Source organism: Ovis canadensis, chromosome 1 (assembly GCF_042477335.2).
Source record: "Ovis canadensis isolate MfBH-ARS-UI-01 breed Bighorn chromosome 1, ARS-UI_OviCan_v2, whole genome shotgun sequence".
Taxonomy (NCBI): Eukaryota; Metazoa; Chordata; class Mammalia; order Artiodactyla; family Bovidae; genus Ovis; species Ovis canadensis.
In genome coordinates, this window is record NC_091245.1 from 124,850,766 (window position 1) to 124,922,239 (window position 71,474).

General features: G+C 47.5%; 1 protein-coding gene across 4 annotated transcripts; it reads right to left on the reverse strand.

The window, feature by feature from the left end:
* Positions 1-2,724: 2,724 nt before the first annotated feature.
* On the reverse strand, positions 2,725-36,418 carry IFNGR2 (interferon gamma receptor 2). Of its 4 annotated transcripts, none has more exons than XM_069549154.1 (7): positions 35,808-36,418; positions 24,932-25,064; positions 17,471-17,679; positions 12,654-12,799; positions 8,515-8,674; positions 7,643-7,800; positions 2,725-3,717 (listed from the first exon to the last, which is right to left on the reverse strand). In XM_069549154.1, the coding sequence occupies exons 1-7, from the start codon at positions 35,884-35,886 to the stop codon at positions 3,535-3,537; spliced, it is 1,068 nt and encodes a 355-aa protein (XP_069405255.1). In that variant the 5' UTR covers positions 35,887-36,418; the 3' UTR covers positions 2,725-3,534. The 4 variants fall into 4 exon arrangements, with proteins under 4 accessions (XP_069405255.1, XP_069405240.1, XP_069405263.1 ...); XM_069549139.1 differs by having other exon boundaries at positions 8,515-8,695; positions 35,808-36,126; XM_069549162.1 differs by lacking the exon at positions 2,725-3,717 and adding an exon at positions 4,903-5,954 and having other exon boundaries at positions 8,515-8,695; positions 35,808-36,315.
* Between the last annotated feature and the right edge of the window lie 35,056 nt (positions 36,419-71,474).

Here is a 71,474-nt window from a genome sequence, read left to right on the forward strand (position 1 = left end):
CTGAGTGAGAGGGCAGCTGTGGTTTTGCAGTGAGTGAACAAACATCAGCGGGTGACCTACAGATGCGGACAAAGTCTCCCTTCTCTGCCCGTCCCTCACCCCCATGTCCTGCCTGGGGTTCTCCCCTCTGCATCCTCATGCCCATCAGCTCCTCATCCTGCTGGCCTTAGTATCACCCAGATCAAGAGGGGCTGCTTCCTCTCCCATGGCCCCGAGGTGAACCCCCTCACCCCAACCCCCCCTCCACATCCCCCTACCCCCTCCACATCCCCGTACCCCCCTCCACATCCCCCTACCCCTCTCCACATCCCCCTACCCCCCTCCACATCCCCCTACCCCACAATCACGTCTGCAATCTGCATGCCGAGCACTGTGGGACCACCAGGGGGCGCTATTCACAATGAAGGTCCAGGACATCGTATGTTGACTTAAAACGGCACAAAACAAAGGGTCTTGAAGGACGGGTTCTTTATCTGATGCACATAGTAGTCATGTGTGAGTTAGCAGTGGCCTTGATCCAACCCTCCCATCATCTCTGGGTGGCCTAGCATTGATCTAGGGCCTATGTTTCTCCATTGGTTTTCCTACACCTAAATGACCTCCAGCCTTTCCTAGTACATATTTCATAACGTACTTTGTAGAATAACATGCAAGCATCAAATACCCCTCCTCCCATGTAACACATGACCTTTGATTCACACAGTCTCAGCAGCAAATGGGGTGGGGTCTTGTAGGGACCTGTAACTGTATAAACCTAAATAATGGGAGTAAGTCTCTTTACTCCTATACAATGTACACTTCATTGTACAGATCAGAGGTCATCAGACTCTTTCTGTAATGGTTCAGGTGGTGAATATTTTAGGCTTCGCAGGAAAACAAGCTCTTGCAACAATTCAGTTCCACCTTGCAGCACAAAAGGAGCCACAGACTATACATAAATTGAATGAGAGTCACTGGGTCTCAATAACAGTTTAGTTATGGGCTTCCCTGGTGGCACAGCTGGTAAAGACTCTGCCTGCCATGCAGGAGACCTGGGTTCACTACCTGGGCTGGGAAGATCCCCTGGAGAAGGGAAAGGCTACGGATTCCACGGACTATATAGTCCACAGGGTTGCAAAGAGTCTGCCACAACTGAGCGACTTGCACTTTCACTATGGACATGTGTGCATGCGTGCTCAGTTGCTCAGTTGTTTCTGACCTTTGTGACCCCATGGACTGTAGTCCATCAGGCTCCTGTGTCCATGGGATTCTCCAGGCAAGAATACTGGAGTGGGTTGCCATGCCCTCCTCCAGGGGATCTTCCCGACCCAGGGATCGAACCCTGGGTCTCCTGCACTGCAGGCAGATTCTTTACTGTCTGAGCTGCCAGAGAAGGAGTGTCTTAAATAATTTCTGTCCTCTCCTTCTGCATAATGGGCCAGCCCCATGCTTACTGAAGGACGGGGAGGCCCTGAGAGGCCCTCAGTGAACCCAGTTGGGTGTCAGTGTGGCCCCTTCCCTACGCAAGCCTGGCCCCTGAGAGGCACCAGGTCAGAGCACCAGCCCTGCACTTGAACTCTGTCACTCACTGAAGCTGCCGTCTTCAACTAAGAGGGGCCTTTCCGGTCCTGAAGCCCACCCAGTCTGCCCCAGGACATTGGACTGTCTCCGCCCTGAACCCAATGCAGCCTCATCAGAATCTGGTCCCCATGACCAGCCTGCCTGCCCCTGACTAGCTGGCACCTCCTTTTATGGAGGGTGGCACAGAGAGCTTACTCCTAACAGCGCATCTGTCCCCCCTTCCTGCTGGACTCACTCTTAGCTGGTTTTCTTCCTGCTGTACACACATTCTCCCCACCTCAACAAGCTGCATCGTACGGCCCAGCAGAGGAAGCGCTCACATCCTCAGTTTCCTAAATGGTTTGAGGGCAGTCTTTACAACTGTCCTCTACCAACTCCCGGAGATGGTGATGGACAGGGAAGCCCGGCGTGCTGCAGTACATGGGGTTGCAAAGAGTCAGACATGACTGAGCAACTGAATGACAACTCTTTCTCCAACCCTGTCCCAACTCAAGGCGAACCTGATTGATAAAGTAGACATCTCATAAGGGGACTCCCCTGGGGTGGGGGTGGGGTGTCCTTTCCTCTCTTGTCATCCTGGATGGCAGGGGTCATGATTGGTTAGAAAGGCAGCCCAAGGGCCAATTCCTCGCCAGAGGTACAGGGCCCACCTGAGACAGCAGGTGGTTCCATCCACCAGTCCTAGGTACTTCATGGACCTACTGCGTCTCTACTTCCCGTTGTCAAGGTTAGGCTGCCCGTGGGGGCTTCTTTCTGAAGCAGAACTTACGGCAACATGTCACTTTCTATGTGTGTTGGAGGGGAGGTGTGAAGTGATGCATCCATTTCCTAAACCTCAGGAATCAGATAAATGGATTTTTAGCCCATTGGTACTTGCCCAATGAGAAGACCAGCAGCCCAGCGGATACATTGTTGGCCATGAGCTCCTTCCCTTTACACGCCTTGCTCGACGTATGCAACACATCACGTACGAATGCAGGGCTGATGCAGCTTCTGCGAACCCCCCTGCCTAACTTTTCAAGCAGTCCAGTGACACAAGTCAGAAGGTCTTGCTGCATGACCTCTGGGTGAGTCTGCTGGGGGTCAGAGACAGCGTCATAGCAAAAAGCTGAAACTGCAGAAAAGAGGCTAAAATAAAGGAGGTGGAGAGGAAACCTTCACACAGACTTTCAAGTGTCCATTTATTTACAGTTTTTGGCCTCACTGTGCAACAATGTAGGATCGTAGTTCCCCGACCAGGGGTCAAACCCGCCATCTCCAGCACCGGAAGCATGGAGAATTAGCCACTGGGTCACCAGGCTGATAAAAAGTTAGTGAAACAGTCTTTTATTTCTAGTTTGGAAAAAAAGAAAGTCCCTTAAATTACTAGAAAACTGTTTATAGGATTAATTACATTTTAAGCCAGGAGACTGGGCATTAAGGACCACTCAGTGTCCTTTGATGGGAGAGGCTGGGACAGGTTCCGTGACCTGTGCAAAGGGCTCGAGGTCCTTGCCAGAGCCAAGGAGAAGACCCCGTCTCCTGACCACCCAGCCCAGGCAACAATGTCCAAAATATCACAGCCTGTTTGCTAACAAATAATTACATGCCTTTTTAGTGTTTAAGCAAAAACTTTTTTTTTTTTTGGTTGCAGAATCAGTCTAGAAACTTACAGGATTTAGGCCTTGTGGTTCCGCTGGTAAAGAATCTGCATGCAATGCGGGAGACCCTGGTTCGAGCCCTGGGTTGGAAAGATTCTCTGGAGAAGGGCAAGGCTACCCACTCCAGGACTCTGGCCTAGAGAATTCCATGGCCTATATAGTCCCTGGGGTCGCAAAGAGTTGGACACGACTGAGCGACTTTCACTAGTTAAAAAAAAATGTTTGTCTCTCTCACAACTAACTTCTTCCCAGGCACCCCAGGGTCTTTTTGTGACGAGACTAAGGAGCAAGTGGCTCTATCCAGTCCTGACAGACTTGTCGCAGCTTCCTTGGGTCAGAGAACTCCTTCCGTGGGCTGGTGGCTTGGATCAGCGTTTTGGTTCCAAGAGCTTTGGGGAGTCCCTTCTTGCTCATTCTCTGGAAACGTCACAACTGACACGGAGTCCCAGGTGTCTTCCTTTGGTGAGCTGTCCTTGTCCAGGGCGTCTAAGATGGGCTGAGCCGGGTCCTTTAAATACTTGAAAAATTGAAAACCATCACCATAATTAGTCTGCAAGTTCCCGATATCAGACATTTTGATTTTAGTTCGAGTTGGCATAATCCTGTATCATTTTGGTGTAACTTCCACTTCTATCCTCCAACGAAACAGCTTCAGAAATCCTGAAAACCCCTCCCCGCCCTTCCTGTCAATAGCTTTCACACGAATCCAAGGGCCAACCAAGGGGATACTCTGAAAGTGTGTAAGGTGTGTAACTCAGGAAATGACTTGCTGCACTGGCTGGATGAGGGCTTGTGGGCTATTCACCTGGAATGTCTCTGGAATTCTAACTTTTAAGGAAAGGAGGAAATGAAGCCTCCTGGTCACCTACAAGGTGAGGGTGAAGAGGGAAAGTTCACGGGCATTTTTTTCTCAGCTACCCCAACCCACTAGGTGTTTCTGCTTTATATAACATACACGTGGGTGTGGAGGATCTGCAGCGGACAGCCATGGGTGAATGAGAAAGTGCAGGTCCTTGATGCGAAATGCTGATCTGCACCCTTAACGTGCCGTGTCTCTCCTGCCTCTGCTTTGGGCTTAGACATCAATTACCAAGGGCTTTCCAGGTGGCTCAGCGGTAAAGAATCCGCCTGCCAAAGCAGGAGACGCAGGTTCGATCCCTGGGTCAGGAAGACTCCCTGCAGGAGGGCATGGCATCCCACTCTGGTATTCTTGCCTGGGAAATCCCATGGACAGAGGAGCCTGGCAGGCTACAGTCCATGGGGGTCGCAGGGAAGTCGGACACGAATGAGCAACTGAACGACCACCACCACAACCAAGTTACCAAGAACCTACTGCGTGGCTCTTGGAAATGCTGAAAGATACTGAAATCCAGTCAGCTTAGCTCTGGCTGGCAAGAGGAGGGACAGCGGCGGGTCACGTGTGCTTGCGGAACCTCACAAACGGAATGCAGCCAGCTTAGCGCTGGCTGGCGAGCAGAGGAGCAGCAGCGTGTCACGTGCACTTGTGAAACCCCCAAAATACAAGCGAAACATGAGTCATTTTCTCATGTAACTTCAGTGACCTTTGATATAGACTTTTCACACTTTCCCAGGAAAGCAAATCGAAAGACTCTGTGTTTTAGGTTCAAGCCCCAAAGAAACAAGTAGCAGTAAATTCACTTACTGGGGCCCTGCTGCTAGTTCTACTGAGAGACGGTTTTTTGTTTTTTTTTTTGTTTTGTTTCTTAGTTTTTTGGCTTCATCACACGGCATGCGGGATCTCAGTTCCCTGATCAGGCACTGAACCTGCGCTCTCTGCAGTGGAAGTACAGAGTCTTAACCACTGGACACCAGGGAAGTCCCGAGACGGAGATCATTAATGCAAGTAAAACTCCGAGCTGACAGCTGTTCTGGTGTGACAGTATTAACCAGGAAAATTGGTTGCTGTTGTTTTTGCCGTTATTGCAGTTTTGTGGTAGGAACACCTAACTTGAGTTCTACTCTCTAAACACATCTTGAAGTGCACGTGCATGCTCGGTCACTCAGCCGTGTCCAGCACTTTGCAACCCTATGGGCTGTAGCCCGCCAGGCTCCTCTGTTCGTGGGATTTCCCAGGCAAGAATACTGGAGTGGGTTGCCATTCCCTTCTCCAGGGGACCCTCCCGACCCAGGGATGGAACCCGAGTCTCCTGTGCCTCCAGCATGGGTAGGTGGAATCTTTACCACCACGCCACCCGGGAAGCCTGTTTAAGGGCACAACACAGTACTAATTATAGCACAATCTTGTACAGCAGAAACCAGAACTTATTCATCTTGCATAACTGAAACTTCCTACCGTTTGAAAGCAACGCCCTGCTCCCCTCTCCCCTCACCCCTGGTAGCCACTGTGTCACTCTCTGCTTTTCTATGAGTTTGACTATTATTCTACTTAGAGTCTTCAAAAAGCAGAATCCTACAGCATCTGTATGCAGGTCCCAGTAGGGAGTTCAACATGTATTTCTCATAATGTCTGTATCCCTTAAACAGCTCATGACATATAAAGGAAAACAAGTGACTGCAGCTCTTTCTAGACTTTGTCTATATAGACGAGATATAACAACATGAGACTCTGTTTCTAGTACTTTTATTCTGATTTTCCTGAAGAATGATAAACCTCCAGAGGCAAACAGTTTCAAGTATTCTTCTGTCAGCTAGCTTCTGATCCCAAGAACGTCCCAACGTCCTCAGAGGACCTGGCTGCCTCACTGTGCCTTGGGGAGGGGGGCTGCGGTGTGGCTGGGCAGGAAAACAAGACTTTCTGTAAGACCCGCTGGACTATGAAGAAGGCTGAGCACCAAAGAATTGATGCTTTCAAACTGGAGTGCTGGATAAAACTTTTGAGAATCCCCTGGACAGCAAGGAGATCAAACCAGGCAATCCTAAAGGAAATCAACCCTGAATATACATTGGAAGTTGGAAGGACTGGTGCTGAAGCTGAAGCTCCAATACTTTGACCACCTGATGCAAAGAGTCGACTTGTTGGAAAAGCCCCTGATGCTGGGAAAGACTGAGGGTAAGAGGATAAGCTGGTTGGATGGCATCACCGACTCAATGGACATGAGTTTGAGCAAACTCCGGGAGATGGTGAAGGACAGGGAAGCCTGGTGTGCTGTGGTTCATGGGGTTGGACATGACTTAGCAACTGAACAAGGCCCACCCATTCCACTTTTCTTTCTTAAATTCTTTAAAGTAACATGGCCTGTGCGCTAGGCATGCAAGGCTTTGAGCTCATGGCTCTCGGTGTGTTTACTCTAGAATCCTCCTGCACACTGTCTGACCCAAAGCTCATGCTCTTGATTGCAGCCTCCACTGGTCCATGAGCTCCAGCCAGGCTCCCTGGGGACAGTCTCCAAAAGCCTGGGATTGATGTGTTGTCTCCAGTGGGACCTACCACGGCCAGTCTCCTGAATGGGCCAGACTAGACCATCTTTTGGCCAACCTCATGCCATTAAAAAAAAAATTTTTTTTTTATTGTGGAAAAGTACATATAACATAGGGGCTTCCCTTGTGGCTCAGTGTAAAGAATCCACCTGCCAATGGGGAAGATGCCCTGGAGGAAGAAATGGCAACCCTCTCCAGTATTCTTGCCTGGAGAATCCCATGGACAGAGGAACCTGGCGAGCTAGTCCGTGGGGTTGCAAAGAGTCGGACACGACTGAGCGAATAAACAACAAACACATGCCATAAAATTCACCGTCCTGACCGCTTTTTAAGCGAGCAGCTCAGTGGTGTGAAGTCTATTTGGATCGCTGGGCAACCATGACCACCATCTGTCTCTAGGACTTTTTTCATTTTATTCACAGTAAAATTGAAACTGTCCCCGTTAAATATGAACTCCCCATTTCCTCCCTCCCTCCAGACCTGGGCAACCTCTATTCTACATTCTGGTTCTGCGAATGTGAGCCCTCTTAAGTGCTCGAATATGTACAATCATGTAGTATTTGTCATTTTGTAACCCGTTTATTTCCCTGATTGTAATGTCCTCAAGGTTCATCCCTATCACAGCATGTCTCAGAATTCCCTTCTTTTTTAAGGTTAACATTCCATTCATATGTATATAGCAGATCTTTTTTTTGGGGGGGGAGTGGTGAATCATGAGGCTTGCAGGAATCTTAGTTCCCCGACCAGGGACTGAACCCCAGGGCCACAACAGTGAAAGTGCGTAAGTCCCAACCACAGGACCGCCAGGGAATTCCCACCACATTTTATTTATTCACTCATCTGTCAATAGACATTCAGGGTGTTTCTACCTTTCGGCTATTATTCAGCAGAATAATGCTCCTATGAAGATGAGTGTACAAATAACCAAGTACCACTTTTAACTCCAACCTCTGTGTCTGGCTTTGGCCAGTGTCCTACTCTTAGGTGTTAATGGGGGGCAAGAAAGACTGACCAGTCACCCCTGTGGGTGTGCACACACATACCTCTTCTATCTGTGATGGAATGCTTGGCGGGGAGTGGAACCAGTGTTTAACCAGGCCTCTGTATTTCAGAACCAGGAAGAGACAGGACCCCACCACCACTGACAGCACCAAAAAGGTTGTCGCGGCGGCGAGGATGTCTTGCTGAAGCTTGACAGAGGCTAGAGAGACAACCAAAAAATGGACAAGATGACCCCCACATGTTACAAACATCAGGTAATTTCTCACCCACCACTGCATAAATACACTTGATGTCCCAGGAAAATGAATGGATACTGCCTCTCTTCCACCCCACCCTACATGCTTTATTGAACTCTTGAGAGTCCCTTGGACAGCAAGGAGATCAAGCCAGTCCATCCCAAAGGAAATCAGTCCTGAATATTCATTGGAAGGACTGATGCTGAGGCTGAAGCTCCAATATTTTGGCCCTGATATTAAGAGCTAACTCTCTGGAAAAGACCCTGATGCTGGGAAAGACAGGGCAGGAGAAGAAGGGGGAAACAGAGGATGAGATGGTTGGATGGCATCACCGACTCAATGGACATGAGTGTGAGAAAACTCTGGGAGATAGTGAAGGACAGGGAAGCCTGGCATGCTGCAGTGCACGGGGTTGCAAAGAGCCGGGCACGACTGAGCAACTGAACAACACAGGCAATCCTAAAACAAAGCAGGTGTTACCCGTCTGGCAGTTCTTGTTCTGGAGATTCCAGCACAGCCTTGTTGTATCTACTGTGAATTGCTGTCTTAGCCCGTCCTCTCTGGATCTCCCTACACTCATCACTACCCTTCACTGAATAAGCAATCCCTGACTGCACTATTTTAGGAGTGTTCTGTTCCCAGCTCAGAAAGAAAGCACTTAGGAAAGCATACGTTACCATCTGCTGCTGTTTTGGAGCATGATATGTTGCTTAAATGTCCAGGTCGAGAGATGTTTTCTTTGGTCAAAATCAGTTTTGCCTGGACTTGAAAACAGTATACTCTTAAGGGTTTTAAATCGTTCAATGTGATGAAGTTACTCTCGAAAGGGTCTGTCACCTGCGGAACAAGCATCAACAACTGCACATGAAAATTACCCACACGGGTGTGATCAAGGCCTTCCATCTTCTTCAGTGTTTCCCCAGATTCACATTGAACACAATAACCAAAGAATAAGGCAATTCTGGCTTTAAAGAGACAGAATACCAATTTTACACATATAATGCTTACAGCCGACAAATTTAGCTTGTGAAAGCTAGGGAGGAGTGCTGAGAAACTGCTGATGGCATTAGAGCTGTATTTCTGGCCGTGAGATCTGAAGCCCCATTGCAGCAATGGAGCGTCCAGAGCTCGAGTTTAGCAAATGCCAGTTTCCAGGACGAAATTTTCTCCTTTGAAATGAACATTGTATATTTCATGGTTAGTCTCGTCTACAGCTTCCAGTCAGTCGATGAACAGAGGGGAAAAGGGCATTCTAGGAAATGATGGTGCTTGGGTTCCGGATCTGCTTCTGGTTCTCGCTTTACCGTGCTGATTCCCTTTACAGTTCTGGTGTACATGGTCTTAGAGGTTTATGTCATCAGGGAAGAGCTGGGTCCCAAATTCTTAGAGGGTCGTGTCCCCTGTCTCCACCCCTGCTGTGACCTCCCTCCAGTTTGTCGCCTCCATATATTTGGTCGATGGCCCCTCTCTCATTCCGGACAAACTGTCACTATTCTACAGGGAAATGAGAGAAAGACACCACACACTATGGCAGTACGGGATTCCTCCTAAAGGACTGCTTTCGTATTGGGAGACACAGCAGAAAACACGAGGCTTCCCTGGTGGTGCTAGCGGTAAGGAACACAGGAGACACAGGAGACGCAGGTTCGATCCCTGGGTCAGGAAGATCCCCGGAGGAGGAAACCCATTCTAGTATCCTGTCCTGGGAAATCCCATGGACAGAGGAGCCTGCCAGGCTACAGTCCATGCAGTCACAAAGAGTCAGACACGACGGAGCGTGCACGCACACACACACTCACACACAGAATACGCTACAACCATTTGAAATGGTGGCAGGTAACACATGCTTCAGAATGTGGAGATGAAGTGCCTTATTATATATGTTGACTGAAAAAAAAGGCAGATCATTCAACAGTATATCGGATATGATCTCATTTTTAAAAATACAAATGGTCATACTATATTTGAACAATAGGATTATAGATGATTCATAACTTTCTAGTCTCCTGTTTAACAATGATGACTGCCAGGGCAGAAAAGAAACGATTTTTACTCATGACACCACATAAGGCAATTTCAGGGAATTCTGTGGAAGTCCAGTGGTTTAGGACTTGGTGCTTTCACTGTCACGGCCTGGGTTCAATCCATGGTTGAGGAACTAAGTTCCTGCAAGCTGTGTGGCACAGCCAAAAATTTTTTTTAAAATAAGAAATAATTATTTTTAAAAAGGTAAATTTAAGGACAATATGCTTTTCTGAAAAAAAAAAAAATCTATTTATTTGGCTGTGTTGGGTCTCAGCTGCAGCACGTGGGATCTTTCCTTGTGGCGCACAGGCTTAGCTGCCCTTCAGTATGTGGGATCTTAGTTCCCTGACCTGGGATCGAGCCCAGGTTCCCTGCCTTGGAAGGCAGATTCTTAAGCACTAGACCGCCAGGGGAGTCCCAACACTATTCTTTTTTGAGTTTATTTCAGCAGCCAGTTGGCTTTTCCAAAAGAATCACAGACTACAGAGAATAGCTACCGTTCTGAGACTGCTGTCCTTAGAAAGGTCTTGTTTGCAAGGCTGACCCAAGGCTGGCATCTGGGAACTTGGCTTTGAGGAGCGTCCCACCGATCCCTAAGTGATAAGGCTGTTTTAATGTATAAATGATGCTTCTGACGCTGAACGCCTGCTCTCCCTCTGGGAGTCAGGAGCTCTGGTGTCTCTGCTGGGTCGAGGGTGCCTGTGTGACCAGCCCCCAGTATGAGCCCTGGGCACTGAGTCTCCCAGGAGATTTTCCGGGAGATGCAATTTCACATACTCGGTCACGCTTGTTGTCGGGGGGATGAGGGGAAGACTTCTGGAAGCTTCTGCCTGGACTCCTTCAGACTCTGCCCCCCGTGTCTATTCCCTTTGATGACTCTGTTCTGTGTCTTTTCTCTGTAATAAGTCACAGCCTTAAGTACAACTGGATGCTGAGTCCCTGAGGATCGTTGGGGCAAATCTAGGGGTTGGGTTTGGGGTCCTTGACATTTGGACTCACAGCTGGAATGAGACTGTAGTAGTGGCTTTCAGAGTCACTTAAGCCACAGAATCTTTTGCTCATGGAAGTCCAAAGCATAGATGCTCTGGTTGAAAGGGGAATCCCTTCTGGATTCTTCCAGACCTCCTCTGTTCCAGTTGACCAGACCTCTGAACTCAGATTTGGGGAAACGATTATTTCTTTCTTGCTGAGAGTCTGCCCTTCAGTGAGTTTTGCCTTCCTCGGTGTTTTTACACTCACCGTAAAGAAAGAGGGCTTCCCTCGTGGCTCAGCTGGTAAGGAATCTGCCTGCAGTGAAGACCTGGGTTTGATCCCTGGGTTGGGAAGATCCCCTGGAGAAGGGAAAGGCTACCCACTCCAGTATTCTGGCCTGGAGAATTCCATGGACTGTTTAGTCCATGGGGTCGCAAAGAGTTGGACACACTGAGTGACTTTCACTTTCATAAAGAAACAGAGCAAGTGCAAATGTCAGCAACGTGGGAGAGACACAGCACTGAAAGCATGGGCCCCGGGGCCAGGCGTCTCCTCCGCTCGCCTCGGGCAGCCCTCACACTCGCTCTCCCTCTCAGTGAAACCGGGGGCGGAAAGGCTGAACAAAAGGATGTATTCAAAGTGCCCGGCCCAGTGCCAGACACGAAGAAAGCTCCAGATAAACATACAGCTCTTAAAATTCTTATAAAAATTAGAGCAATGTTGAATATAGGAACTCAGGAGGTTTACACACATAGTGAAACATCATTAAATGTAGCTTGAAGGGACTTCTCTGGCAGTCTAGCGGTTATGACTCTGGGCTTCCACGGCAGGGGGCACAGGTTCGATCCCTGGCTGGGGAACTAAGGCCCATCCCCTAGCCCCCCTGCTGTCACACAGTGTGGCCAAAAAATAGGAAAAAAAATGCAGCTTGGATGATCAGACACTGGAGGTGACTAAAGGCCATCAGTTTTTCCTTGTGATACACCCAGGGCTGACCAGGCCCCTTTGCTCTGACGCCTCCTTTGTCAACCTTACCCTGCCCGAGCCCCTCATGTGGCCCCATTTCTCTTTTTTAAATTAATTAATTAATTTTATTCTGGCTGTGCTGGGTCTTTGCTGCGGTGCATGGGCTTGGTTGCCCCGAGGCATATGGGAATCTTAGCTCCCCAACCAGGGACTGAACCTGTGTCCTTCGCATTGGAAGGTGAATCCGTAACCACTGGACCACTGGGGAGTCCCAGGCCTGCATTTCTGATGGATCCGGGCATGTTCAGTTCCCGGATGTGCCCAGCCTTCTCCAACCTACTGGCCCTTCTCCTTGGTACACGCCCTCTTCTCACCTTCACTGAGACTTTTCACCTATTTGCATTGCCTTCTTTGAAAACCATTCAGATCAGAGATGTCACACAGCTTAACCTTGTAGACTGCAGGAGTGAAAATAGGCCCATGAGTAGAAACAGGCCCATGAAACCTTCCCAAACGCTGGAGTGTGGCAAAGACTCCCTGGGCACCGGCTGAATCCAGACCCAGACCGCAGGGACTGTGTGATACGAGGCAGAGAGGGCCCTGCAGATGGGTCTTGTCCTCTAAGGGTGCACTGGCATACCCTGGTGTCCTTGGCCATTTGATTTTCCTTTTGGCTGAGCAGAGCAGCTTGTGGGATCTTAGTTCCCTGACAATGGGTTGAACCCACCAACTGCAGTGGGAGCTCAGAGTCTCAAGCACTGGACTGTCAGGAAATCCCCTCCTTGGCCTTTCGTTTGCTATCCAGAAACTCCAAAGAAAAGAACATCCAAAACAAAGAAGAACATGCTCTTGCCTGTTTGTCTCCTGCCTTCTCCCAGTAGTAGACATAATACACAAAATAGGCCTCGGAGGCAGGGACATCAAAGGGAGCAGAAAGCCTGATGATAAGCGAGCCTTCTTCTGGGGTCACCCGGATGTTTTCTGGAGGCCCAATGGTAGCTGAAATAGAATTACAAACGAGATCCATTAGTCTATGTAGATACATGTGTGTACACGTACGTGCATAAATATATATATATATCCTATGCAGTGCTGAGTTGCTTTAATCGTGTCTGACTCTTTGCGCCGCCAGGGACTGTAGGACTGTAGCCTACCAGGCTCCTCTGTCCATGGGATTCTCCAGGCAAGACTACTGCAGTGCGTTGCTATTTCCTCCTCCAGGGGATCTTCCCAACCAGGGAATGAACCTGTGTCTCTTGTGTCTCCTACATTGGCAGGCAGATTTTTTACCAGAGGTCTTTCTGCCATACGCTATGCTAATAACATGTTTTATAGGCCAGCTTTATCAGGTTTCCAGAGAGCTGGAAGGTTAACCAAAGGTCAAATTTTCATGAAGAGAGGGAAAAGATTTTGTTAGCTCTTACCTTCTATATATATATATATTTCCTCTGTTACATATTTTTTATATAAATAAAAGTGGTGCTTACAAACTTTTAAATACATTTCTCTTTTAGCTTTTTCCAATAGGATAACTGAGAAACACTGCCATCATGAGGGCTGCCCCGGCTCAGGGTAGAGAGCCTGCCTGCAGTGTAGGAGACCTGCAGATGTGGGTTAGATCCGTGGGTCAGGAAGATCCCCTGGAGGAGGAAGTGGCAACCCACTCCAGCCTGGAAAAACCCACGCACAGAGGAGCCTGGCAGGCTGCCGTCCAGGGATTGAGGACAGAGCGACTAAACAACACTATCATCAATCTATTTGTTAAGACTTTTCATGTACTGGAATACATATCACTGGAGAGCCAAGTACTATGATTCTGGTACACTCTAGAAGAAAGACTATAGCATTTATTAAGTAAGCATCTAAACTGTATAATTAACCGGAGGGACTCAGATCAAAGAACAGGTCATGTGCCCCAAGTTCTTAGGGGCCTGTTTCTGCACGTTTGACACATGCACGCAGACGATCATATCGCTGGGAACCGTCACATGTTCACGAGAGGGGGGCTGGCTTTCTCTCTAGCTTCCACGCCCCACCCTGGGCTCTCCCAGGTTGGGAAGGGTTAGGCATGTGGTCTGGCCACCTTTCTCTCTGGGTAAAAGTAACTGGTCCCCGCAGGGTCTGCACTCTTGCCCTCTCACCTCCTTTGTTCTGGTGGAGGAACTAAGTCCAGACAGATACACTGTCGGGCGGGGCCCATCTCAAGCCCCAGTGTTAGCAGACTGGCCACGAGGAACAGAAAAAGCTCTCACCACACCCACTCACGGACGCTGGCACGCACATCTTCAAGTTGCCCTTTAGACGGCAAAGTCGCCAGAGCACCGGTCAGCCTGCCCATGTGCAGGGCCAGCCCCCCCTTCCCCCCCGCTGAGCAGATTCTCTAGACTTTTATGTGACTCACCAAAGGGAGTGGGTGTGCATGCCCGGATGACCACATCCCTTCACCACTGAAAGGTCAGCACCCAGGAGTCTGATCCCAATGTGATGAGCCTGTCTCTCCAGGGCAGACAGCCTGCCTTCTCTCCAAGCCCAGAAGGAGGACCTGATAGGTCTGTGCAGTCACTATGGACAGTGGAGTCCACGGCCTGAGTGATTGCTCGAAAGCTGGCAACACGGATTTTACACGTGTGTCCGCATGGATCTGCATGTAACAACCATGGAAGGCCATCCCCATTTCTCAGAGGGGGCAACTGAAGCCCAGAGGGATATGACCTGCCCAGAGTAACAGCCAGTTAGGGGCAGCGTTGAGGTTTGAACCCAGGTTTACGTGATGCTAAAGCCTGCCCCCTTCAGCCACTGTCCCAAGCCCTCTCCCCTCGAGCCCTCGGTAAGGCATCGTCACGCTGTTTTCCCATCCTGACTCGACCACAAGTGCCGAAAGCAGCAATGGGCTCTGCAAACACCACCGGCTCGAAGTGACACTCTGGCAGTAACTTAACCAATGACGCAGCCAGCCGACTCCGGCCGGGAAGACAGACGGCAGCAGCTGGCTGACAGGAGACTGGTGGCATCACGACAGGCCCTGCTTCTGTTGCTGCCGTTACTTTGTTCCCTACTAATCCCACTGAGGTGGTGCTTCACAGCTCAGACGTCTGGTGGCGTTCCATTCAAGGACAGAGGCCTGGTCCACAGCAGATGACCAGCTGGCAGGGACCATGCTGCCTTCTCGTCCCATCCTCAAACCGCTAGCAAAAACCACTGATTTTTTTTTTTTCCCCTCTTAGCTTCTTATTACAGGAAATTTCAAACACCCAGCAAGTAGAGAGAAGACTGTAGCCAAAGAGCACGTACTCGTCACCCAGTTTTACATCAACCGTCAAGGCCTGGCCAGTTTTGTTTCTCTTTCACCTTGTAAGGACCATCTTGACCCTCCCACTCTCCGGATGGTTTGGAGCAAATCTCAGACATTACATCGTTGCATCTATAAGATACGTATCTTGAAAAGACCAGACCCCTCCCTTTAAAAAAATTAACAAAATACCATTATAACATCTACAGTGTGTGAACAACAATTGCTTAGTAAGTCATCAAATATCTAGACAGCGATCACATTTCCTCAACTGTCTTATACTTCTGTTGAGCTTGAATAAAGATCCCAAGAAGTTCCATACTTTGCATCTGTGTAGACACAGGAGAATTATCAGGCATAGCTGACCATGTGAAAAATGAATCGCTAAACCTGATGCCCAGAGCCAACTCGTTAGAAAAGACCCTGATACTGGAAAGATTGGGGGCAAGAAGAGAAGGGGACAACAGAGGATGAGATGGTTGGATGGCATCACTGACTCAACAGAGATGAGTTTGAGGCAACTCCAGGAGATGGTGACGGACAGGGAAGCCTGATGTGTTGTGGTTTATGGGGTTGCAGGGAGTCGGACACGACTTAGTGACTGAACAACAGCAAAAGGAACAAGTCTATGAACTAGTGTTTGATGCGGAGAAGGTGATGGCACCCCACTCCAGCACTCTTGCCTGGAGAATCCCATGGACGGAGGAGCCTGGTAGGCTACAGTCCATGGGGTCGCTAGGAGTAAGACACGACTGAGCGACTTCCCTTTCACTTTTCACTTTCATGCACTGGAGAAGGAAATGGCAGCCCACTCCAGTGTTCTTTCCTGGAGAATCCCAGGGACAGGGGAGCCTGGTGGGCTGCAGTCCATGGGGTCGCTAGGAGTCAGACAAGACTGAGCGACTTCCCTTTCACTTTTCACTTTCATGCATTGGAGAAGGAAATGGCAGCCCACTCCAGTGTTCTTTCCTGGAGAATCCCAGGGACGGGGGAGCCTGGTGGGCTGCCGTCTATGGGGTCGCACAGAGTCGGACACGACTGAAGCGACTTAGCAGCAGCAGCAGCAGTAGTGTTTGATGACTCTGACGCCCCTTTTAATATCCAGAAGAATGTCTGTTCATTCAGTCATTCCACAGATATTTTCTGCTACATGACAGGTACCAGTCAAGGCTGAATTCAGAGCATTCCTGAACATAAAAGAATTCGTGCCAGGTGATGGTGCCCAGTGAAGCCAATATATAGTATATTCCATATACTATTAATAGTTCCCCACTCAGCAGAGAGGCTGGCCAACTTTCTCAGTCAAGTGCCAGGGTGAATGTAGGCTCTGACAGGTCAGACAGCCCCCAGCATAACTGCTCAGCTGGCCTGTTGCAGCATGGAAGCAGCAATAGGCAACACATCAATAGATGGGGAAACTGTGTTCTGATAAAACTTTTTAAATTGAAGAATAGTTGATTTACAACACTGTGTTAGATTCAGGTGTGTGTATGTATATATATATATACCTTTGCGTGCATGGTGCTAAGTTATTTCATTCATGTCCAACTCTGTGTGACCCCATGGACTGTAGCCCGCCAGCCTCCTCCGTCCGTGGGATTCTCCAGGCCAGAATACTGGAGTGGGTTGCCATGCCCTCCTCCAGGGGATCTTCCCAACTCAGGGATCGAACCCATGTCTCTTACATCTCCTGCGGTATCAGGTGGGTTCTTTACCACTAGCGCCACCTGGGAAACCCGTACGTACATTCTTTTTCAGATTCTTTTCCATTATAGGTTATTTTAAGTTTCCTGTGCTGCAGAGCAGGTCCTTGCTGTTTATCTATTTTGTATATAGTAGTGTGTATCTGTTAATCTCACACTCCTAATTCTCTCTCCCCCTTCTCTACTTTGATAACCTTAAATTTGTTTTTGATGTCTGTGAATCTGTTTCTGTTTTATAAGTAAGTTCATTTGTATTATAGATTTAAATTCCCCATGTAAGTAATCTCATACAATATCTATCTTTCGCTGTCTGGCTTACTTCATTTAATGTGATAATCTCTAGGTCTACCCACATTGCGGCAAATGTCATTATTCCATTCTTTTTTATGGCTGAGTAATATTCCATTACATATGCGTGTATACACACACACCACAGTTCTGATAAAATCTTATTTACAAAAACAGGTCAATGGCTGGATTTGATCTGCAGGCTCCCTAGTGTAGCGAATCACCCTCCCCTAGCCTCAGCCTCTGTGGACAGTACTCTGGTCTGACCATCACACTCAACTGGGTGCTGGTTATTTAGGCTGAGAGGCAGGACTTAGGCGCATGGAGTCAGTACCGCTTAGCAAAGAGCAAAGTGCAAATGTTAAAGGAATTTGTACCCTAGTCCCTTACCATTCCGATAGTGTTCGAACCAAGGTGCTGTTGCCCAGGCAGAAATGAGGCCCCCCAGCTTAGCTCGAACACGTAAAGAGATGTTGAAACGCCGTGGGAACCCCTCCGAGAGGCTGTTTGCAGTAAAGTCACACTCTGTTCTGGTGAGGTTCGTACAATCCACCTTGCTATCTTCTTTGTTGACGTCATACCAGTTACTACTGGTGCTGCTGCAAACAGAAAAAAGGATTTCACTTAGCAGAAATCTCTCTTTGATCACATATCACAGTTCTCCCAGGGTTGAGTTTTTAAAACATTTTTTTCATTGCGATATTCCTCACATACCACACACTACACTCATTTAAGGGGACATTTCAATGGCTTTCAGTATACACGCAGGGTGGAGCAACCCTCCCCACACCCATTTTAGAATATTTTCATCATCCCCTAAACAACCCCCATGCTTAGAGCATCACTCTCAATCTCCCCCTATCCCTAAGCCCTGGGCTACCACCGATCTATTTCCTATCTCTAAGGATTTGCCTGTTCTGAACACTTCGTAGAAATGGGATCATAAGTGATGTGGTCTTTTGTGATTAGTGCCTTTTGCTTAGCCTGTTTTACTTAGTATGTTTTCAAGCGTGATACATGTTGTAGCATATATCAGTACTTCATCCCCTCTTATGGCCAAATTAACGTCCCATTGCGTGTTTATCCCTTCATGTGCTGATAGACAGGTGGGCTGTCTTTTGGCTATTTGTCTTCTGGCTTATTCACTTTTTGGCTGTGAATAATGCTAAGAATATTCACATATAAATTTTTGTGTGAAATTATGTTTCCAGTTCTCTGGGGTGTATACCCAGAAATGAACTTACCAGGTCATATGGTTACTCTCTTTTTAACTGTTTTCCAAAGCAGCTGCATCATCTTATGTTCCCGGCCACAATGTATGAGGGTGCCATTTTCTCCATATCTTCACCAAGGCTTGTTATTATGACTTTTTTATTGAAGCCATTCAAGTGTCTGTATTTTCTCTGGTGACTAATGATGTTGGGTATCTTTTCACGTACTTACTGGCTATTTGCATATCTTCTTTGGAAAACCGTCTACTCAGATCCTGTGTCTCTATTTTGATTTGGCTATTTGCCTTTTAATTGCTGAGTTGTAAGAGTCTTTTTATATGATATATTCTGGATACAAGTCCCTTATTAGATATACGGTTTGCAAATATTTTCTCCCATTTTGTTCCACAGCCAATGTTAATGCTTCAAACTCAGCCTCTGTAGCCTCTGTGTTAGAACTGATACTGTGTTCATGCAACCACACCCCAGTTTCTCGCTGGTGTAGAGCTTTGTTTTCACCCCATAGCTGCCCATTTAAAAAGAGTCATGGACTTCCCTGGTGGTACAGTGGATAGGAATCTGCCTGCCAATGCAGGGGACAAGGGTTCGATCCCTGGTCTGGGGAGATTTCACATGCTGCAGAGCAACTAAGCCTGCGTGTGCCATAGGCTACTGAGCCTGTGCTCTGGAGCCCACCAGCCTACCAAGCCCACGTGCTGCAACCACTGAAGTCTGCAAGCCTACAGCCCGTGGTCTCCAACAAGGTAAGCAAGCACAGTGAGAAGCCCAGACAGTGCAGCGAAGAGCCACCCACTGCTTGTTGCAACTGGAGAAAGCCTGCACCACAGCGAGGACCCAGTGCACCCAGAAGAGAGCAAATAAACCACTGTTAAAAAAGAGAGAGTTCTGCCCCAAGGAAACCTGGCTGCCTGTAAGGCCATGCATCCTTGTAACTGAGAATGTACCCCCTGAATTCCGATACCACATGCCCACGCGGGATTCTATTAATAACCCCCGACTCTGAGCTCTGTCCTTAGGTGACAGACTTGAGAAAAGGCAGAGAGGTGACTCCAGAAGCCTCAGTGGGGGCTGCAGGCAGTGTCCCCTCGAGAGACAGGCAACTCTGGCCTGGAAAGAAGGGTCAGGGGAGACAGGAGAGATGAGGCTGGGGTCACAGCCGCTGGCTCTCCCACACCACGTGGGCTGCTAAGGGTCTCTCTGACCCAGTCTGGAGACTCAGCTTCTGCTAAAGTGGCAGGTAACCCGATGAAAGCGATATCAATACGTGTGGCCAAGGCTTCCACGGAAGATGCCCACCAGACTCACACACCACTGAACCTTGGAGTCCTGGGACCTAATTGGGAAGGGGATCACAAACCACAGGCGCCCCCTCTCAGACTGGGGGCTGTGCTACAGAAGCGGGCGAGTGATTTTTTTTTTTAAGTTACACAGATACCTGAAGGTACTCTCACCTTCTCCCTGCCAATTCCAGCTGTTGAACTGGGGCAAAAGGCCCCCTCTGGGATTAGCCGGGGAACTGACCTACCATGTGCCACCTCTTCCCCTCTCCTCCAAACTTGTCCGTTTCAGATTTATCCCAAGGATGCAAGGATTTTTTCCAATATCCACAAATTAATCAGTGTGACATGCCACATCAACAAACTGAAGAACAAAAACCATACCATCATCTCAATAGATGAGGAAAAAGCCTCTGACAAAATTATCAGCCATTTATAGTAAAAAAAACCCTCCAGAAAGTGGGCATAGAGGGGACATATGGCAACACAATATAGGCCATTTATGACAAACCTACAGCTACCATCACAGTCAGTGGTGAAAAGCTGAAAGCATTTCCTCAGAGACAAGACAAGGATGTCCACTCTCGCCACTTTTTAAACACAGTTCTGGAAGTCCTAGCTACAGCAATCAGAGAAGAAAAATAAAAGGAATCCAAATTGGAGAATAGGTTAAACTGTTACTGTTTGCAGATGACACGATATTACACACAGAAAATCCTAAAGATGCTACCAGAAAACTACTAGAGCTCATAAATGAACTTGGTAAAGTTGCAGGTTACAAAATTAATACACAGAAATCTGTTGCATTTCTGTATATTATTTCTATACATTAAGAACTACTTTTTTAAAGTGTTTCTTAAGAACAGGGTTTAAAACGGTACAAATCATCCAAATGTAAATGACAGCTGACACTGTTTGGCTCCCCATCTATTTGTAAAGGGTGAAAATAAATTGCTGTGGGCCCCATTTAAGTGGATAATGCAGTGAACACAGCCTCATGGCATGACACCACCCGGGCCTGGAGCCCCAGCCTCTTGCCCAAGCCTATGATGAATCAGCCAGCCTGAGCATTACCCAGCAGGCAGTCCTGGCTCCTGGCAATGTGTTCATATGGACAGCCTCTGTCCCCGAATTTGTCTAATCATGAGAGGGAGCACAACCTCGTGATTAAACACATGGGCTCTAGAGCCAGGTTACCCAGGTTCAAGCCCAGTTACTTCACTTCTCTGTTCCTCAGTCTCCTTATCTATAAGATGGGGATGCGCTACAGCATCTGATTCTTAGGGTCGTCTTGAAGGTTGATCTCGTGGACAAGAGGAAAATGCCTGGACCAAGGCCTGGGGTTTCTACTCAGTTCAGTTCAGTCCAATTGCTCAGTCGTGTCCGACTCTTTGTGACCCCATGGACTGCAGCACGCCAGGCTTCCTTGTCCATCACCAACTCCCAGAGCTTACTCAAACTCATGGAGTCGGTGATGCCATCCAACCGTCTCATCCTCTGTGGTCCCCTTCTCGTCCCGCCTTCAATCTTTCCTAGCGTCAGGGTCTTTTCAAATGAAAAGGTAGGGGTGCCTACTAAGCACCATCTAAAAATATTTATTAAACACCGGAGCAACCAATGATTTCCCTGTTCACCTTCTGTTACATCATTTCCAGAAATGATTAAGTAAGTCTGTCCCCTGTGAACCCAGCAAGTCCGCTTCCAGAAATGGGAGAAAACAGTCATCGATGGTTTCGGTTTGAGGACATTACTTTTAATGGTCACTAACTGTCAACTACACCACTCGTGAATGGGGAAAAGTTAAAAAAAAAATCATGAGTGATACATCATATAACAAAACATAGAATAAAAATGTTCATACTGAAATAACTGTATGAAAAAATATTCACAAGCTTAACTACATCAAGTTAAAAGGGGAGAAAAAAAAAAGGAAGCAGGACCTAGACATGTGACTCCAGTCTTACGCAGATGCTGGCATATTTGCAAACAAGTCCATGTATTTAGAAAAAGTGTCTAGAGAGAAATACACTAAAATGAGAATAGTAATTTGTCTTAGACTCCAGGTTGCTTTAATTTTGTACTTTTTACTTTTCTGGGTTTTCCAGATTTTCTATAAAGAAATAGCTTTGCTATTAAAATTAGAAAAAAGTGAAGTTAAGAAAAAAAGAGTTGGGAAGACTAGGGTGGGCAGGCCCCGGCGTGGCAAGAGGCCAGGTGGGGTGTGACCTAGAAAGGGCCTGGCTCTCTGCCTGCTTTTATTTTCAAGAAAAAATAGAAATTCGGTTCTTTTTTTAAAGTGAAATCTCCAGATTTGTAAATGTTAATACTAGTTAGAAAAACAACAACAGCAAAAACAACAAAAAACCACTGTGGGCCAAACATAGACTCTAGGCCAGAGGATCTGCCACCTCGGATTTAAACTTAAAATTCTCCCACAATGTGTTCTATGTAATTTTGGCTTTGCTGGCATGACTGTCAAAAAACGAAGGCACGTTCATTTAAAGTTATAGTGATGTTTCCTGGAGAGAAACAGAATGGAAAGTTTAAAGTTCCATGAGCCTCAGAATTAAATTACTTCATGTAACTAAAAGGTCCTAAACGTGTGAAAGTATCTAAAAACAGACCAGCAAAAAAAAAAAAAAAAAATCAAAGGCCCTTTCCCACAATCAAGTCTGTAATTTGAAAAGAAAACATAAAAATCAGCCTCTGAGTTTTCATGACCCCTCAGCTTTTCCAAACAGGGAGGATGTGTGAATGCGTGTGCATGGTAAATCACTCAGTCGTGTCCGACTCTGTGACACCATGGACTACAGACCACCAGGCTCCTCTGTCCGTGGGATTCTCCAGAAAAGAACACTGGAGTGGGTTACCATTTCCTCCTCTAGGGGATCTTCCTGACCCAGGGATCAAAGCCAGATCTCATGTTTCCTGCATTGGTGGGCAGGTTCTTTACCACTAGAGCCCTAAGCAGGACATTCACTTTCAACTGTTTCCTCTACCAAAACCAACCTCTAACCTGAAAAAATATCTGACAAAATGCTTTCCCAATAGAAAACAGAGTGAAACAGGTTAGTCTGTGGTGAGAAACTGTCAAAGGCTTTGACAGATCCTTCTAGTGTCTAGAGGCACTCTGCCAACTCATAACTACTTCCCCAATCAAGGCTGACGAGCGCTATTCGGGCGATCAGTTGCGACTTCCTCTTACCGCAACCTTCGGGCAGCGCTCTAGGAGACTGTGTTCACTGAAGGGTGAGTGGGGCCAGCTTTAGGCAGGTGGTCTGTGCAGTGGCACAGAGCTGTACTCCTAAGAGGGCTCCTGACTTGAAGCTCTGCTGCTGCAGAGCTGTTGTTTGAATTCCCCAAAGTTTTTGAACTAGGAGCCCCACGTTTTCAGCTGGTACTGGGCACAAAATGATGCAGCTGGTCCTCACGGACGGGTCTGTTAATTACAGATGATCATGTTTGAAATTTACAATCACTTAAGAAGTAGATAGGGATTTCCCTGGTGGTCCAGTGGTTGGGACTTTGCCTTTCAATGCAGGGGAAGTAGGTTCGATCCCCAGTCTGGGAGCTAAGATCCCCAATGCCTTGAGGCCCAAAACCAAAAACTTAAAACAGAAGCAATATTACAACAAATTTAATAAAGTTTTTAGAATACTAAAACCACCTTAAAAATCTCTCTAAAAAAATAGAAATAGGTAAATGCAATCCAGAGATAGGCCTCAACTCTCAGTTTAGAATTCATTTTTATAATGTGTTCAGTCATGTTCGACCCTTTGTGGTCCCATGGACAGTAGCCTGCCAGGCTCCTCTGGCCATGGAATTTTCCAGGCAAGAATATTGGAGCTGGGTGCCATTTCCTACCCTGGGGATCTTCCCAACCCAGGGTGTCTTGCAGCCCCTGTTCTGATAGGCAGTTTACTGCTAGTGACACCTGGGAAGGCCATCATTAAGCAAATATTGTTACACTGAACAGTTACAGAGAAAAAAGAAGTCAGCTGGAAACCTCCTCCTCTAACAAATTAACCACTTGTAATTTTTCCACATCCCCTACCTGTTCTGACCATAGATTCATTCCAAACTGGATACAGTTGCACCTGCTGTCATGACACATAAGTGGTCTCCTAAGGGCTCATTCACAAGTTATCTTGACACAATTCGTCAACTTCTAGCCAATGGACATGAATAGACACTTGAATGTGTATCTTCATGAATATAAGTTTGTTTGGTTTCTTTTTTTCTGATAGAGGAGGTTGTATTGTCTGCCTAGAATAAAAAAGTAGTGTGGACATTCCCACGATTCTAAATGAAGAGCAGAACTGACTTTTCAAGAGGACTGTGCTCACAACTGATTCTGATTCAGCATGTGTCCACCAGCCACGTTCTCACCAGCACTAGGCATTCCCACTCTTAAAACTTTCATTTATTTAGTAATCTAAAAATGACTTAGCCAATAATTTTTGTTTGCTTGTTTTGGCTGCACCTCAGGGCATGTGGGATTTTGGTTCCCTGACCAGGGATCAAATCTCTGCCCCAAGTATTAGAAGCATGGAGTCCTAAACACTGGGCCCACAAGAGAAGTCTCACAATAATTTTAACTTGGTCTTCACTTAATGCATCTACCAAGGTAAACGATGACCTGGATTTTGCCTTTCTCCTTCCTCTGTGTGTCTACACTGTAAATCAAGTGATGGCCAACTGTAGGACAGCTTGAAGAGGAGGTGAGAGACAGAATGAGGGGCCAGAATAAAATGCAAAATGGATCACCAGCTTAGAAACTGGGAATTAATTGTTCATTAATTGAATAGCTTTCTTATTAGGACAAACTCAGGCCAAAAGGCTAAATAAACCAGATTTTGAAACCTGAAGACGATGAAGACCAAAAGATACCTCCAGTCCTTTCCAGACAGGAAACCCTTTCATACAATCTCCACCTTAAACTGATGAATCAACTTCCACGCAGCTAAGCTGCCCTGTGGTGAGACCGCTGAGCTCCCTGAGGGTCAATGTCCTTTCAGCCTGCGGATGAGCGGAGGGGTTGGAGGGGAAGTTGTGAAATCTCCACCCTTGGAGATTTAAGAAGTACAAGAGAGGGACTTCCCTGGTGGTCCAGTGGTTAAGATTCTGGGCTTCCAATGCAGAGGGTGTAGGTTTGATCCCTGGGCAGGGAACTAAGTTCTCACACGCTGCACAGGGTGTGGCTAAAAAGTCCAAGAGGACTATCTGCTTGCGACGACTTTGCTTATGGTCCTGCCAAGGAGCAAGAACAGGCAGCTGGCCGCAGGTTCCGTAACAGTCCCGCTCCCAGCTCCCAGGAAGAGGCCAACAGAAACACTGCTTACTATTTATACTGCACCTGGTAGACCACCGGCCTCGGGTCACTGTCCAGGGACACTGGCTCCCAGCTCAGCGCCTGCTGGGCGTTGTACAGATGAACCTTCAGGTTTCCAGGAGCAGGCAGCTGGGCCAGGGAGTCTTGAAAGGGACAGAGAATAAGAGAAGGGAGGAGATGAGGGGGAGACAGGGAGGGTCAAGAGGAGAAAAGTCAATTACAAAATTCATATGGCTGGGGTTTTGATATTACCCATTCTCCCCGCACATCCCCTACGCCTTTAGCCTTTGACTAAAGACAGCCCTTCACCCCAGAAATGGCACATGGGGGTTCCCTTGGCTCTCTTCCCTGGAGATTGCATGAAGGGTTCCCTCAACTCTCTTATCTTGGTTTAACTATTTGTTAATCCCATAATTGATGCCTTTGAACTGTGGTGTTGGAGAAGACTCTTGAGAGTCCCTTGGGCTGTAAGGAGATCCAACCAGTCCATCCTAAAGGAAATCACCCCTGCATATTCATTGGAAGGACTGATGTTGAAGCTGAAGCTCCAATACTTTGGCCACCTGATGCGAAGAGCTGACTCATTTGAAAAGACCCTGATGCTGGGAACGATTGAAGGCAGGAGGAGAAGGGGACGACAGAGGATGAGATGGTTGGATGGCCTCACCAACTTGATGGACATGAGTTTGAGCAAACTCTGGGAGACAGTGAAGGACAGGGAAGGCTGATGTGCTGCAGTCCATGGGGTTGCAAAGAGTCGGACATGACTGAGCAACTGAACAACAAAAGACGGCACAGCTGACACAGTCTGTGGGGAAAGGGGCTTGGGGCTGCCTTTCTACCTGCAGGTTCCAGTTCCATACGAGCAGGTCCTGCCTGAGGCTGAATGAGGACGCCCGTCTACCTTTAGGAGTAGCAGTGTCAGTCGCTCAGTCATGTCTGGCTCTTTGTGACCCCGGAGACTGCAGCCCACCAGGCTCCTCTGTCCATGGGATTCTCCAGGCACGAATACTGGAGTGGGTTGCCATTCCCTTCTCCAGGGGATCTTCCCAACCCAGGGATTGAACCTGGGTCTCCAGCAGTGCAGGCAGATTCTTTACCATCTGAGCCACCAGGGAAGTAGAGGCTGGTATGGTCCCGCAGGGGAATTGGTAGGTGGCAGGGGGAGAGGAAGGAGAAAGGCTTCCCTGACCAGGAACTGAACCCAGGTCACAGCGGTGAGACCACCTGTAGTGAGTGGGGGTAACATAAGAGCTTGGGGCTTGGTTTCTTCTTCAGGAATAAGGAATAAACCATAGTACACTGGAGAAGGTTCTGGAGAAGATTAACTTGATGGCTACTAGACAAGCATGAGACCCTGACTTTGATATAAGGAATATTTGGGAAATCTCCACAAATGTGTACACACACACACACATCCCAAACCAGATGTGCAAATCCCAAAGACACCTGGGAGGGTGAGAACTTGTCTTCTGGGCTTCATATGTTTCTCAAAGACTCCCCCAACGTCATAATCACTGAGGCTAAAATACAGATTCCCACGGCCCACCCCAGACCAGAAACTCTGCATTTTCAACAAGCTTCCCATCTAACTCGCATGCACGTTGAGACGTTTGAGAACCACAAACGACAGAAGAACACATTCTGCAGGAACCACCGCCAATATTAGAATCCCCCCTCCTTGGGATGACCCGTGATTTACAGGACAGGGCTAGAGGCCACCAGGGTGGAAGACTTTTCTCCCGTGAGGAAACACATGGTGATGGTAAGACTTTCTCTGAGACTAAAAGATTAATGAGAAACACCCAGAGCTGGAAAGTCTGAAAAACAGGCTGTTCCAGAGTTCCAAGCAGGACATTCAAACCACACATTTTCAGTAAATGCATCCAGTCTCAAAGAAGGACGCCCAGACCAGCTGAGAGCCTGGCCCACCACGCTCCTGCTGAAAGAAGTTGTGGCCTGGAATCTGTGGCCACCTGTTTACTTACAGAATGCCCATCACTTTCACAGCTAAGGCCTGGGGCTGACCTTCCTTCCAGATCTTAATTCAACCAGCTACCTTGACACTCTGCCAACTCGTGCCAGGCCTGACGGAAGCTAGCCCAAAGGCACAGCGTGGCGGGAGCCTGCTCTTCCAGTCTGGCCCACCCTGCTCACTGGGGCTGCTATGGCCCAGTGGATCGCAAAGTGAGCTCAGGAAATGAAATCCTGCTTCCAAGAGGCGCTGTGCAGGGTCTCAAGGGGTGAGGGCTTGGTTAGGGCTGGGCACCCGTCAAAGCATCTCAGAGACCTTCTCTCCTGTCTATGTTGAAGTGAAGTGAAAGTCACTCAGTCATGTCCGACTCTTTGCGACCCCATGGACTATAGAGTCCATGGAATTCTCCAAGCCAGAATCCTGGAGTGGGTAGCCTTTCCCCTCTCCAGGGTATCTTCCCAACCCAGGGATCGAACCTGGGTCTCCTGCATTGCAGGCGGATTCTTTACCAGCTGAGCCACCAGGCAAGCCCAAGAATACTGGAGTGGGTAGCCTTATCCCTTCTCCAGGGGATCTTCCCGACCCAGGAATCGAACCGGCGTCTCCTGCATTGCAGGTGGATTCTTTACCAGCTGAGCTACTAGGGAAGCCCCCATTGCCCTGTTAGTTTCCTACTGATGCTGAAATAAATGACCACAAACATAGCGCCTTAGATTTTATCTGTTTATTTACTTTCGGCTGTGCTGGGTCTTTCTAGCTCTGCATGGGCTTTTCTCAAATTGTGGCAAGAGGGGGTACTAGGGGGTACCCTCTAGCTCTGGTGCACGGGCTTCTGGCTGTGTCTTCTTTCGCTGCAGGGCACAGCCTCTAGGGTGCCAGGGCTCAGTAGTTGCAGCATGTGGGTTAGGTGCTCCACGGCACGTGGGACCTTCCTAGAGCAGGGACTGAACCCACGTCCCCTGCACAGGCAGACAGAATCTCAACCACGGGACCAGCAGGGAAGGCTAATGTAGTGTCTTAACCTGGAAATATGCTCTTATTGTTCCTACAGGTCAGACAACAGGTCTCACGGACCAAGGTCAAGGTGTCGGCAGGCTCCCTTCCTTCTGGAAGCCAGGGGAGAAACAGTTCCTGCCTTTCTCCTTGCTGAGAAGCTGCTCACATTCTTTGGCTCCTGGCCTCTTGCTCCAGCAATGCTGGGCTGAGCCTGATCTTGTGCTGCCGACTCTGCTTCCAACTTCCTCTTCCAGCTTCCAAGGATCTGTGTGATTGCACTGGGCCCACTGAGCCCAATAATCCAGGAAAATCTCCCCAGCTCAGGACCCCTCATTTAATCACATCCCTTTTGCCACGTAAGGCAACGTGGTCACAGGCTCTGGAGATCAGGCTGTGGATCTCTTTAGGGACCATTATTCTGCCTGCCTCCCCTTCCCTGGGGAGGAGTTAGGAGGCATCCCCTCTCTCTCCACTCCCTCCCCATCCCCATCTAGACAGTCAGCTAAGAAGGGGAGCACTAGGGACCACTGATGTCTTCCAGCCCACCAGGTAGGCAGACCAGAGGACAGCCTTCTCAGTAAACGTCGGGAGTCTCCATCAGAGCCTTCTGCTTTCTGCACTTTTCATTTCATGGAGGTGTGGCCAGGGGACCTGCAGGATGTCTCTCATATTTGAGTTTGTTGGCATCCCCAGTTTCACCACATTCAGAAAAGAAACTGAGTCTCGGGGCTGTGGGTTTCACGGTGAAGCACCAGAGGCTGCCCACTCACTCACACCAGTGGCCTCAACCCCACCCTGCACGCATCATCTCTGGAGGGAGGCCTGTTCCTGCCTAGCCTCCCCTGGCCGCCTCCTCGCTCCAGGGGATCGCTGGCGGGGGCGGGAGGGGGCCCTCACACCGCTCCCTGCCCTTCTCTGGAGCCTTCTTTCTCCCTGTGCCACGCTTCTCCCCGACTCCCTTCAGTACTCTGCTCAAGCACCACCCTATCAAAGCACGTTCCTGCCTCCCGATCCCCCTTTCCTTTTCTCCTGGGTTTCCCACTACCTGGGTGCTGTGTTTACACCCAGGGGCTGGTAAGGAGCACCAGAATTTGACTGCCTGGCTTCAAAGCCCCATGCTCTTTGCAGGACCTTCGGGTGCGAAACCTCCTGCTCTTGGCAGAACCTTGTTTCACCTCTCTGTGCCTCGGTCATCTCATCATCTGCGAAACAGCAATGATCACTGCGCAGACTTCAAAGGGTTCTTAGGAGGAGCGAGCAGGTTAATTTCATGTGTACTGCTGAGACCCGCAGGAGCACGACGTGACCGGTTCCTCTTCCTCAGATGCTAGAGCAGGAGCTCCAGGGAGGCTGGGTGTTGCCAGACTTGGGGGCTGTCCCATCCCCCGGAGCTGGAGGAGCAGGCTCCTGGGGCCTGGGGAACGATGGGGCTATAGCCCAGTAACCTGCTGTCTCTCCTTCAGGGATTAAGCAGCCAGTTTCTGCATTTGTCCAGGAGAAATCCAGGCTAAGCTCAAGCTCTCTTTCTTGCTTTATGTGTAAGTCCTGCCTTTCCTCTGGTCTCGGAGAGGCTGGGGCAGGAAGTGGGTACAATTCTGCTTGCCGTTGTTTGCTCACTAAGTATCTGACTCTTTGTGACCCCATTGACTGTAGCCCGCCAGGCTCCTCTGTCCTTCACTATCTCCTGGACTTTGCTCAAACTCATCTCCATTGAGTCGGTGATGCCATCCAACCATCTCATCCTCTGTTGCCCCCTTCTCCTCCTGCCCTCAATCCTTTCCCAGGGTCTTTTCTGATGAGTTGGTTCTTCGCAGGTAGCAAAAGTACTGAGGCTTCAGCTTCAGCATCAGTCCATCCAATGAATAATCGGGGTTGACTTCCTTAAAGATTGACTAACTCTGGACTTATCTGGATGGCTCTAAAGGGTCCATATATTTAGGGCCATATCACCTGCAGTCAATAGTGTGGACAAAGGCTTTGTAGGAAGAAAAGAGAATTTGTGGACAAAAGGCTTTAGCTGGAATCCTGATCCTGCCACGAAGAGCCATGGAGTCATGCCACAACACCCCTGAGCATCCGTGTCCACATGGAAAGTGAACTGATACCGCCTTTCCTGGAAATGGAGTGAGTGAGGGGCAAACGCAGGCCCACGAATGAAAGGCAAACCAGACACCAAACCATACATCGCTGCCTAAGTGTGATTTTAAAGAAGTGCCTGGGGGCTCAGACAGTAAAGCATCTGCCCGCAATGTGGGAGACCGGGGTTCCATCCCTGGGTTGGGAAGATCCCCTGGAGAAGGAACTGGCAACCCACTCCAGTATGCTTGCCTGGAAAATCCCATGGACAAAGAAACCTAGTGGGCTACAAGTCTATGGGGTTGCAGAGAGTCAGACGTGACTTAGCGACTAAACAAGTTTCAGGGTGTCCTGATGGCTGGCTGCAGGTGGTGAGCTGCAAGCTGTTACCCAGACCGAGCCTCCAGTGACCACCAACAGAGGGCTCAGCCCATGCTGACCGCTGTGGTCAATGGTCTGACCCCGAGTGAGGCAGAACAGTACCCTCCCCGCAAGACGTCTATGTCTTATGAACACACTAGGTCCACGGGGATTGGAGCTGCAGATGAAACTCAGGGCCCTACAGAAGATCTAAAGACAACTTATCCTGGAGCATCTGGGGGGACCCAGGTCACCACTGTTTTTCCAGGAGCTGGAAAACACAAGGAAATGATTCTCCCCCTAGAATCCTCACAAAGGAACACACCCCTAGGACACCTTGATTTAGTCCCAGCCCAGTCCGCATCTGACCATGACTTCCAGAACTGTAAGACGCTGAACTCAGTTCTACGTATCAAGGAAGTGACAACCCATTCCAGTATTCTTGCTTGGAAAATCCCATGGACAGAGGAGCCTGGCAGGCTACAGTCCTTGGGGTCACAAAGAATCAGACACGACTGAGTGACTGACACACATCTTCACTGTGTGTCTTTACTGCAAACATTTTCACCAAATAACTAATGGGCCATAAGGCAATTTAGCTTATGTAAACTGTAAAAGTAAATTTCACAAATCTTATTTTGATAAAAGTGAATTTTATCAAAAGTAAAATAATGAAAAATAAAAGAGAAACATAACATTGGACATAATGAACCATGAAAAATAAACAACAAAATTTAAAAGACTATTGCAAAATGAAAAATATTTGAATACATTTAAAATGTGTGTAGATTCATAGCAATACTGTGCAAACAACCGATTTTATTTTGTGGGCTTTACGAAGTACTCGTCTTCAAAGTCTTTTGTTTATCATATTATATATACATATATTTTTGTGTGTATTGATTTGTCTCATGGTTTTTCTTTTTCACTGACATTTCTTCTTTTGTTAAGCAAGGTGTCAGCTTCTAAACACTGGGGCACATATTTGTAACTGAGCTTTGGACCGTGTGTCCTGGCATATTGTCACATGTCTGTTGATAAATATTTAGTTCTATGGGAAGTGTTGGTTCAACTCTGCACCTTTAATTAAGGCCATTGGCCTCTTTCTCTTCCAGGGTAGTGTGTTTCATAAGAAAACCAAGTCATCATCATCTGTCAGCTTGATAAAGCCATCAGGAACTTCACTAAGAAACGCTTTCACATTTCAACCACTTGAAACCAAACTGTCAAACCAAGCTGTCAGCCAGTTATTTTATCTATTACGGCAAAATTGCCTGATGGCCAATTAGTCATGCAGTGAAAACGTCTGAGGTTGAAAATGCTTGTGGGCAAGGGTATCTATGGCAAAGAAACTCACAACAAAGATACCAGGCACAAATAAGCTTGTGTTATATTAAGGCACCAAGTTGGTGGTCATTTGTTACAGCAAAAACAGGAAACTAGCACAGTCCAGGGAGGTGGACACCAGGCCTTTAATGGCACCCTAGCTCCTACAAGACAAAGCTCACAGTCCCAAGGAGGGTGTACAAAGCCCCACTCTGCTTCCTTCTCCATGGTCTTTGGGGCAATGGTTCACTGTTAATGGTAAGAAGAGAGAACCTAGGGAGATGCCAAACGTATCTTCCATACAATTACTGTGCAATCACACCTCCTGTTCCACCTTCCTGCCCCAACTGGCTGCCTCCGATCCACCCTGGATCCAGGTGTTTGAGATTTTATGCATTTTTAAGAACAGGCTCTCCTGGGTCTTAATAGCTTATTTTGATTAACACATATCACACACAGATAATAAAGTACTACTAACATCAGAATTAATCATTTAATCTTGACAATCGAAGACCCCTTCCCTCCTGAAACCCCCTCCCCTCGAAGGGTGACTGACTTGTGTTGTTGTTGTTGTTGGCAGAAACCAACACGACACTGTGAAGCAATTATCAATTATCCTCCAATAAAAAACATGCAAAAACAAACAAAAAAGATCCTTCAGGATCCTTCCATGGATGGGTCATTATGGTGAACATCAGTGATCCCATCTCCGATTAATACCTTGCAGACAAGGAGAAGTAAAAAACAAAAAACTCCCTGAATTCTCACCCATAACCAGAAAGTTGTTCTTGTCTGTAAATACTGGATATCAGCTTATCTAACCTAGACCATTTGTCTCTTCCTAAAAAGAATGGTTTGTTTTCCCAGGGAGCAAAATGAAGTTATTATCTACTTCAAAAGAATGGCTGAGAAAATTAGGAGAGATAATGTAGATAAAACACTTAACAGCCTGTCCACGTTAAAAGAGTAGCCCAATAAATGGTGGGCTACGGTCATTTATGGAGTTTGCCCCCAGACATCCCTATTACGCAGTACTTTCCACTGTTGAGGTTATGGACACACAGGAGTTCTTAATATACAGTAATTTGCTATGTTTTTTCCTGTGGTTGGGGATTTACTGTCTTTCTCAGTGGTCTCTAAGCTCTGAGAAGCTTTGGATGTTCAGGTCAGCAAGTCACGGTAAGAGAATTTTGTGGCCTAAGTACATTCAGATCCACTAGAAAATAAGCAACAACTAGAACAATTACAAACAGAAGCCTTCATTCTTCAACACTCGGGTAACTAAATTACTAAAGAGTGAGTTGACTTACTGTACTTTAATGCTGCCTAAAGCAAATGACCAGCATTTACTACAAATTGAGTCAGGTCTGATATTTTGCGTATGTCATCCTTAAAACAACTCTTGCTGTTGTTGTTCAGTGGCTAAGTTGTGACTGATATCGCAAGTTTCCTTTAAAAAAATTTTCTTTCCAATACTTGTATTTTTCTCCCCTCTGACCATAAATGTGATTACATATCTACTGAAGGACACGGAATTAAGTTACGGAAAGGTCTGGAAAATTTTCTGCTTAACTATCCTTTTACTGTATAATCGCTGTTAATATTTTCACTTTGCGTTTGGGCTAACAAAGAGTTCCTCTTAAAAATATCCCAGTTAAGTTTTTAATTGCTTATTATGCAAAATTTCGAACAGTCACAAAAAACAGATTAGTATAGCATGGTGCTGCTTTGCAAAAAGATGAAGGACTAGCTTATTTCCAGTGCATCACACAGACCCAAACTTTCACAGAATACAGTAAAAGATAATCACTAGCAAGATGAACCTGGGACTTCCCTGGAGGTCCAGTGGCTAAGACTCTGGGCTCCCAGCGCAGGGGGCTCGGGCCTAACCCCTGGTCAGATAACTGGATCTCACATGCTGCAGTTAAGAGTTTACATTCTGAAACTGTAAGATCCAGTGCAGCCAAATAAATAAATAAATATTAAAAAGAAAGAAAGATGGACCTGTCTGTGGGTGTTGTGGCAATATAAAATTACAAAGTTTCTAAATACTCCTATCAACCACTGGACCACAGCACACAAATCACAAACAATTCACAGACTAGTCAGGAGCAGCCCAAGTGTAGCGGACCACCTGGGGCACTTACCAACACCCGAATCTCATCTGAGGGCTTCCCTGAGCTTTCCCTCTCCCTTCTCACCTGAGTAGTAAAGAATCTGCCTGCAATGCAGGAAGACAGGAGACCTGGGCTCAGTCCCTGGGTTGGGAAGATTCTCTGGAGGAGAGAATGGCTACCCGCTTCAGTGTTCTTGCCTGGAGGGTTCCATGGACAGAGGAGCCTGGCGGGCTACAGTCCATGGGGTCACAAAGGGTCAGACACGACTGAACGGCTAAGCACAAATCTCATCTGAAGGAAGCCCAGGGAAGGAGCAAATGTAGGTTGTTCAAGACTCAAAGTTTGAGGAGCAGAGTAAAGATACAAACCCATCCGTCCAGCTCCCAGGAGGAAACAGCCATTTAACTAGGAGCACACAGGGGATGACAGAGGATGAGACGGTTGGACAGCATCACCAACTCAGTGGACACGAGTTTGTGCAAACTCCGGGAGGCCTGATGTGCCGCAGTCCATGGTGTCGCGAAGAGTCAGACAGGACTGAGCAGCTGAACTGAACTGAACTCACTCCCTAAGTGCTCCCCTGAGTGCTCCCCTGAGTGCTCCTGCACCGAGCCGTAAGGAATTGGCTTGCGAAGCGGGAGACAGTACAGTCCAAAGGGTGGGAAAGAGCTGGACATCAGGGAGTGCCGGAGTACACACACACACTCTCTCTCTCTCTCTCTTTCTGTCTCTCTCTCTCTCTCTCTGTCTCTTTCTCTCTCTCTCTCCCTCCCTGATGCAATGCTTCCCTTATCCAGGACCTATGGAGTTTAAGGGCTTTGCAAGGGATGCTGAGAAAAAGAAACCCAAAAAACAGCTTGAGAATCCAAGGGGGAGAAAACTTCTACATTCTTGAGACTTATAAAGTGTTACCCAAATTATAATATCAGTCACTTCATGAGAAATAAGGCAGCAAACACAAACACATAGACATGCACAGAAAGAATGTTCTCATACAACCAGCTTTGTCATTTCTCTCTGTCTCTCTCTCTGTGTCTCTCTTGGTAGTTTGTCCCTGGCTCATAGGTATGGTCAGTTAGTGTCAGAGGTAAGCAGGAGGCTGAGCTTAGGTGGGGCTGTCCAGATGGGAACAGAGCTAGGATTAAAATTCTGGCTCAGCTGGCCCCCTGCCCACCGCAAGGCAACATTTCTGGGTTCTGCGCCGCCGCCCCACTCCCCCTCCTCCGCCGGCCAGTCTATCCGATCCCTGGGGAATGACCACCTGGACTTCACACCCGCTAATCAGACACACCCGGCCCCAGTTAAGACTGAGGTACAGTCACGATCCCCAGGACAGAGGTCCCTGCCGGTGGCCGGCCTCCCTAGCACGAAACTGCGAGGGAAGCAGGCCTGGGCCTGGTTCTGGCTGAGCTCCCCTCCCCCCCCGGCCCCCCCCCGCCTCCCCCCCCGCCTCCCCCCCCGCCTCCCCCCCACCCCCATCTCCCCCCCCCCCCCCACCGCCAGGGAGGACAGGCCAGGCAGCGCTACATTCAGGCGCTCGGGAAGAGGAATCTGTGGCCCGCGGAAGCGGCCTCTTCTCTAGCCCTGAATCTGGTTTTCCCTCTGCTCTTTGGAGACATTCGGAGTCGAGCCGCGCTAGCTTTGGGGGCTTCTCTCCTAGAGAAGGAGCTACGGAGTGTCCAGACTCGTGCAGGGGCAGCGCGGCCCGGGGGCCCCGCGGCTCCTCCCGCTGCTCCAGCTCGCGGCCCGAGACTGCCTGGAATCCACCCCCCGCGACCATCCCACACCCGCTTCGGGCTCCCACGCCCCGCGAAGCCCACCCGATCGGGACCGACCCTACCCGATCGAGGCAGCCCTGAACCCCCGCCACTGATCCTGGCTCCCCGCGGACCCCACCGCACGGGACACCCCTGTTTACCGCCCCCCCCAGTAAATGGGGGTTCCCGTGGATTCCCACCTACTGCGGGCTCCCCGCGGACTCCCACCCGCGAGCCGCCGCCTCCGGCAGGCCTCGGGGGCTCTCCAGCCCCGCTTACCTGCGGGGGGCGCCGCAGCGCCGAAGCCGCTGAGCAGCAGGAGCAGCGGCGGCAGCAGTGTTGGCGGCGGCGGCCGCATGGCCCAGGGCTCCGGGCGCCGCAGGCTCCGCGGCGCTGGGGGCGCAGCCCGGCCCCGGCGCGGGGTCGCCGAGCAGCTCACTTCGCCGCCTCGGCGGCCATGGCGACCGCAGGGCGCGCGCGGGGCCCGCCTATTCCCGAGCCCCGCCGGCTGCGGCGGCGGCAGCGCGTCCCGGGACGGACGAGCGCCCCGCGCGGCCGCCGCGCCCGGGCCCGGCCCCTCCTGGCGCGCGCCCCGCCCCTGCACCCCGCCCGCCGCCGGGACTTTCCTGGCGCCCCCTACCCGCGCCGGCGCTCCCGGGAACCGCGGCCCCGGGGGGTGGGTCCCCGGGCTCCCCGCGGCCCGAGCGCCCCGCGCGCCTCCGTGCGAGCCGGGGTCTCCCCGAGGGGCCGGCGTCACCCAGCGAGCGCAGAGCCGGCCGGCCCCGACCTTGGCTCAGAGGAGCCGGTGCGAGGAGAGGGAACCCTGCCACTCGCCGCCTTCTGGGCCGGGGACGAGGGGTTGCGGCTTGCGATCCTTCGGGAAAGACCTCTCGGCACCCAGAGCCCGGGTGGGCCTCGCGCGGAGCCCTCGACCCTCACCCCACCCCCATCTTCGCCCACTGCTCCCCGATTTCCTGGGATTGCACAATTCCAGAGTTCCTCCCTTAGGCTGAAGCTTTTGTTTGCTTACCAGACTTTCAAGTACATATTTAGCGTTTAACCTTTTTTGACAGTAGGGTCGAAGGGTATAGGGGTTGGAAAGAACCTTGGAAAGAGTGACTGAAGGAGGGGAGCTGTGGGGGCTCTGGGCGCCCGGCAAGGCAGAGGGACCCGCCCCACATTTCATAATGGTCCGTGGCTTTGGCCCGGGGGCAGGCCGTGAAGAAGTCTATGAGGAAGTGACCCCGGGAGCTGGGGTGCGGGGGTGTGAGTCTGAGTTGGCTTTTATCCGTTGGATGCCAGCAAGGATTTGAGTCCATTCTGTTCTCTCAAGATGAGCCATAAACCAAGCTCAGCAGGAAAGGAAGGAGGCATAAAGAGGGAGGTTGGGGGGAGGCTGGGAGGGGGCGGGTGGGGGCGGGCGTGACCAAGGAAAGGAATCACGAGTCCCCTCGTATCGTGCTGGACATCCTGCTGCGTGGCTTGGCAGCGCACTGTACGGTAAAGTCAAGCTTTGCTTTTGGACTTTTTGCATTTTATTTCAAAATGCAAAACGGAGAACTCTTTTGAAATTGGCCACTCTTGTAAACAGAGGTGCTGAGATATCTAGCAGTGTTTGAATGATGCTTAGACTGAGTTTTTCCAAGACAAAGACATGGTTTAAATGTTAAGTGAAAACAGCAGAATCCTTGCAAAACTGACCCGTTGAGAATGGCTGGGGGAAATATGCCAAAACACTGGCGTGAAATAGGGTGTGGGATTACGGAGTGATAACAGGGTTTCTTTACTTTCTTCTTCTTCTTTTTTTTTTTTTTTAGGTTTTTTCTTTTTCCCCCAATGGGCGTATTTTTCTTTCATAATCAGGAAAAAAAAAAATCAAGTTAAAGAAAAGGACACGTGTTTGTGTCTCAGCCCAGGCCAGGGAAGGCTGGTGGTCTTCCTTGATGTGGAATGCTCAGGGGCAGCGACAATGAAGCCTGTGGTCTTTGAGGGTTCATGGAAACCCCCTGACAATCTCCTTCCAGAGCTTTTCTCTGCTAAAATGTAGAGGGTTTATGTTTTCCTTACAGTTCCTGGCAAAGTACTAAAAGGAGCCCTACCCAGTTTGCTGCTTGGGTGGACATTCTGCTGACACCCCAGGCATGCAGTAGTCTCCCCCACCCCCGACTTCAAGGCAACTTGCCAAAGAAAGACAGTTTCTCTCAGGGGCTGGCATTTCTGCTTCCTCTTTCTCCTGGCTGGGAGACTGCGAAGTCTTGGAGAGGTGACTGGGATTTCCACAGAATCCTCAATCTGAAGAGAACAGGAAGCCAGTCTCACTGGAATTGGCTGTGAAGGACGTCCAGCAACCACTGCCCTTTGGCTCCATCTCTGCCGGCCAGAGCATCATGTCAGAGCTGGGTTTATTGCGTGTAACTTTTGTAAGACACACACACACGCAATAAACCTGGCTCTGACATGATGCTCTGGCGTAACCTTTGTAAGCAGAGAAGGCAATGGCACTCCACTCCAGCACTCTTGCCTGGAAAATCCCATGGATGGAGGAGCCACTTTCACTTTTCACTTTCATGCATTGGAGAAGGAAATGGCAACCCACTCCAGTGTTCCTGCCTGGAGAATCCCAGGGATGGGGGAGCCTGGTGGGCTGCCGTCTATGGGGTCGCACAGAGTCGGAGACAACTGAAGCGCCTTAGCAGTAGCAGCAGCAACCTTTGTAAGTGGGTGCCCCTCTGGCTCCCCTTTGGAGGCAGGTTTACTGAGAAACCACTGAAAGCAAACACCTCAGAACCTCTCCTTTCCGTGGAAGGGGCTCCCTGCTCTTGGTCATATGCTTTAGTGAAATCTGCCAAGTAAGAGCTTTTAACCACAGTCGTTGAGACATCTGTCTCTTTCCTTGTCAACTTCTCCTTTAACACACTTCTGTTATGCCCAAGTCGGGAAATCTCCCAATGACTACCAGGGAGCCAGTATCCGATGCAAAAGCAAGAGTTTTTATTACCAAGCTCAAGCTGGGGCTCCCACCGTCACCGACGCAGCGGCTAAGGAGAGGAGCCCCGAGTTTTGGGTTACACTGTTTTTATAGGGAATATTCAGGTAAAAGGGTAAAAAGGGGGTGTTCAGGCTGAAGGACAACTGATTGGTTACCTTCTTCTATAGGGTTGTATGTGGATTCCTGATTGATTGTTACTTTCAAGGTAAATCACAAGTTCCTGAACGCAAAGTCAGGAGGTTTAACCTAAGGGCCGATTGGCTCGTGGGCAGTGGGGCAAGGTTGGGTAATATCCAAAGTCTAAGTCTTTTTGCCCGGAACCTTTACAAAATGGAGTTCTCTTACAAGATGGAATAGCTTAGGCTCTCCACTTCTAGACCATGCAGGATGGTGTTGGGGTGCCTGTGGTGTTTCCCAAAACTGTCTTGACATGATACAGCAATAGCATTGTGAAGTTAAAAGACACTTTTCTAAATTGTCAATATGAAGAAACATTTTGATTAAATCATCCTACAGGAAAAGACTAAATTAACGTTTTGTTCTTTCTATACAGCATATTTTATATATTTATTTTTAAATATTATTAATTTTTTGGCTGTGCTGCATGCCTCCTTGCAGGACCTTGGTTCCCTGACCAGGGATTGAACCCTTGCCCCCTGCAATGGAGTCCTAAGCACTGCACCGCCAAAAAATTCCCTAGAGCATATTTTAAAGGGTTGTTGCGGGTAGAGGCCACAATTACACAATCAAATGTGTAGATAAAAGAGTATTTGGGGACCATGCCATGGGAAATGCAGGATCTTAGGTCTCCCACAGGTATCGAACCTGTGCACCCTGCAGTGGAAGCACAGTCTTAATCACTGAACTGCCAGGGAGTCCAAAAGAGCGTTAAAGGGGGGTGTCAGGCAGTTAATGAACAGATATTTTATGTTCCTGAATTTTTGCAACATTAGCAGTATTTGGCAGCTTTAAAACTGTGTAACTTGTGATTTATTTTCTAATTCTAAGTGAATACTTTTGTGCCTGATTTTATACTCTCAGTTGTGTATTCTTTACCGGTGTTATATGAACAAACACATTTCAGCCTTACAAAACCTGAATTGCCTCATTCCTTTCCGTTAATTTGCTGTCTTCTGACCTGCTGATCTTCCTGAAATGTTTCCCTTATTCGAATCATCTAGAGATGCTGCCCTCCCTGCCCTCAGGAGGGTGGGAGAGGGGCGGAGAAAGAAGCCCACGTTGGTGATGGCTCGGGCGCTTCTGCGTGTGTTGTACCGCTTCGGGCTGTCATGACTGCCGCATCACAGGTGAGGACAGCGAGGAGAATTAAGTACCTTGAAGTGAATTTGCACGGTATCTGTGGCATCTTAAGGCTTCCCAGGTGGCGCTAGTGGTAAAGAACCCACCTGCCAATGCCAATAAGAGACGCAGGTTCGATCCTTGGGTCAGGAAGATCCCCTGGAGGAGGTATGGCAACCCAGGCCAGGGTTCTTGCCAGTCCAGTGTTCTTGCCTGGAGAATCCCATGGAGAGGGGAGCCTGGAGGGCTACAGTCCATGGGGTCGCAAAAAGTCGGACGCGACTGTGCACGCATCATCATGGAGTCCTGTACCCAGGCCACAGAAGCAGAGCAGCACCGTCTCTGGAAAGGACTGAGCCCCTTTGTAACTGTTGCCAAAAGTCCCCCAGCAGGCGTCCTGACCCCATATTAGGCAAAAATGCCCACGGTAGTGCTCATTGTAGGCGCCCTAACCAACCTTCCACGAGGAATTTTCTTTGTCTTGAGGCTATAAGAATTGGCAGCTAACCCAGGAAATGCGCTGACTTTCCTTGGCCTATAAGGAGGTCGCCTTGCTGTGCTCAAAGTGCCCTTATTATCTCTGCTCTGTTCTTAATGCACTCATTCCCCCCTGAAATGCTGTGTGCCTGAAAATTCCTTTCCAACCGCCCTCTGATTGCCATGACAGTATTCATTGAGCTAAGCCATAACTGCTTTTCCTTGAATTCCCTTCTTGCATGGTTCTGAGTTAGCATGGATCAGCGGATTTTTTTTTTTTTTTCAAAACAGGATTTAGAAGGTAGAATGTGGCTGTTCTCCTCTCAGGAGACTGGGGCAGGGCGAGAGGGATTGCTGCTGCTCACAGTATTGTGGCTTATCTACTGGCGTCCTATAGAACGGGGATGTAGCCAGTCTCGACGTTTCCTCCAGCACCTGCTGCTACGGCTTCTCTGTCTCCTGAGCCAGGTGCCCATTTAGCTCCCTGACAAAAGCATCCCATTTTCCTGCAAGGCACCCTGCTGGAGACTTGGAGATAGTGAGAGACTGATGGTGGGTTGAGCATGTCCTTGTACACCCCTCCTTTCGTCCACCTTCTCTTCCCCCTCCTGCCCAGGCTGCAGCACCAGATACAGGAAAAAAAAAAAAAAGTCTTACACAGATTATGTAGCCAACTTCCCTGATTTATTTATTTTTAAAATAGTTCTTTCTTTATCTGACTGGGCCAGGTCTTAGTTACAGCATGTGGGGCCTTTGATCTTTGTTGTGGGCATCCCTGGTGGCTCAGTGGGTAAAGAATCCGCCGGCAATGAGGGAGACCTGGGTTCGACCCCTGGGTTGGGAGGATCCCCAGGAGAAGGGCAACCCACTCCAGTATTCTTGCCTGGAGAATCCCTGTGGAAAGAGGAGCCTGGCGGGCTGCAGTCCATGGGGTGGCAAAGAGTTGGACACGACTGAGCGACTAAGCACAGCAACCTTTAGTTGCAGCATGAGAACCCTCTAATTGTGGCATGTGGGATTTAGTTCCCTGACCTGGGATCGAACCCAGGCCCCATGCATTGGGATGTAAGATCTTAGCCACAGGACCACCAGGGAAGTCCCTCCCATGATTTCTTAAGGTCAAGTCCCTATCTCTCACACACACACACACACACACACATTGCAGGGTGGTTTTGTTTCTCTGATCAAAATCTCACTGATCATATTCCCAAATTACACAGCACCTCGGGGTGCACTCCTAGCCAGTCCTGTCTAGCACTGGAGCTCTTTGCATCTCAGGCCAAACTTCTCATCATGCCTTTTCAGTTCCCCCAATCAGACCTGGCTCTGACCACCCCCGTCATACTTTCTGAGGCTCGCCAACAAGATGCTGCTTTTCTATATGTGAGACTTTAAGGATTTTTTAAAGTGAAGTATGCTTGATTTGCGGTGTTGTGTTAGTTGCACATGTACAGCAAAGTGATTCAAATACACATGTATATTCTTTTTTTTTATTCTTTTCCATTGCAAGATAATGAATATTGTTTCCTGTGCTATACAGCAGATCTTTTTTTTGGGGGGCCATCTTCCACGTGGCATGTGGGATCTTAGTTCCCAGACCAGGGATCAAACCCATGTCGCCTGCATTGGAATCTCAGAGTCTTAACCACTGGACGACCGGGGAAGTCCCAGTAAATCCTTCTTGTTTATCTGTTTTCTATATGATAGTGTGTATCTGTGAATCCCATACTCCTAATTTATCCCTCCTCCACCATCCATCCAGCATCCACCAAAGAACTGATGCTTTTGAACTGTGGTGTTGGAGCAGACACTTGAGAGTCCCTTGGACAGCAAGAAGATCAAACCAATCAATCCTAAAAGAAATCAGTCCCATATATTTATTGGAAGGACTGATGCTGAAGCTGAAGCTCCAATACTTTGGCCACCTGATGCAAAGAGCCAGCTCACTGGAAAAGATGCTGATGCTGGGAAAGATTGAAGGCAGAAGGACAAAGAAGGGGGAGACAGAGGATGAGATGGTTGGATGGCATCACCGACTCAATGGGCATGAGTCTGAGCAAGCTCTGGGAGGTGGTGAAGGACACGGAAGCCTGGTGTGCTGCAGTTCATGGGGTTGCAAGGAATCGGACACAACTTAACAACTGAACACCACCACCATCTGTGCATCTTTGAAGATGAACTTCTTGAAAGCTGCGTGTGCGCTGCTTTTCTTCCGACTCTGTCTGCCCCAGCTGCACGCCCCTCTTATTTCCTTCACTTCTCCCTGCCTCCTCCCTCCCCAGATCCACAAGCTAAGTTCTCAACCTCCATTTCTTGTCTGAGCTTCCACTTCCCAAGGACTTTGTCGCTGTCCCAATTTAGCATCTTCCACTGCTGCACAGCGTCTCACGTCACTGTCGATCTCTGCTGAGACAGACACCTTCAGAGTGTGGGTAGGTGAGCGCTCCTGTCGGTCAATCAGAGCAGCAACAGCTCCGAACTCGAAGTAGGCCCTGACCACTGCTTGACGGGGTGTCCTCTGAGCCAAGAAATCCCAGCAGAAAGATCAGGGGGACTGGCACAGAAGTAAAAGGATACATTCACCTGGGTCTCCAGTGACCCAGTCCTATCTCCTCATGGAGTCCAAGCTTGCTCTGCTCGCCGCACGATAGACCAGTGTATCTGAGAGACGAGGTGTTGGGGCAGGGAAGAGACTTTAATCAGAGAGCCGGCAGACTGAGAAGATGGTAGGCTAGCGCCTCAAAATAACCATCTTATTGGGGTCTGGTTTTATAGATCAGAGATGAGGGGGTGGTGAGGAAGCAAAGTAAGAAGCCATGAGTCTAGCAAACATCTCCTAGTATGGCAAGCCTCGGGGCAGGGGATGTGTTCATTTCTTCCTTCCTGCCATCCGCAGGTGGACAGGGTTCTGAACAGAAAGAAGCACCTTAGCTTAACAGTCAGGCAGAGGGGCAGGACTCTCTGAGGCAAACCGTGCTGTATGATCATGGTAACCAAAGCAATGAAAGGCAAGTCAAAGAAGCAGTTCTACTATGGAGTCAGAATTGGCTTCCTCCCTGCAACACTCACCGTGTCCATCGAGGGCCACAGTGCCTTCCTTTCCATCCCCTGCAAGTGTTGCCTTTCTGCTTCCCCGGTGGGGCCACTGCAAAAACCCCATCCAAAAAAGTTAGACTATTTTCTCCTCTCTTCCTTCCCTTGCCAGAGTAACTTTTTTTTTTTAATTGAAATCAGCTTTTATATATATATATTTTAATTTTATTTTTTTACTTTACAATACTGTATTGGTTTTGCCATACATTGACATGAATCCACCACAGGTGTACGTGAGTTCCCAACCCTGAACCCCCCTCCCACCACCCTCCCCATATCATCTCTCTGGGTCATCCCCGTGCACCAGCCCCAAGCATCCTGTATCCTGTATCGAACTTGACTAGCGATTTGTTTCTTACATGGTAGTATACATGTTTCAATGCCATTCTCCCAAATCATCCCACCCACTCCCTCTCCCACACAGTCCAAAAGTCTGTTCTTTACATCTGTGTCTCTTTTGCTGTCTCGGATACAGGGTTACCATTACCATCTTTCTAAATTCCATATATATGTGTTAGTATACTGTATTGGTATTTTTCTTTCTGGCTTACTTCAGAGTAACTATTTTAAAATGTGACATTCTGCATTTCCCTCCTCCGTGAAACAGGAAATGAATGACGCCCGAAAATTTGGCAAGAAGAGAGAGTGCAGACAGAAGGAAATGTGCAGGTCCTTTGAACCCCTATAAAAGGAGAAGTTATGCCTACATATTATGTAAATATCAAAGCTTTAATACTCCTGCCCCTGGTGAGTCCCCAGGGAAAGCCCAGGAATGGGGCCAAGGCCTTCTGGAAGCTGCCCGTGGGAACTGGGAGGGGCTGGCAGGAGATGTCTCCACCGATTTTCTGGGCAGGGTTTGTGTAACTAATTCAGAGAAACTCAGATGGATCTCTGTTTTCTGGGAAGGTTCAGATCATATCATTATCCTTCCATGTATAAACTTGCCATCTGGGTCCTGCAGACTTCCAGGAAGAACCTGGTAGGTAAGCTGGACAGGAGTAAGAGTGGCTCATTACGAGACGGGCCTAGATGAGGCAGTGGCTGCTGTGAATCAGCTCAGTGCAGCTGGGCGGTGTCTCCAGAGCCTCTGATGAGTCATCACTGGCACCATTAGCAAAGCGGGAGTCAGGCCCACACCCTCCTATAAGAGACCCTGCTCTGGGCATCTCTCCACCTCATCGCAAGCCTTTGAGGTCAGGGCAGTGCTTGTTCTGCTCAGCAGCGTTGTGCTTGTTGTTTTTCGTATGTATTTATTGGTTTTGGCTGCTCTGGGTCTTTTTTGCTGCACTCACACTTTCTCTAGTTGCAGTGCATGGGAGTGCACTGAAGTGAAAGTCGCTCAGTTGTGTCCAGCTCTTTGCAACCCCATGGACTATCCAATCTGTGGAATTCTCCAGGCCAGAATACTGGAGTGGGTAGCCTTTCCCTTCTCCAGGGGAATCTTCCCAACCCAGGGATCAAACCCAGATCTACTGCATTGCAGGCAGTTTTTTTTTTTTTTTTTTTTTTTTACCAGCTGAACCACCAGGGAAGCCCAAGAATACTGGAGTGGGTAGCCTACCCTTGACCAGCAGATCTTCCCGACCCAGAAATCAACCCAGGGTCTCCTTCACTGCAGGCGGATTCTTTACCAGCTGAGCTACGTGGACTCTGGAGCAAGACCTGAGTATGGGCTCAGTAGCTGTGCTACACAGAATTAGTTGCCCTGAGACATGTGAGATCCTTCCAGACCAGGGATTAAACCCATGTCTCCTGCATTGGCAGAAAGATTTTTAACCACTGGAGCACTGGGGAAGACCCCACTCAGCACGTTTTGAACACCCTTAGTGTGTCTGGGAAGTTCTCAGTCTTATCAGTCCTGCCCCTTCTAGAAAACTCCAGATCCCAGCCCCCATCACTATCCTGTTACTTAGTCTGAGCCAAGTCTACTTCTCTGAGCTGAAAAATCTTGAAAATTTTTACATTTCTAAGAACCACCAGGAGTTCCCCCTCAGATCTCAGTTTTTCAATAATTTCTCATGAGGGATTCACTTCGCTGTACACAGCAGAAAGTAATGCAACATTGTAAAGCAACTATACCTCAATTTAAAAAAAAGAAAAAAAAACCAATAGGGGGTGGAAATCACTTGAAGATGTTAAAAAAATACCCATGAGGGAAATCAGCCCCATATAATCAAAAGAATTTTATGTTATGTTTCCTAAAAGTTAACACATATTAGGCCACCTAGCTGATCTGTAACGGAGACACCAAAAGATTTTGTTCTTTATGTGATTCTTAATTCTTTTACAGTTCATTATTTCACTCTTATAAATGCTTATTTTCTTTGTAATAAATCTTTTGGGGGAAAAAAGACTGAAAAAAAAAAAAAGGGAAAGAAGTCTTTAAAAACACAAACTGCTAAAAGGACTCTCTAGCCCAAATTCTAATAATCACAGCCTCCTTAAAATTGCTTGCCAAAGGCAAATACAGATTTTGAAAGACTTGAACTAATAATGAAAGGCTTTAGTCATCCAAATGAGTAAACAATTTATTTCAACTAATTTTTATAAACTAGTGAGTTTTCTGTCATACCTGATTTATGACTAAAGCTTTAAAATGAAAACTAAGGAGAAAAAAAATCACATATTATTCTAATTCTCTTTCTCTGTAAACATTTATAAGAATATCCTTTCAGATATGTTCTTTACCTTGTTCACTGATTCCTTTTGTTTTAAAACATATATTTGAATTTTTTCAGACATGTATTCTAATTTGATTACTCTTACCCTTTGTGTTTGGAAAATGTATACTGGAACTACTGAAATTAAAAGATGCTCGCTCCTTGGAAAGGAAGCTAGACAGTGTATTAAAAAGCAAAAACATCACTTTGCCAAAAAAGGTCCATATAGTCAAAGCTATGGTTTTTCCAGTAGTTGTGTATGGATGTGAGGATTGGACCATAAAGAAGGCTGAGCACCAAAGAACAGATGCTTTCAAATTATGGTGCTGGAGAAGACTCTTGAGGTTCCCTTGGACAGCAAGGAAACCAAACCAATCAATCCTAAAGGAAATCAGCCCTGAATATTCATGGGAAGGACTGAAGCTCCAGTACTTTGGCCACCTGATGTGAAGAACTGACTCACTGGAAAAGACCCTGGTGCTGGGAAAGATTGACGGCAGGAGAAGGGAGAGGCGGAGGATGAGACGGTTAGATAGCATGACTGACTTCCTGCACATGAGTCTGAGCAAACTCTGGGAGATAGTGAAGGGCAGGGGAGCCTGGCGTGCTGCTGTCTATGGGGTTGAAAGGACTTAGCAACTGAACATTGAACTTATCCACTCCCAGGACTTACCAACTGAAGAACAAAGATACTGGAACCTCTTGTCAGATGTATACTGTTTGTTTGTCTGGGAGAAATAAAGACCTTTCTTCTCTTTGTGTCTGTTTCTGGAGAGGTGTTATGGACTGAATGTGTCCTTTCCAAATTCATACGTAAAAACCCCAACTCACCATCCTCTCTACCCAAACCACCCGGGGACAGAATCTGGGGGCAGGGCCTGTGGAAAGTAATTAGGGTTAGGTGGGGCCATGAGGATAGGGGGCGCCCGTGGTGAGATTAGTGACTTTTCTGTAAGCCAGGGTCAACCTAAATAAACCTATCAGGCATTAACCAAGCAAAAAATGTTTATTTGGGATCAAAGACTTGCAATTCAGAGCACACAGATTCCAGCAGCATTTTTAAACAGTGTCTTCAGTTCAGTTCAGTTCAGTTCAGTTCAGTCACTCAGTCGTGTCCTACTCTCTGCGATCCCATGAATCGCAGCACGCCAGGCCTCCCTGTCCATCACCAGCTCCCGGAGTTCACTCAGACTCACGTCCATCGAGTCAGTGATGCCATCCAGCCATCTCATCCTTTGTCGTCCCCTTCTCCTCCTGCCCCCAATCCCTCCCAGCATCAGAGTCTTTTCCAATGAGTCAACTCTTCGCATAAGGTGGCCAAAGTACTGGAGTTTCAGCTTCAGCATCATTCCTTCCAAAGAAATCCCAGGGCTGATCTCCTTCAGAATGGACTGGTTGGATCTCCTTGCAGTCCAAGGGACTCTCAAGAGTCTTCCCCAACACTACATTTCAAAAGCATCAATTCTTCGGCACTCAGCCTTCTTCACAGTCCAACTCTCACATCCATACATGACCACAGGAAAAACCATAGCCTTGACTAGACGGACCTTAGTCGGCAAAGTAATATCTCTGCTTTTGAATATGCTATCTAGGTTGGTCATAACTTTTCTTCCAAGGAGTAAGTGTCTTGGCTGCAGTCACCATCTGCAGTGATTTTGGAGCCCCAAAAAATAAAGCCTGACACTGTTTTCACTGTTTCCCCATCTATTTCCCAAGAAGTGATGGGACCGGATAGAGACTAAAAGTCAGGGACTTTTAAAGGCAAAGGAAGAAGCTTGCATTACAAAGAATTTTAATTAAGAGTTGGAAGCAGAAGCTAGTCTTGGCTAAACAACATTGAATGCCAAGGCTCTCACTCGAGGGAGTAGGGGTTTCTTCCTGTGACAAGTTGCACGTATTCTTGCAGAATGCTTGGAATATTTATAGTTTCCCAGTTCAAAAGTTCATGATTCCACCTGGTGCAGACGAGTGTAAAGGTCAACCTCTTTAATGGCCTCCTAGTTTTCTTTAAAAAAACCTCTTGACATAACTTCATTTTATTTCGCATTTCATACCAGGAAGAGAGCTCTAACCAGAACCTGACAGGGCTGATACCCTGGTCACAGATTTCCAGCCCCACAGCTGGGACCGTTTCAGTTGTTTAAACCACCTGTTGCTGTTCAGTTGCCAAGTCACATCCTACTCTTTGTGACCCCATGCACTGCAGCACGCCAGGCTGCCCTGCCCTTCACTACTACCTCCTGGAGTTTGCTCAAACTCGTGCCCATTGAGTCGGTGATGCCATCCAACCATCTCATCCTCTGTTGTCCCCTTCTCCTGCTCTCAATCATTCCCAGCATTGGGGTTTTTTTCCCCAGTGAGTCGCTCCTCTCATCAGGTGGCCAAAGTATTGGAGCTTCAGCTTCAGCATTAGTCTTTCCAATGAATATTCAAGATTGATTTCCTTTAGGAGCCACCTAGTCTCATGGTATTTTGTTATGGTGGCCTGGGCTAAGACAAAGGGTCTTAAAAAAAAATTGTTTTTAATGTGAACCATTTTTAAAGTCTTCACAGAATTTGTTACAAAATTACTTCTTTTTTAAAATGTTTTTGGTTTTTTTTGGTCATAAAGCTTGTGGCCTCCGACCAGGGTGTGAACCCATAACCCCTGCAATGGAAGGCAAAGTCTTAATCACTGAACCACCAGGGAAGTCCCAAGACAAAGGGTCTTGACCTCTGGCTGTGACAATGTGTATAGAAGAGCTCATAAAACAGGAGTCAGGAACTGAAGTGAGTAAGTCCCCCGGCTTCCGTTCAGTGGATACCCTCTCACTTTACGGAGATTATTTAGGGAACAGCAATAGTCACATTTTCAGAAGTCAGTGCCTGGGTTGTCGGGATATAATCTCCTCTCAAGAACTAAGTCCCAGGTAATGCAGTTCCTGTTCTACGAGTCACTCAGAAGTTGCCAGTCAGCACTTCTGGGTCAGAACTGCATTGCCACATGGAGGGAATACAATTCCAGCCACAAGTAAAGAAACGTGATGTTTTAACCCATCTGGGAAGCCTTCCTGAGGGCAAATGAATGATTCCCCTGGGGCTTTGTGAACTGGTGAGTCCTCTCTAGGGGCTTTCATTCCTTCCATCGATGGTTCCAGTGATGCATGGTCGCAGGCTGGGACCTCTGAGCTCTCAGATGGTTGACCCAAGAGCCCCTCCTCTCCATGTGGAGTCCTGCCTGGAATCCCCTATTCTTGGGAGCTGCATGATTTTCCTATTGATGTGGTAAGAAATTTTCCCAAACTTAGTGGCTTAATGGATATGAAATCGAGCAAATTTTAAAAGATTGTGAAGGACAGGGAAGCGTGGCATGCTGCCATCCATGGAGTCGCAAACAGACATGACTCAGTGACTGACCGGCAACAGAGGCTGGAAGTCCACAACAGGTTAACAGGGCCGCCTTCCTTCTGGAGATTCCAGGGGAAATCAGTGTCCTTGCCTTTTCCCACTTGTAGAGGCTGCCTGCATTCCTTGGCTTGCAGCCTCTGCCTTTAAAGCCAGCATTGTAGCATCTGCAGTCTCTCCAGCCTCTGGTGTTGGAGCTGAAGCACCAATCTTTGGCCACCTGATGCGAAGAGCTGGCTCATTGGAAAAGACCCTGATGCGGGGGAAAGACTGAAGGCAGGAGGAGAAGGGGGCGACAGAGGATGAGATGGTTGGATGGCATCACCAACTCAAGGGACACGAGTTTGAGCAAGCTCCGGGAGCTGGTGAAGGACAGGGAGGCCTGGCGTGCTGCAGTCCATGGGGTTGCAAAGAGCCAGACACGACTGACAATGACAACAACACCATCATAAATCCATTTGGAAGGCTTTTCATGTATTAGGATATGCATTCAACATAATATTCAATATTTGTATATGTTGCAAAGTGACCTCTACAGTAAGTCTACTTAATATCCATAATCTCTTTCTTGTGATGAGAACTTTTAAGATCTACTCTCAGCAACTTATGCATATGTAATACCATATTATTAACTATAGCTGCTGCTAAGTCACATCAGTCGTGTCCCACTCTGTGCGACCCCACAGACGGCAGCCCACCAGGCTCCCCCGTCCCTGGGATTCTCCAGGAAAGAACACTGGAGTGGGTTGCCATTTCCTTCTCCAATTAACTATAGCTACCTGTACATTGTGTCCTGAAGACTTAATTGTTTTAAAACTGGATGTTTGTATCTGATCGCCCTCACAAGTTTCACCCCACCCCCTGCCTCTGAAAACCACCAATCTGTTCTCTGTACTTATGGGTTCAGTTTTTTCTTTCTTTCTTCTTCGTCTTATTGAAGATTCTATATATAATTGAGATCATATGGTGTTTGTCTATGTTTGACTTATTTCACTTGACATGGTACCTTCAAGGCCCATCCAGGTTGTCACACATGGCAGGATCTTTTTTTTTTTTAACAGCTGAATAATATTCCATCATATGTATACCACATTTTCTTTATTCATGCCTCTATCAATGAACACATCTCCTTTTCTGACACTCCTGCCCCACCCCATCCCTTATAAGGATCCTTATGATTATACTGGGTTCAGTTCAGTTCAGTTGCTCAGTTGTGTCCGACTCTTTGTGATCCCATGAATCACAGGCTTCCCTGTCCATCACCAACTCCCAGAGTTCACCCAAACCCATGTCCACCAAGTCAGTGATGCCATCCAGCCATCTCATCCTCTGTCATCCCCTTCTTCCACCCTCAATCTTTCCCAATGAGTCTTTTCCAACGAGTCAACTCTTCGCATCAGGTGGCCAGAGTATTGGAGTTTCAGCTTCAACATCAGTCCTTCCAATGAACACCCAGGACTGATCTCCTTTAGGATGGACAGGTTGGACCTCCTTGCACTCCAAGGAACTCTCAAGAGTCTTCTCCAACACCACAGTTCAAAAGCATCAGTTCTTCGGTGCTCAGCTTTCTTCACAGTCCAACTCTCATATCCATACATGATAACTGGAAAAACCATAGCCTTGACTAGACGGACCTTTTTTGGCAAAGTAATGTCTCTTCTTTTTAATATGCTGTCTAGGTTGGTCATAACTTTTCTTCCAAGGAGTAAGCGTCTTTTAATTTCATGGCTGAAGTCACCATCTGCAGTGATTTTGGAGCCCCAAAAATAAAGTCTGACACTGTTTGCACTGTTTCCCCATCCATTTGCCATGAAGTGATGGGACCGGATGCCATGATCTTAGTTTTCTGAATGTTGAGCTTTAAGCCAACTTTTTCACTCTTTCACTTTCATCAAGAGGCTTTTTAGTTCTTCTTCACTTTCTGCCATAAGGGTGGTGTAATCTGCATATCTGAGGTTATTGATATTTCTCCCGGCAATCTTGATTCTAACTTGTGCTTCCTCCAGCCCAGCGTTTCTCATGATGTACACTGCATACACTGGATACCCATACATAATTGAGGAAAATCTCCCCATCTTAAGATCCTTAACCTAATCACACCTGCAAAGTCCATTTTGCCAAGTAAGATAACATATACATATTACTACTAAGTCACTTCAGTCGTGTCCGACTCTGTGCGACCCCATAGACGGCAGCCCACCAGGCTGCCCTGTCCCTGGGATTCTCCAGGCGAGAAGGATGTGGGCAAATTTGGGGACCATTATTCAGCCCACCGCAGGGGCTACACAGAATGACGCCAGACAGGTCGGTAGATGCTCTCAGTGTCTCTGCTTTGGCCTCTTGCACCAATTCAGTCTTGCATGGCACCCACAACCCAACACACCCACACCTCTACAGTCTGGCATCCCCAGGTTGGCCAGTATACCAACACCCCCCTGTCTCTCAAAATCTGAGGGCTGCGACCCTTGCAGGGCTGTTCTTCCTGGGGCTGGCATTCATCCTTTTCTTGTTAAACTCAGTGCACCACTAGCTTGGCGGGTATAAAAGCCTACCTTAAAAAAAAAGAGGGGATAGAAGAATTAACCTCATTTTCTGGAGCTTGGCAACCCACTCCGGTATTCTTGCCTGGGAAATCCCACAGATAGAGGAGCCTGGCAGGCTACAGTCCACAGGGTTGCAAAAAGTTGGACACGACTTAGCAACTAAACAATAACTGGAGCTTAGAGTTGGGACATGTGAGGGTGGAAAGGATTTGTGGCACTTCCTAGTAATCTGTATATACTCATTTGCAAACAAGACTCTGACTTTCTGGTTGCAAAAGGGCACGTGTTGGGCCAAGACGAGTGCGGTGCTGGCCAGTCATTCTGTCTACTGGCAGGGAAGAGAAAGGCTTATTGGGAACAGCAGGCTTCTTCGTTTAATTCCTCCCTCACTGCCAACAATTCTTTCTGGGTACACATTCCTCTTGAAAGGGCTCGTGCTAGAGTTGAGACTTACTTCCAGGAAAAGCTGGGGTTTGATGTAATAATGCCAGTCACCCAGATCGGTACTCTGGCTTAGCTTGGGCAGGAACTATTAAACATCAGCTGATTTCTTGAACTTAGTAAGAAAAAAGCGCCATACCTCATTCTCTAGAATGTTAAGGCATCTAGAGTAATAAATACACTATATCACAATTTATAACAAATGCATGTATTTTTTTTAATGACATACAGTTGACTTACGAGACTGTGTTATTTTCAGGTATACAGAAAAGTGATTTGGTTATACGTATATATTTATCTCTACATATTTTTTCAATTCTTTTCCATTACAGTTTATTATAAGATGTTGAATATAGCTCCATGTGCCATATAGTTAAGCCCTTGTTTATTATTTTAAAAATATTTATTTACTTGGCTGCACCAGGTCTTAATTGCTGCATGCTGGATCTTTAGCTAAGGCACATGGGATCTAGTTCCCTGACCAGGGATCGAACCCCAGCCCCACTGCACTGGGAGCTTGGGGTCTTAGCCACTGGAACACCAGGAGAGTCTCTATCTGTTTCATATGTGGTAGTGTGAGTCTGTTTCTCCCATGCTCCCAATGTATCCTTCCCCCATATGATGTGTTTTTAATGTAAAGATTTGCAAATCAAAAAGAATACATGGTATAAAATATTAGGTTAAGAAATTATGTGTTGATGTTGTTGAGTCACTAAGTCGTGTCCGACTCTTTGGCAGTCCCCTTGACTATAGTCTGCCAGGCTCCTCGGTCCATGGAGTTCTCCAGGCAAGAATGCTGGAGTGGGTTGCCATTTCCTTCTCCACGGCTCTTTCCTACCGAGGGAATGAACCTGCATCTCCTGCATTGGCAGGCAGGTTCTTCACCACTGAGCCAACCTGGGAAGCTCTCAGGAATTACAGGCCTATGGAAAGCGTGTGTCTAGGACATCAAGCCAGAGACTGTGCTGTGGTGGGGGGGTGGAGTGTAAGTCCACATGCAGCCAAAAAGTCCTACACAGTTACCAAAATCAGCTTCCTTGCAACTAACATAAAAACCAGGTTGCTCAATGTCCAAAGATGCAATAGTATCTGAGGAAAGAGCGATCCAATTGGATCTCCACTCCAGATGAGGACAGCTTTGGCATTTGTTGGGTCCTTAGTGCTTCCCCAGCGGATCAGCAGGAAAGAATGCAGGAGGCTCAGGAGAGGGGGGTTTGGCCCTGGAGAAGGGAATGGCACCCCACTCCAGCATTCTTGCCTGGAAAACCCCACGGACAGAGGAGACTGGCGGGCTACGGTCCATGGGATTGCAAAGAGCTGGATGTGACTGAGCACGCATGCAGCACGGATTCCTGGGCCCTTAGTTTAGCTAACTTACCCTGGAATTTTAATTGATTCGGAGCTTTAAAATTTAACAAATACACACCAGCTCTTATCACTGTTTTCCCCTTTTATAGTAATATTTAATCACTCTCATGAATCTATAAAATACTGAAAAATAATAAAGAAGAGAAAAAATTCCCCCATAGTCTTACAACCCAGAAATAACCACAGTTTACATCTTGAAATGTCTAAATTCTTGAGCACCATTAAAAAGCAAGGAAGCAACATTATTTCACCATTTTTGAGAGGACTGGAGACACCACATCAGGATGGAATAGAAAGGAGTCTTTTGTTTCGCATATGCCTGTTTTTCGTGAGTGTGCAAAAATCAGGCTGCTTATGGTTTTAGGAGATTATACAGATAGTTCTGCAAAGCCCCCCCCCCCCCCCCCATGTCTTGGGCCGTGTGAACCACGTCTCTTGTATTGGCAGGCAAAGTCTGTACCACTGAGCTGCCAGGGAAGCCCTTCAAGGTATCATTCACTCTTCAGCAGCCTTCAAACGTAAGCCTTTGGTCAGCTGACTCCTTTCGGGCATGACCATGCAAAGTCATGGATGGGCATTTATGCCGCAAGCCGAGACCTGGGGGTCAGCCTACGTTTCATGGTGTTACATGCCTGTGAACTTCCCTTCTGTGGTGGGCTCAAACTCTTTTCATCATTTTCGTTTTTTCTCAAAACATTTTTATTGGAGTATAGTTGGTTTACAATGTTGTGTTAGTTTCTGCTGTTTAGCAAAGTGAATCAGTTACATAGATACATATATCCACCTTTTTTAAGGATGCTATTCACAGATAGGCCATTACAGAGTGTTGAGTAGAGTTCCCTGTGCCACACAGTAGGTTCTCATCAGTTGTCTATTTTATATCTAGCGGTGTGTCAATCCCAGCCTCCCAGTTTATCCCTTCCCCTGCCCCGCTCCCCGGTGGTAACTGAAAGTTTGTTTTCTACATCTGTGACTCTGTTTCTGCTTTGTAAGTTCATTTGTGCCATTTCTTTAGAGTCCACATATAAGCGATATCATAAAAAAAGAAAGATTGTCATCGTGAGATTTCCTTTCCTTTCCCCTTGAAACCTCAGACGCCACACTTAGGTGATCTACGCAGAAAACAAATCAGAGCAAAAGAAGCACACACTCACGTCGGTGCATTTGTTAGTGATGGCAAGACCAGAAAGGGCCTAGGGGTGATGCGCAGGAGGCACGGGGTTTTCAGTCGTGTGTCTTCCCCCTCTCCCCACGCTCCTTCCGTCCTCATGCCTCTCCTTCCTTTTTCCCTTGCTTCTCTTATTCATTTAACAAACATTTATCAAGCACCTACTCCAGGCCAGGCCCTCTTCTGAACACAACAAAGACTCTGAGTTGGTGGAGTTTACATTTTAGCAGAGGTGACAGGGGGCACCCCGGTCAACCCCCAAATGCAGCGCCTTGTGTCTCGGACGACGGTGGACCTGGGATCCAGAGGATGGTGGGTCCAACTGGACTCCATCCCAGGTGACCTCGGGGTCTGCAGAGCGGATGCTGCAGGAATCCCTTCTCTCCCTCTGTTCCAGTGTTGGCGGCTGGGCCCCGGTTATCTGGATCCTCCATGTGTGGGGGGTGGGGAACCCCAAGTGGGAGCCCTGAGGGACCCCTTAGGCTGTGCCAGAGAGGTAGCGCCCCACACAGCTTTTCACCATCGCCTACTATAGCTTGAAGGGCTTCCCAGGCAGCTCTGTGGTACAGAATCTACTTGCCAGTGCAGAAGACACAGGTTCAATCCCTGGGTCGGGAAGATCCCCTGGAGGAGAACGTGGCAACCCACTCCAGTCTTCTTGCCTGGAGAATCCCGTGGACAGAGGAGCCTGGCGGGCCATGGCCCGTGGGGTTGCAAAAGAACTGGACATGACTGAGTGACTAAACAACCGTAGCTTGAAGAAAATACTCTCAGGCACCTGGGAGGTGTTCCCCAAAGGTCAGTTCAAAGGGTCTCACCACGAGCTCACATTCCCACCACCTTCCCTGACTTGGGGGAAGACCCCTTGCCTGACAACCTTGGCTTTTCCAGGGTATGTGGTGGGGCGGGGGGCACCCTTCTCTGCTGTCATTGTCCCTGCCTAATACCCAGGGACTTGGGTACAGCCGTAAACTCCTGTGTACTGCCTCCCCCCAGATGGCACGGGGGCACCTACGCGGACGAAGCCTCAGAACCTTCCTGGACGACGTCACTCAAGACCAAGGGAAGCTCTTGTTTTTTTCAGATGGACGTTACACTGCCCCAGGAAGCAAAACAGTCCTAAAGAACTTTAATTCCGAGGAAGCCAACTAACCCTGAAGTGTTGACTTACTCAAGTGTCCATAGAAAGGAATCGATTTACCTGTTAATTCCTCAGCAAATATTTATCAGCACTCCCAAGGTGACACGGATTATTCCAGAGACTTGAGACCAGGCCCTGTAGCTAAATGGGAACATCAACATAGCCTCTGACCTGCATAATTTAATAAATGTCTACAAGAAAACGTGTCATTTGAACAGGAAGACTAGTGGGCAAAACAAATTACTGAAAATAATCTGCACTTCCTGACCTAGATAAATCGCTCCATCAGCTGAGAGAATGCATCTGTTAGAAAAGCGTGCGCTGCTCTGCGCTCGTTCGGCCACACCCAGGAACAGAACCATCGCGTCACTTTTGCTGTGTCAGTCCAATCCAGTCCATGTCCAACTTTCCAGGGCTCTAGAGGTGGGCAAGATGGCAAAAGGAGAAGAGGGCAGCAGAGGATGAGATGGTTAGTTAGATCGCATCACTCAGTGGACATGAATCTGAGCAAACTTGGGGGGACAGTGAAGGACAGGAGAACCTGGCAGGCTACAGTCCATAAGGCCACAAAGAGTCGGACACGACTTGGAGCCTGAACAACAAAAGAGCTGGACAAAGCCCAGGAAATGTGAGGAGAGCCAGCTGGCATTCAACCAGCTGGGTACACAGCTAAGATGTTCACCAGTCGGTTCAAAGTGAGTGAATCCTCATCCACTGTGCTCCCTCCGGACATCCCTAGCAAACCTGGGCGTCCACATCTGGCTCCTGGCTGCTCTTGCCATTCAGGGACCTGCCCCCGGCCCCCTGCTCTTCACCAGTGGCAAGGGAGGGCCCTGATCTCTCTACATACAGTCCTTGCGCAAACAATTCCTACGCCCGCCTTCCACCCCCAACTACAGCAATGTCAACATCAGGGCAAACACAAAGCAGAAGAGACCGTTTCTAGTCCACGAATTAAATTCCTCTTTAGTGACCTCTGTGAAACAGTTTAGTCTTATTTCCGAGAATTAAAAATACCAGCCTTCTGTTCAACCTTGCATTTAGAAATCGCCGTGATGGAAAAGGAAAGGGCCCACAGGCGACAATGGAAAGACAGGAGAGATGATACAACCTATGACGGGAAGGCAGCGCTAGAACGTGACGTGTGTTTTGTTGTTACTCATAAACAACATAGATGTAGTTGCTTGCCTGTTATTTAGGGGGATAATAATTTTTTTTTAATTTAAAGCACAGCACCTGTGATAAAATGTGGTTTTCCTTGAGTAACTGTCATTGGGTCCTTTTTTTAATGCAAAGTGTATATTTTGGATAATTTTAGATTTATAGAAAAGGGGCACAGACAGTGCAGAGGGTTCTGTATGCCTCTCATCCAGCTTCAGTTTCTCCTAAAGTTAACATCTTATGCTTGTCAACACCTGGAAACCAAACTGACACCTCATTATTAACTAAACTCCACATTTTATTTAGATTTCATCAGTTTCCACATTAACATCCTTCTTCTGTTCCAGGAGTCAGTTCAGGGTACCATATTACATTACACTGGGTTCTTTTTGAAGTGGCAGATGTAGGATTACATAAAGGGTAGAATTAATTATATGTTTTCTTGTTGGTATTGAAATTTGGACTTATTTCTTTTTGACTACAGTTTGCTTTTTGAAAATAAACCAGATCAAAAAGACAAACACTTGGATTTGTCCCTTACAAGCAAGCTATTTCAAAGAGGGGAAACTTTATTTTTATTTTTTCATATTTAGTGGCTTTCTTGGGGGCTCAGATGTCAAAGAATCTGCCTGCAATGTGGGACACTTGAGTTCAATCCCTGGATTGGGATGATCCTCTGGAGAAGGAAATGGTGACCCGCTCCAGTATTCTCACCGGGAGAATCCCATGGACAGAGGAGCCTGGTGGGGCGCAGTCCACGGGGTCGCAGAGAGGTGGACACGCCTGAGCGACTAAGCACAGTGCACAGCTTTATTTTTAATACTTGGTTTTATTTGTTTATTTGGCTGTGCCAGGTCTTAGTTGGGATGTTTAAACTCTTAGCTGTGGCCTGTGGGATCTAGTTCGCTCACCAGGGATCGAACCTGGGCCCTCTGCATTGGGAGCGTGGAGTCTTAGCCACTGGACCACCGGGGAAGCCCCTGAGGGGAGAAACTAAATTTCCTTATAATCTCAACAGGCTTTACTTTAAAGCTGTGCACAATGAATAAACTTTGAGGGGGATGGACACTCTTTGTTTTGATTGTGGGGATGGCTTCACACGTGTAAAAATGCATCCAGGGGCTTCCGTGGTGGCTCAGTGATAAAGAATCCTCCTGCCAACGCGAGAGACACGCGTTCGATCCCTGGTCCGAGAAGATCCCTCCTGCCGTGGAGCAGCTAAGCCAGTGTGCCACACGACTGAGCCTGTGCTCTTGAGTCCAGGAGCTACGACTACGGAGCCCGTGTGCTATAACTGCTGAATCCTGAGCAGCCTAGAATCCACGCTCTGCAACAAGAGAAGCCATTGCAATGAGGGGCCCGGGTACCCCAACTAGAGAGTGACCCCCGGTTGCTGCAACAAGAGAAAAAGTCCGCACAGCAATGAAGACCCAGCACAGCCAAAAATGAATACACTTTAAAACTTAAAACCAAAACTCGTTCAAAGGTACATTTCAAATGTGCACAGCTTCAGGTATACCAGTTATACTGCGATCAAGCTGCAAATAAAGAAACAAAAAATTGTGTGTCGTGTTTAAGATCTTAAGATAGGGTTGCAAAATGTGTTGTCAATGATTACCAAGGCATCAGATTATTCTACATATTCCAGAGGTCAAATTCTACCTTTTATAAAACCTCAGTGAGAGGACATTTTAACTCTAAAGATATTCCATCCTTAACGTGAATTAGGAGTTTCTCCCTTGGAAATCAGACCTGGACCCATAGGAAAAATGATCCCAATTTAACTCTAGTGGCTCTGATCCCCCAAGGTGTTTCCACGAACCGGGGAAACTCCAGTGTCTGTTTGGGTTTGGCAATATCAACAACCCAGTGACGTCATATGCAAACGGGCTCACCCTACCTGCCCGGCCAAAGGTCACTGGGGCTGATAAGAAGTGGCAATGTGCGAAGAAGCCGAAGCCATCTCCACTGAGAATTGGATAGGTCACATTTCAGACTCATGTTGAAGGATTTTAAAAAACCAAATAGAATAAAATAATTAGGTCATGGGAAAATGCAGTAGATATAATGTGTGTGTGCGTGTGCTTAGTTGCTTAGTTATGTCCAACTCTTTGTGACCCCATGGACGGTAGCTCACCAGACTCCTCTGCCCATGGGATTCTCCAGGCAAGAATGTTGGAGTGGGTTGCCATTTCCTTCTCCAGGGCCTCTTCCTGACCCGGGCAGGGATCAAACCTGTGTCTTTTATGTCTCCTGCATTGGCAAGCAGATTCTTTACTGTCTGAGCCCCTAGGGAAGCCTCAAAATACAGGTGCGCAATTCTAATCCACAAATCCAAAATCCAAAGAGCTTTGAAGATTGCGGACGTTCATAACTCAGGACCTGAGTTAACACAAGCTATATAGTTTTTAATTATGCCATGCAGTGTGAAAGGCATGCATTTCCCTTGAGAATGATAAATGGTATGACTGTCATTGGTGCAGGTATGTGTACCCTACACTGCTGTAGGCACTACGTGGTATCACCTGCAGCAGGTCACTTTTTTTCCCCCTTAATTAGGTTTTTTTAAAAAACTTTTAATTTTTATATTGGACTATAACCTATTAACAAGGTTGTGATAGTTTCAGGTGAACATCCAGGGGACTCAGCCATACATAAACATGTACCCATTCTCCAAACTCCCCTCCCATCCAGGCTGCCACATTATCATCGAGCAGAGTTCCCTGTGCTATACATATAAAGGTCAGGTCACATCTGGAAAACCCCAAATTGCAAAACATGACTGACCTGAGGTTTCCAGGCAAAAGGTTGTGTGTCTGTGCTGGTGACCACTCCCATTGATTACACATGTGTACGTGATATATCTTGGGCCTTCTCAGTCACCTTGTAAAGACGAACTTGGCTTCCCTTTCTTACCTGAGGCTCTCCATCAGGAGTCAGGGTCTACGCTGGAAACAACAGAACCCATCCTAGCTAGATCAGATGGAAAGCAAGTGTCTGAAAGGGTGTTAGGAAGCAGAATCCTTGAAGACGCAGAAACCAGGTCTGGGGTACCTCATGGACAGTGGTCTTCATATCACTCTGGGCATTGTACTGGACATGCTCTTTTCCTATAGCCTTGCTGTTCTTTTCCTACCACCCCGAGGTGATAAACTGGGTGATTTTTGCTCTTGTGGTAGGAAAAAAAAACTTGTTAGATTCGTGTCCTTTAACCATGAATGAAGTTGACTATCTTTTGTTTAGGAACGTTTGAGTTTCCTATTCCATGAACTCTCTGATCACATCTTTAACCTTTTTTTGGAAAACTCCAAAAAGTAAGCGCAGATGTTCTTAACAAAATTTAGTCAATCTCATACATAGTCAAAAGATACAAATCTGACAAGTTTTTTTATTTGTATTAGTGATATTAGCCCCTTCAGACATATGTGTTGCAAATACATCCCCCAGATCATATTTTGTCTTTTGAATTGGTTTGTGGCAATTTTTCCCATATAGAAATGAGTAATTTTTAAAATTAATAATTTTAGAACAATAAAATACTATATAACTGGAAATGAATGGGTCAGAGCCAAGCTGGCAGGTAGAGACTGATGTCTTGGTTGGAGCAAGTGAAAAATCTCAGGGGCAGGGGGGTGTGTATAGCACACTCCCATTCATAGATGAAAGAATATGGTTGTGCATGTACTGGGTATCCCGTAAAGACATACGAGAAAATACCATTGCTGGTTCAGGGCATTGTTTCTGTATGCTTATATACCCCTTAGACAAATACTTTTTTAATTTCATGATCTGTGGATATGTTACCTTCTAAAACAGGATCAATTATTTCATGCAATTATATGAAAGTGATAACTCCTTCCCTTTCTGCTTCTGAATTTTTTGTTTCCTTAGAAAGAAATGGATTCTGTAGTTTAACATTGGTAGCAGATCCGCTCATGTTTACTTCTAAGACTTTCATTGTTTTGTGTTTAATTGTAATTCATGGTTGTGTAAAGAATAAAGTTAGGATCTCAGTCCTGTTTTCCTTTTGGCATTTTAATTGAGATACTCATGCATATAGCAAGCCATTTGGTGAGAACTCCTGTCCATCAGAAGAACCAAGGGGGCTCCTTCTATTTATTCAGGTCACCTTTTGTTTTCCTCAGAATACTCCCTTACAGTACTTGCCAAGTTTGTGCCTCAGCATTTCATTTTTGATGTGCCGTTACAATAACTGTAGACGAGATCTCCTCCTCCATTATGTTTGTTTGTTTTTCTAATAGGGAGTGATTTTTATTTTGCTTAAGGCTTAATTCTTATTTTATTTTTTAAATATGAATGTTTTTATTTTAATTGGAGGCTAATTACTAAGGAGTGCTTTTTAATGTTTTTGTCCTTCTGAAAGAAGGTGTAGGTATTGGAAATAATACATGTACAGCTTTTTAAAAACCAAGAGGTAATTGACATATAACATAATGTTAGTTTCAGGTGTGTGACACAATGATTTGATATATGTATATATTATAAAATGATCACGGCAACAGGTTTAGTTAGCACTCATCACTACACCTTTGTTTGTGTGTATGAGGAAAAATTTTAAGAGCAACTCTCTTAGCACTTTTCAAATGTACAAGGTTGCCAACTCCTAGTCACCATGTTGTATATTATATCCCCAGGACTTACTCATCTCATTACTGAAAGTGTGGACCTTTGAACCGCCTTTCACCCATTTTGCTCCAAACCTTATCCTCTGCCTCTGGCAAACACCAGTCTCCTTTCAGTATCTAGGAAGTGGTTCCTTTATTTTGTTTTAGATTCCAAGGTGAGTGAGATCACAAAGTATTTGTCTTTCTCTGTCTGGCTTATCTCATGGTGCATCTGACTTAGCACGATGCCCTCAAAGTTCATCAATGTTGTTGTAAGTGACAGGCTCGCCTTTTTTTTATGGATAAACAATACTCAATTGCAGCCATGGTATCGATTTGAACTGGTTCTTGTTTCTCTGCTGGAAATGTGTGTGTTAGAGATTCCTTTTGCAATGCGTTCCATGACTGAATGTCCTGACTGTTTCTAATTCTTCTCTGGCTGATTGTCTTCAGTTCCTCCCCTTCACTCTCACATCGTCTTCAGCGGGAATGACTTGGCCTCCTCTTTCACCTGCCATCATGTAACATTCGGATGAAGCCCATGTTCTTATGTGATGTTTCCAGAGACCTAAAAAGGCACAGACCCGAATAACACTTTGGTGTTTCTAAACAGCGGCACGGCCTCAGCTGGCAGAGGCTCCAGGCATGAGGCTTCAGATGGTTGGCATTTGTGCTTTTGCCCTCTTGCCCAGCCTGCTTGTGAACAAATAAGTAGCTGCTCCTCTGTCTCCAAGCTCTGGACAGGACTTAGACTGGGTGGCTTGGTGGCCAGTGTACAGCACTGGTTATTTAATGCATCTCCCCTTAGCGTGCTGGCAGGGCCACCCCAAAGGAAAGGGGTATGTGAGCAGTAGGATTCCTTTTCTGAAAATATTTATTTATTTATTTGGCTGTGCCGAGTCTTAGCTGTGGCACTTGGAATCTTCGACCTTTGTTGTGGCCAGGGAGATCTTTAGTCACAATATGTGGGCTCTAGCTCCCTGACCAGGGATTGAACCCTGGCCCTCCCTGCATTGGGAGTGCAAAGTCTTAGCTTCTGTACCACTGGGGAAGTCTGGAGCAGCAGGATTCTGAAGAGTGTTACTCTTGCCTGGAAGGAGGTGGGCCCTAAAAAGGTGCTCGGGGCTGGAGGATGGGGGACCCCTAGGACAGACTTTACCGTTTAACTCTGAAGTCAGTTTAACTATCCAAAATGGCAGAGCAAGGACTGGAAATTCTTGAGGATTTCAGCAACTCCCTAGGAGTCGAAGGGGAGAGATGACTCATTAAGGAGGGGACTTGGGTTTCTCAGCTGGTGGTTCCCTCAGGGGCGTCCCCCCCTCCACCTTTGGAGCCAGAGAAAAAGGAGAGCAAGTTTCCCAGAGGGGGTACTGTGGGGCAGTGATTGGGCCTGAACTGCTGGGTCCCTTGGGGAAGGTAGACTCTCAGGACAGGGAGGGTCTGGGCTCCTCCTTGGGGAGGAGAGAGGGGAACCGTGGCCAGGAGGTGAGCCCAGACCCTTGATCCTGGTGGCCAGTCCCCGCCCCATACACCCACTGGGCAGGACCTGCCCTCCTGGGAGCACGTTCCACTAAAGCTGGAGAAAGGTCAGGTGGTGAAGGAAGGAGGTGTGACGGCAGCTGAAGGGCCCTGAGCAAGCTGGGCTAAACAGAGCTTGGATTCTCCCGAAGGCAGCATCAAACAGACCTTGTCGTCAGTCAGCCCCAGAGCTGGTGGAGAGCTAGCACGAAAGAGAACGCAGAGATTTATCTCTCCCAAGGCATGTTTTGGCAAGCCCACACAGGCGGTTATGCAATCGCCTTGTCAATTGTGCTCAACCTGCTTCATGAAAATAGCCATCTGGCTCACATCGCACTATGTGCTGCTATGTGGTTGACGTGAGAAGACACTTTTACCAGTGGTTAAAGCCCTTCGGATTTTTCACTGTTGAAGACAAAGCGACATGTGGTTATTATGTTATAACCACACAGTATCAAAGGTTGCTTAGCTAAGTGTGAAAGTCATCGTAAGCACTGCAAACATCAAGAAACCCAGGAAACTATTCCTCGAAGCCGTCTGAATGCATGCAGTACTGGGTAGAAATCAAATAGGTTCTTCTCAGGTCAAGATCGGGTGCTAAAGCCCCCTCTCAGGGTGCTGAGAAATCAGACCTTGGTGAAACAGTCTCCTTCGTAAATTTTTTTTTTAAATTTTTTAGTTGAAGGGTAGTTGATTTATAATGTTGTGTTAATTTCTGCTGTACAGCAAAGTGACTCAGTTATACACATAGATATACGTTCTTTTTTAGATTCTTTCCCACTATGGTTTATCTCAGGAGACTGGCTATAGTTCCCTGTGCTATTCAGTAGGACCTTGTTGTTTATCCAGTCTGTATGTAGTGGTTTGCATCTACTAATCCCAAACTCCCATCTCCCCGTCTCCCCCTTGGCAATCATCAGTCTGTTCTCTATGTCTGTGAGTCTGTGTCTGTTTTGTAGACTGGTTCATTTCCACAATATCTTAGATTCCACATAGAAGTGATATCACATGGCATTTATCTTTCTCTTTCTGTTTACTTCACGTAGTCTGATAATCTCTAGGTCCATCCATGTTGCTGCAAAAGGCATTATTTCTTTCTGTTTCATGGCTGAGTAGTATTCCATTGTATATGTGTATGCTATACTTTCTAAGGTCTCAGAGAAAAGCAATTGAGAGGTTCCTGATTGTTTGGTTGAGACACAGGGGAGTTTAGAGTGGGAGAGGTGGACCTGGTTTCCTTCTGGAAGTAAATGTAAATAAGGAACTCAAGTGATGTCAAACCAACCAATATGGAAGAACTGATCAGGCAGGTGATATTCCAGAGGACGTAAACTGATAACACAGACTGGGCCTCCAGGGTCTTGCAACCACATAGGAGAACCAGGTGGGAACACAAAGAAGGCAGAGGAGGAAAAAGGCAAAGGCGTTCTTAGAATGAGGGAGCTGGTTATTGCTGAAGAGCAAAAAGATGGGAGAGGTTGGACCGAAGCATGGGGGGGTGGCTGCCGGGGAGAGCAGAGGCTTTCAGAGAGCCGCAGGCAAAGAAGCCAAACTGAGAGGGACTCACCAGTGAGTGGGTGTGAGGACGCTGAGAAAAGTGTGGTGATGGGGCACGGTGGTGAACCCAGGAAGTGGTAGGGCTCAGAAATTTGCGTCTTTTTTTTTTTAAGTAGAGGGAGACCTGGGGATGTTTACAGATGGGGAGGAGGCATCGGTGGAGGAGAGATTAAAGGCACAGAACACGTGACAGTGATCACCAAGCCCTCTCCATGCCCCGTGTGCAGACCTCGCCGTGCTTCTTAACTGCTGGAACACACTCAGAGCACGAGTGTTTCATCACCTGATGAGGATTGTTTTGAGTTTTGTTTGTCTTACAATGGGAACCTATGAATATTTGTGAGGTTAGAAACAACAGCCAGAAGAGGTGCTTGCCGAGGTCTACCTTGTTTCATAGGCCAGCAAGTTTGGAAAATTCAGCAGTGGCCACAGGACTGGAAAAGGTCAGTTTTCATTCCAGTCCCAAAGACAGGCAATGCCAAAGAATGCTCAAACTACCGCACAATTGTACTCATCTCACACGCTAGCAAAGTAATGCTCAAGATTCTCCAAGCCAGGCTTCAACAGTACATGAACTGTGAACTCCCTGATGTTCAAGCTGGTTTTAGAAAAGGCAGAGGAACCAGAGATCAAATTGCCAACATCCACTGGATTATCGAAAAAGCAAGAGAGTTCCAGAAAAATATCTATTTCTGCTTTATCAACTATGGCAAAGCTTTTGACTGTGTGGATGACTATAAACTGTGGAAAATTTTTAAAGAGATGGGAATACCAGACCACCTGACCTGCCTCTTGAGAAACCTATATGCAGGTCAAGAAGCAACAGTTAGAACTGGACATGGAACAACAGACCGGTTCCAAATGGGAAAAGGAGTACACCAAGGCTGTATATTGTCCCCCTGCTTATTTAACTTCTATGCAGAGTACATCATGAGAAACGCTGGGCTGCAGGGAGCACAAGCTGGAATCCAGATTGCCGGGAGAAATATCAATAACCTCAGATATGCAGATGACACCACCCTTATGGCAGAAAGTGAAGAGGAACTAAAAAGCCTCTTGATGAAAGTGAAAGAGGAGAATGAAATGTTGGCCTAAAGCTCAACATTCAGAAAACTAAGATTGTGGCATCTGGTCCCATCACTTCATGGCAAATAGATGGGGAAACAGTGGATATAGTGACAGACTTTATTTCTTTTGGCTCTAAAATCACTGCAGATGGTAACTTCAGCCACGAAATTAAAAGACACACTCCTTGGAAGAAAAGTTATGACCAACCTAAACCTCATATTGAAAAGCAGAGACATTACTTTGCCAACAAAAGTCTGTCTAGTCGAGGCTATGGTTTTTCCAGCGGTCATGTACGGATGTGAGAGTTGGACTGTGAAGAAAGCTGAGCGCTGAATAATTGATGCTTTTGAACTGTGGTATTGGAGAAGACTCTTGATAGTCCCTTGGACTGCAAGGAGATCCAACCAGTCCATCCTAAAGGAAATCAGTCCTGGGTGTTCATTGTAAGGACTGATGCTGAAGCTGAAACTCCAACACTTTGGCCACCTGATGTGAAGGGCTGACTCATTTGAAAAGACCCTGATGCTGGGAAAGATTGAAGGCAGGAGAAGGGGACAACAGAGGATGAGATGGTTGGATGGCACCATGGACTTGATGGACGTGAGTTTGAGCAAGCTCTAGGAGTTGGTGATGGACAGGAAGGCCTGGTGTGCTGCAGTCCATGGGGTTGCAAAGAGTCGGCCATGACTTAGGGATTGAACAACAGCCTTGCTATGCGGACAAGTCACCACAGCCCACAGTTTGCTTGTCTCTGAAATGAGGGTCCTCACAGTGATTGGGCTGGTTAACCTCCTGGCTCCCCACGGCCCCAGCAGGGTTCCTGCTGCCCTCCCCTCAGCGTGGATGGTGCGTCTTCCTAGAGCTTAACTGCACCTCAGTCTGTAGCTGTACCAGGCTCTGCAGGTGACTCACGGTCCTGGCTAAGCTGGGATGGAGCGTTTCCTCAGATGAGGGACTTTCAGCCCTGAAGCCAGGGTGAGGAGGTTTGCCCTATCTCATGCTCTGCTCCAGTGTTTTGCAGAAGTCAAGGGTATAATCGCTCCAATTTGGGGGGACAGTCCCAACTTCTCTCACCCTGAAATGGCCTTCCCCCAACTCATGATGGTCACATTACAGAGACATATTACAGGGCTCCCAAGGGCCAGGGCAGTATTTTATTTTTGGCTATGTGGCTGGTGGGATCTTAGCTCCCTGACCAGGGACTGAACCTGGGCCTTTGGCAGTGAGAGCAGGGAGTGCTTACCACTGAACCACTGGGGAATTCTAAGAAGTCTGCATCTCGAGACTAGTGAAGCTGGACCAGCTGGACACACATTATGGGCTGGAGTAACTTCACCTTTCATAATGGAAATGGGAATTTTTTCTGAGGTCCACTTTGCAGCCAGGATGAAAGAGGGGACAGAGATGCAAGGCAACCTCCCACAGATTATGCTGATGGTAGTGGGGTGGGGAAGCTTGACAGGACCCTTCAGGTTGGGCAAGGATCTGGGACTTAGATGCAGTCAGTGGGGGAAATTCAGAGCTGCCTCAACCTGGGAGATGCAGGTTTATAAGTGATGCTGAGGAGATTCTGAGATAGAGTGACTGGGACTCTCTACTGTTTTGCTTTGATGTCCATTGTTATTGGAGCCTGTCTGATGCATGGAGGCTGGACTGAGGCTGATGGAAAAAAGAACACTGGGGGCCTTGATTCACCATAAGGGCTAGGGGTCTGAAAAGGTTAGGACTCAGGCGATCTGAATGGTGGTTCCAGAGCCTAAGGCATTTGGGAGGAGCATTCGTCTGGGTCAGCCTGTGAGGGACACGGCCACTGGTGCATTGTGGGATGTGGATGCTGTGAATCGAAAGTGGGGACTAACACGCTCTTTGTCACAGCCCCAAAGTGGGAACAACTCAAATATCCATCAGCTTATGAGTGGATAAACAAACTCTGGTCTATCCATGTAAGGAAAATTTTTCAGCAATTAAAAGAAGAAGAACTTTCCTAGTGGTCCAGTGGTTAAAACTCCACACCCGCAGTACAGGGGACACACGTTTGATCCCTGGTCAGGGGAGACCCCAAGGGCTCATATGTTACAGCATGTATGGGCTTTGACAACCTTGAGCTAAATTAAAGAGGCTAGTCACAGTTCACACGTATGATTCTCTTAGCATGAAATGTACCAGCTAGAGAAATCCATGGACAGAGCAGAAAGGCCAGGGGATGGGAGGAAAGGGGATGAGAAGGGACATCGAGGGGTCCAGAAGATCAACTTGGGGTTCACACATCCCTCTGTGTGCCCTCTGGGGCCATGCTGTTTACCCCTGTAGCGCCATCATCTCTGGGGTCTGTTTATGCCTCAAGACCAGCTCTTAGTTCCTGTTGCTTCTTTATAGATTGCTGTTTTTATTTTTACCTTTTGACTGTGCTGGGTCTTCGTGGCTGCACGCGGCCTTTCCCCAGCTGCGCCGAGCAGGGCCTACTCTTCATGGCGGTGTGCGGGCTTCTCGCTGTTGCAGACCGCAGGCTCTAGGCATGCGGGCTTCCGTAAGCACGGTGTGTGGATTCCGTGGCCGTGGCTCGTGGGCGCTAGAGCCCATGTCCCTTGCGTGGCAAGGCAGCATCTTCACCACTGGGTGGCCAGGAAAGCCAAGACCAGCTTCGTGAGGGAGTCTGTGACGCCTGGGGGTGGTGAGGAGGGTGAGTTCAGGCAGGCCCAGCCAGAGTGAGGACAACGTGGCCCGTGTGCTCTCAGCGCCCTTAGTCTCTTTTGCTCAAATGTGGGTTTCTGGGGCACAGAGCTGCTGGTGGCCTTGAGGTTTCAGTTTCCTGTCTCTTGCAAAGCTTCTGTTTGCCATCCTGTTATGTGAGTTAGAGCGAGTCATCACTGAGGGCGTGGAAGGCTAAGGTTCTCAGTTCTGCCCGCACCTTAGAGATCTCTGGGTCTGTTTCAACACTGGCCACACCCAGGCTTGTCCCCCAAGTCTGAGTCAATTGAGGTGCATGGTGGGGACCCACACCTTTGACTCTTCAGCCAGGAAAAGAACACTTAGTGAATGGTTTTAACAAACATTGAGGAGCATTTCCTGAATCAGTTATGTCACTGGGAGTTGCAATAATGCTAATTGTCTGATTCCTTCACTCCTTCTGCTTTTGTTGGCTGGAATTCTTCTATGAAGAAAGCTTTCCTTCATTGATTTCACAGATAATTTTAATGTCAACCAACTATGACTTGGAAGCACCGATAAAATCTATTCATTTATAGATGAGAAAAACCGAGGTTCGTGGAGGTATAAAGATTTGCTGAAAATCACACAAGAACTAGCAATCAAAGGCTGTTTTGTTTTTTTTTTTTGATACCAAAAGAAAAATCTTTCCCTTGAAAAATTTCGAAACACCAGAGTAGTGCATCCCAAGCTGTTGTTCTTTTAGAACTCCTGTCAACATTTCCCAGAACAGGACCTGGCTTGCAAAATACAACCAGGTTTCCAGAAACATTAGAAGCCTTTTTGTTCCATCCAGGAATGAAAATGGCTCCCCACTCTCTCATGCCCACTGCCCCAGCGCGTGTACATGCTTCCTAACTCTCTCCAGCCGTGTCCCACTCTTTGCAACCCTACGGATTGTAGCCCGCCAGGCTCCTCTGTCCATGGGGATTCTCCAAGCAAGAATACTGGAGTGGGTTGCCATGCCCTCCTCCAGGGGATCTTCCTGACCCAGGGATCGAACCTGCGTCTCTTCACTGACAGGCGGGGTTTTTGTTTTTTTTACCACTAGCGCCACCTGGGAAGCCTCGACATGCTCTGGAGGTTCTGGCTAACAACGATAAAAACTAAAAAGGAAGCATAATTGCTAGAAATAAGAATACAAAATCATCATTATTTGCATACAGTATAATACCTTTTCTAGAATACGATGGTTATTTATTATGTTAGAAATTAAGACTGGGAAAAAACAACTTCAAAATATTTACTTATCAGGACTTCCCTGACTGTCCAGCAGTTAAGAATCTGCCTGCCAATGCGGGGAACACAGGTTCAATCCCTGGTCCAGGAAGGTCCCACCTAAGGCAGAGCAACTAAGCCTACAAGTTGCAACTACTGAAGGCCCTGGGCCTACAGCCTGTGGTTCTCAACAGCAGAAGCTACCGCAGTGAGAAGTCTACATACCATTAGGAAGAGTAGCCCCTGCTCACCGCAACTAGAGGAAAACCCGCACTCAGCAACAAGGACCCAGAGCGGCCAAAAGTAAATAAATCAACAAAAATTACTTATCAAGTCATTCAGAAACAGAAAAAAGCCAGTTACATGTGAACGCAACAAATTCTTATGAAAAATTATTATATTTTCCCAAACAAAAAGCATTTGCTGAGAACCACGCTACTCTTTCGTAGCTTCACAGATCTCTTTACCTTCTGGACAGTAGCTACTGGTGGACGGTAGCTGGGTCCTGTGGCAGCTCTGCACACAGCAGGTGGACTGTCGCATGTAACGCAGTTGGTGGGAAATCCCACTTCATGCTCATGAGAGAACGAACGTGAAAGATGCAAATAAACTCTTGGTTATTATTTTGAAAATAGTGGGTTTTATTAATTATTTTAATTGGAGGCTAATTACTTTACAATATTGTGGTGGTTTTGCCATACATTGACATGAATCGGCCATGGGTGCACATGTGTTCCCCATCCTGAACCCCCTCCCACCCCCCTCCCCATCCCATCCCTCAGGGTCATCCCATTGTACCAGCCCTGAGCACCCGGTCTCATGCATTGAACCTGGACTGGCAATCTGTTTCACATATGGTAATATACATTGTTTCAATGCCATTCTCCCAAATCATCCCACCCTTGCCTTCTTTTCTTTTTTGTTCTTTTTTTTTTAATTGGAGGCTAATTACTTTACAATATTGTATTGGTTTTGCCATACATCAACATGAATCTGCCATGGGTGTACACGTGTTCCCAATCCTGAATCCCCCTCCCACCTCCCTCCCTGTACCATCCCTCTGGGTCATCCCAGTGCACCAGCCCCAAGCATCCTGCATCGAACCTGGACTGGTGATTCGTTTCTTATATGATATTATACATGTTTCAATGCCATTCTCCCAAATCATCCCACCCTCTCCCTCTCCCACAGAGTCCAAAAGACTATTCTATACATCTGTGTCTCTTTTGCTGTCTCACATACAGGGTTACCATTACCATCTTTCTAAATTCCATATATATACATTAGTATACTGTATTGGTGTTTTTCTTTCTGGCTTACTTCACTCTGTATAATCGGCTCCAGTTTCATCCACTTCATTAGAACTGATTCAAATGTATTCTTTTTAACGGCTGAGTAATACTCCACTGTGTATATGTACCACAGCTTTCTTATCCATTCATCTGCTGATGAGCATCTAGGTTGCTTCCCTGTCCTGGCTATTATAAACAGTGCTGTGATGAACATTGCTACCCTCGCCTTCTTTATTTT

Excerpts from the sequence above, each read along its gene's own strand:
- IFNGR2 (XM_069549162.1), bottom strand. The coding sequence starts at position 35,886 with ATGCGGCCGCCGCCGCCAACACTGCTGCCGCCGCTGCTCCTGCTGCTC. Across the intron at positions 25,065-35,807 it reads CGCTGCGGCGCCCCCCGCAG|ACTCCCTGGCCCAGCTGCCT; the intron begins GTAAGCGGGGCT and ends GTCCCTTTCAAG. Across the intron at positions 7,801-8,514 it reads CTCCAAAACAGCAGCAGATG|CCTCTGTCAAGCTTCAGCAA; the intron begins GTAACGTATGCT and ends TTGTCTCTCTAG.